Raw genomic sequence first — 72,089 nt, forward strand, 5'->3', positions numbered from 1 at the left:
ATGACATCCTCTTGAAGCTAATTCTGATTGACATGATTAAATGCAATATGAAATGTTAAATGACCTAAAAAAATTGAATGAGGAGGGCAAATCTGAGGTGCTACAACGCCCACTCAACTAAACCCTAATTACAACACAGACGCCAGAGCTCCGCTCCGGTCGTCTTCCCCGGCGAGTCCCCGGTGGCTCCCACGGCGGCGCCACCCTAAAATTTCCCAGAAATTCACCAGACCACCACCATTCCACTCATTTTTCCATGCTGATTCCAAATATCACCTTAGATTCTCCTAATTCTTCCTAGGTTTTGCAATTCGAAGAGAATAAGTTTCCAGATCCAAACTTCCAGTCAACATGAAATCCTTAATACTCACTCAATCTCAATTCTAACCATATATCCATGACCTACACATCACGATTTTCCATTCTATAACCTAAAAACAGCAAAAGGAGAGAGTGTAAATGGAGTCACCTGAAATTGGAGATCTCTGAAATCACGATCTCACAAGCTCAGCTGCTCCAGATCAACTCCTTTGAACTTCCTTTGAAGCTTTATGCAAAAAGAAACGGCTGAAACCTCTTGAATGCGCCTCAATTTCCAAATCCGATCATCATGATAATGCACTTGAACTGCTTGATTTCTTGAGGAATTGCACCAAACGATGGATGATTCTTGCTCAATGAAGTATGAGGATCAAGAATCTGTAATAATCTTTGAGAGTTGTGTGAAGAAAATGCAAATTCGAAGAGAGAGATTTTGAGAGAGTTTCTTGAATTCTAGATCTGAAAAGTTAGTTATGAAGCTTGTGATTAGGGTTTCCCTATTTATACTTCTTGCTAATAACACTGGTAATCATTTTAGCCATTTACTAATCATGATTAGTGAGTTGTTATGCGAATTGCAAAAATGCAAATGGAGTTCCTATGGCCATAATGCACGTGCTCAGCCCCATGCTAGGATCTTAATCCACTCAAGAGCAACCAAGGGTCAAGATTTGAAGGTTGTTTTGCTTGCATCTTAAGCCAAGAATGAATGGTGAAGATTTACTTCATTTTGAACATGTGTGAAGCAAGGAACATACACGCCTCTCTCATGCATGGCAAGGGCTCATTTTTACTCAAACATGGTCTATGAAGAAAGCTGAAGTGAAGCCTTGCCTTGGTTCTTTGTGAATCTTGATTTGTAGCATGATATCATCCTTAGAACAAATGTGAAATAATGTGACTTTTGACCATGATCCCTTGAGGCTTAGCTTGCACAATTGAGCCAAATGATGTCATTTTGAGATGCCTTGAACATGAGAAACACTTTGCAAAAAGAATGAACCAATTTGAATCATTGCATCAAAAGTTATGCCATTTTGAATTTCCATGCACACTTTGTGATCAAATGACCATAACTCCTCAACCATTCATGATATGGACATGAATTAGGACTTTTTGGAAAGGGGAGACAAAGATCTAGAACTTTCATGTTCACCAAAAATCCATTTGACACTCCTTTGATATTGGAAAGTCAAGTTGAAAGTGGACCAAAAACTTGTCAAATTTGGAAACTTTGAATTATAGGTCATTTTCCATTTTTAGTAACTTTTGCCATGACCTTTGAATCTTCAAGATGGATGCTTAAAATGATGAATAGACCCCATTTTAACATGATTGAGGTGTCCCAACTCATTTCCCCACCTCATAGCCCTCAGTTGACTGCACAGTTGACTTTTGGTCCTCAGATGACCTTGAAATGTCTTGACCAACTTGAGCCTCTACCACTTGGTGAAATTGCTTCAAAATGAAACCCTAGCTTATGTAAGCTCCTTATAATAATCATGTGATCCTCATCCCAAGAAAATACCTCATCTCTTTGAGAAACCCTAGTTGGAAGAACTGCATTGACTAGGGTTGACCAGAGGCCACAACCCTAATCCAGAAGAACTTGAGGATGAACTATGAAACCCTTGATGATGATAGAACCATGATTATGGGTATATACCCTTGCAGATAAGATGATTCTCAAGACCTTTGAAGAATCAAGAAACCCAAATTGGAGCCCATACCCTCAGATGGTCGATGATCAATTCATAGAGACCCTCAGGCTTGAATCACCTAACTTCCCCATCTTTTGAAAAGACTTTGGAGGATGACCTTCTCATTTTCATATGAGATGCAAAAATGCAATGCCTAATGCCCTAAAACATGAAATGCAATGTCCCAAACTAGTCCCAAGAAGAGGAGGGCAAATTTTGAGGTGTTACAGTAGGTCTCCGTCCCGGAAGTGGACTTTTCTTCTCCTTTCGTTCTCTTCCTTCTTTTTTGGTTAGATATTAATACATAGTAGTACTAAAAGACTCTTTGTCAGTACGGAAAGCTAGTATGATTCTTTTGAATAGCATTTTTTCCTATTACTTGATTTTTTTATACTCCCTTCGTGGATCTCCCCTCTTATCCAATCAACCAACTGTCCCAGGTCGGGAAATAGCATTCCCGGAATAAGCTTTCGCCGCCCCTAGCTCTTAGCTGTCTCCTTTTAGTAAGAGGTCAATAAACTTGAATTCGACATCAATGAAGAAGAAAGCAGACTTGTTCGCTCACTCTTCTTGCCAAAGTGATTGATCTGTCTTTATTTTCGAACTGGTATTCCCGCCCCGACCTTGATTAGCTCACTCTTTTTTTAGCTGTTCTGTGCTTTCCAGTAAACATTATCTTTCTAGAGAGAACATGTGTGCACCAGAGCTAGAGCAATTCATGGAAAGCATCCTTATCTGATTAAAGAACAAAGAGTATCATCTCAAGGGGCCTGACCTTGTGATGTATAATCCTTTGCTCTTTCACGCATTGATCTTGATTCGGGTTTCAATTTCTTTCTTTCTCAGCCTTGCACCCGGTAATAATGGAACTTGAAGTCTTGCTCATATCTTTCATTGACCAGGAAAGGATTTTCTGTGATAGGAGGACACTCTATCAAAGGCCTTGATCCAGCTCTCGCTTCTGTATCAACTACAGGCCTTCACTCTACTCTCTCGTTCAGATCCTCCGTTCTAGGTCTAGGCATACGCAAGGATGGGAAGGAGGCCACAACTCTAGATCGATGTCCCAGGTCAGGTTACCACCCCTCTCTCTATTTCTCTCTCCCTCGGCATACAATCAATGGGCACAATCAAATTTTTAAGTGGATTCAAAAACTAGAAAGCCTTAAGATATTCCCTCTCCTGACCACGAGGAACGAGTGAATGAAAGCATAAATACGGGCTCTCATGGATTAGTCGTCATGAGGCCCTCTTTATAATCTTTGTCTTTCGTGATCTTCCCCCACATAGGGATGCTATTCTTACAAATGCTTACTGCCCAACAACATCTTTTTGAAGCAAACGGAGCTCACCGATATCAAGTTTTACTTCCACCGAATATGAAAGGTAAAAAGCAAGTCAATCTATTAGCCATCTCCCTTCGGCTCCTCTTTAGGTCGTGGACTCGGGCTTTTTAAGGGAAGCACTTCGTTCCACTCGTTCTAGACATACTCTAAACTCCTAACAAGAGAAAGAAGGAAAATAAGGAGTAAACAAGAGCTACAACAACTAGAGTGTCAAGGCCAGGAGGAGGCAAGGGAAGTTTATTTTGGGAAGCAATCCCCTCAACTTATCCGCTTATCGGAAAGAGCAGGGACCTACTACCTTCAGGCAGAGACAGGACAACAAACTTATGGGCACCTTTTTGTAAGTCATATCTATTCTTTGCTCGTGAAGTCTGCGAAGCGAGCCTTCACTGGGGAGATAGCAACCTCTTCAACTCCACTACTACTACCTGTATTCAATCAAGTACAAGTAACTAAAAAAAACAATTAATACAAGAAGCGACCTAGTCGAGCTATTGTCGAGTTAAGCAATTCCTCTTGTCGAGCTAGACTCTACTCGCGATATAGTTGAGGAAAGCTCGCACGTTATTCGTGTTAAGTTTTTGAGTTAACTAGACTCGAGGAACTAATCCTTTAGGTTTAGGCAACTCCTCCTCTCTGAGAAGAGGACACTTACTTAGTTCATTGCAACAACAAAAGAAAGGACCCTTACCCCTCTATATCTTGGGGGGAAGATCAAACTCTTTAACTCAAAACACTACTACTGTTCTCACTCATTGACATAAGTAAAAGCTACCAGTTCCTTACTCAAAGAACTCGTACCGATACTCTTGAGTTCACAACCCTAAAAACCATAGATTGGAGTAGAAACTCGATCCTACTAATTACGTAGAACCATGAACCATCAATCAAGTGAGTTCAAGGTGGTTCATGCTTTCTATATAAGTCGTTGTACGCTAAGGCAAAGGTTGTAACCATGCGTCATGCGTGCCGTAAGCGGGCTCTGGTGGGGGAACCCGTAGGAAGGGGGGATGACCCGCCGAATTCACATCAGAAATCGCCAAAACACAAACTAAATCTTGAATTGCATATAGAAACAAAATGAACCACTTCAATTCTTGGAGCTGAGGTATATGAAGAATGGCTTTTTGGTCCCTTTCGTCCAGTGGTTAGGACATCGTCTTTTCATGTCGAAGACACGGGTTTGATTCCCGTAAGGGATGACTACTCTTTCCCGACCACTTTTAGTTAGTGTTCATTGTTGAGTGATCGCTCGCAATCTGGATGGAAAGGTGGTCCGGAAGCTTTCTCTCTCCCAGCAAGCAAGACGAGATCACCACTTCTCTCAGTAATGGACTTCCTTTCATTCTTCCTTAGCCTATGATGTCCTATCATAGATTATCGAACCTCCGACAGAATCCCCATGCATGCGTTCTTTCTCTCCTCCCCTCAGCCATACATCTCTTTTTTTAATTTTGGCCGGCATTGAACCCCACCTTAGGTGCTGAGTGGTGTCCTCCCCTCCCTTATACCTAAAAAAAAGTTCCGTCTATGGAGCCTAAAGCTTAAACCATGGCAGTAAGCAGTAAGTTGTCCTAGTCTCTTACCCAGCCTTCGCCTTCTTCAGTGGCCAAGTTGAAGCGTTCAACGGTTCTTCGGCCTACCATACCACCTTTATTTTTCAAGGTTGAGCTTTTTCAATTGAAGCAAATGCTATGCTGCCTTTCCCTTGTTCAAGAGAAGGCGAGGACTTTCTTTTAGCTACCGGCCCAAACAAAAGAGATTAGCCTCTTGATCGATCGATTTATTTTATTGCAGTACGAAGGGGTTTAAGAAGGAGGCATTTGAGAGAAGTAGGCATGGTGGCCAACCAAGGCAGTGAAATCGAGACAATCAATAAGAAGAGGGTTTAGTTAGGAGTCCAGGTTCCATCCTATAAGTTGAAGGAAGGGACCAAAGGAAGTTATCTTTTTAGTCTTGGGTTCAGTGAATAGGAAAATTTTGTTAGTCTTATTCCCTAGCTGAGTGAATAGGCCGATATTTCGTATAGTGATAAGGCTTTATCTTTCTATTAGGGGTTTATTTTCTCTAACTTGACTCAGCTTGACCTACTTGACTCAGCGGTTAGAGTATCGATTTCATATGGAGAGAGTCATTGGTTCAAATCCAATAGTAGGTAAGGCCTAAAGCCCTGCTTTTGCCAGCATGACAGCAAGCACGGACTGGCGGAGTCAACTGAATGACCAAAGCTTCGGTTGCTTTTGTGGCCTTCTTCGACCGTTAATCTCAGGGACCCCTTCTCCTCTATTCTTCTCTTAATGTATGTATGTGGGTTGCCTGCCCCGTCCCGAATAGACGAACAGGAACAAGCTGAAGAAAGGCGCGAGAGAGAGTTTATACTCAATCCACCTCCCCTCTTCCACAATTAGGTGAAGACCTGGGCGACGGAAACCCCAATGGGAAACCTTTCACCGCACCACACGATTCTTTCACGAAGCGCTCTATCAGACGCTCTCCTGCCTCCGCAAGCAAAGAGGTTTCAAAGATACCAGGCGACCAAGTTAAAGTGAACAGCCCCGAGTAAATCTTCTAGAGAGCGTACCCGTTGTAGCCAAACAAAAAAAATGAAATGAACATCCGCCTGGATAACCTTTCTCCGTTCTGTAGAAATGGATTGCGAGTTGAAACTTTGCTTGCCCACGAACAGTACTGGCTCGTCAGCAACTTAGATAGACGAATCTTCTCTTATCATGCGCCTTCCCAATAATCCATAGAAGAGTCCTGCTTGGAGTGAGAGCTGCTTGACGAGTGCACAACTTACTATTCATATTACATAGATCCTAGCCTTGAACACTGATCCCTATTGCTTGAAGTTCGGTCCCTACTGCCGAGATACGGAAACTCGTTGATGCACTTCCTGCCTATGGAACTACGGGAATTACAGATTAACTCCTCCCGCCTGGACTGTTGAACTTGATTATATTCACTACTCCGCATCAAGAAAGTCTTAAAGACTTCCGACACAACGCAGGAATAGGAATACTTCTTTCTACCTAGACCGTGTTAAACCGATTACTTTACTTGATTCCTTATTGGTAGAGGTGTTGACTCTGTGTACATAATTACATTATACCTTGGTTTCTTAGACCGTGGCTTCTCCTTGATTCGGATGGAGCCTTAAATCCCGGTGAGCAGAAGAAGGATTCCATCACCACCCTGCACCCAAAACCAGTACATCAAACTACCCACGGCTAACACTCGGGATATTAGAAGAGAAGTGTCGTGGCTCATAACCTTGACTTTGTTTGAGTAGAATTCTTCTAACCCGAATTCCCTTATAGTCTCCAGACGGGATTACTTTTGCTTTGCTTCCTTAGGATATCATTCCTTTACCCCAGACCAATGATTTGAACTCGAGTACAAAAGAAAAGCCTATTGAAATTTATCATTTCGTTCCAGAATCCGCAGCAGTTGTTGCTTGCTTCCTGAGCCTATACCTGGTGAACTCCCTGGGGCTGAGAAGAAAGCTTAGAATTCGATAAAAACATGTCCTTCGAGGGCACAAATAACTAAAGTACTGGCTCGCGAACTGCCAGAATTCGGGTTTCCCTAGTGGATTCACTAGTCTTGCGGACTCCCTTCAGCTTACTTACGATCGAAATCACTATTTTTCTTTTTGAGCTATACGAAAGAACTAGATCACGATCTCGCGGGACTAATCTCTTGAAAACTGAAAGAAAGGGAAAGCCAATCGTACGTCCTAGTTTCCGGGACTTTCTTCCCTTATTCTATAAAATTTATGGAAGAGAGGAGAAGCCCCACTCAGGGGGATGAGTCAAAGCTTTCTCTTATATACGATACCTACCAAAGAGAAGAGATCGCATTCTAACAGGGAGCACACGAAGCAAAGGAAAGTCCGGCCCGCGTAGCATTAGATATGTGAAATCAATCCTCTCTATGATGAATGTTTTTGATGAAGACAATGAAGGAGAATTGCCATCCAAGGCGCAACGGAATTTTAAATTTTTTCCATTTAGTGATCCTTACGAATGGGCATGATCAGTGATAGAATCGTTACCTCTTGTGGCGATTCAAACCTTTGGTGCAGATCTCATGTAACGATCAAAACCTTTGATACAGATCCACGGGGCGATCACGAACGTTGAACGATGACAACGTCTCTACTCAGTCCACACGAACGGATTCCTTCAATCTCAGTGCTAGCTGGTACTAATGAAGGCTTTGAGTGAGAGAGAGAGAAAAACGAAATTCCAACTCTTCACTTGAGTTGAGTCTCTGTGCAGTGACTATGCTTCTACCCAAGGGGTTCTATTTATAGAACCACTTGGGTGGGTTTCAAGCTAAAAAGCCCACTTAAGTGTATTTTGGCCCATATCTCATATAATGCCAAAATCACTTAAGTATTTGGTACCTTACCATATTTCGTCTCCCACTTAAGTGCACTGTACCTTACGGTGTTCCTTAGTTACTCTATTTCTCATCAATCCGTCCTTTGTGTGTGACCCTATAGGTTTTCGCGACATTGGCAATTATATTAAATCACGCATTTAACACAATAAACAGTGAGCGGTATCTAGCAACACATCACTGCTACCCAAGACACGAAAATGTCATGTGATCTGACAAAACCTCCTGTGATAATAATTATGTGTATAATTACCCCTTTGACCTTATGTCTATATTGAACACAAGGTATAGACCGTGTCACCCTTGTCCAGTTCAATATTGGGCCCATAGACATTTATTCTGTTACGCAGGATGGGCAAATTCCATCTAGGACACTCATGTCCCTCAGCATGCTTTGTGGAGTACCCATCAATTGTCTTTATGGTTATCCAGTTACGGACAACGTTGGATCAGCAATAAAGCACTCGACTCTACATCTAGGATCCATAGTGGTTTCAGGTCGAAGAGTGGTATACACTATTATCACCATGAGAATAACTTATGACACTTTGTATAACTTTCTATATAGTATTCTCATAGCGGGTCAATCCGGTATAAATATTACTCCTAATATTCATACTTATGTTTAAGACTTGATAACTCTTTATCCATGATCCATGAGATGTGATCATCAGTCTACAAACATAATAGTCTTAATGCTTTAATGTTATCCCACTTCACACTAAAGCTCGACTACGGATACTTTAAGAATAGTGTCCTTATGTTTAATGTGCTCTCATGATTAAGTCACACTTAATACATTAAACGGACTATCTATTCCAGGGACTTTATTAATCAACCATAATAAAGAAAATGCCTTTTATTATTAATAAATAATTCGATACAAGTACCAAAAGTATTGGCCTCTAGGGCTTACACCAACAATCTCCCACTAGCACTAGAGCCAATCAGGCATACCCCTTATGCCCATTAATCTAGTATGGCCATCATGCTTCTGCTGCGCAAGAGGCTTTGTCAGTGGGTCAGCAATATTGTCAAGTGTAGGTACTTTACATATTTTCACATCTCCTCTATCTATTATCTCTCGAATGAGATAATAACGCCTAAGTATGTGTTTGGATCGTTGGTGAGATCTAGGCTCCTTAGCTGGTGCGATAGCACCATTGTTATCACAATAGAGACCAATGGGATCCACAACGCTAGGGACTATGCCAAGTTCACTAATGAACTTCCTGATCCAAACAACTTCCTTTGTTGCACTTAAGGCAGCAATATACTCGGCCTCGGTTGTAGAATCAGCAATTGTATCTTGCTTTGAACTTTTCCAACTCACAGCGCCACCGTTCAAGCAAAACACATAACTAGATTGCGATCTAAAGTCATCCTTAGCTGTCTGGAAGCTAGCATCGGTGTAACCAATTACAGCCAATTCTTCCTGACCTCCATATATCAAGAATGAGTCCTTAGTCCTTCTCAAGTACTTAAGGATATTCTTGACAGCTACCCAATGGGCATCACCAGGATTAGATTGGTACCTACTCGTTGCACTTAAAGCATACGAGACATCTGGTCGAGTACATAACATGGCATACATGATAGATCCTATTGCAGATGCATATGGAATCTTATTCATGCGTTCCCTTTCTACCTTAGTTGAAGGGGATTGTGTTTTTGATAGACACATGCCATGTTGCATAGGTATGAATCCTTTCTTGGAATCATGCATATTAAAGCGTCTCAGCACTTTGTCTATGTATGTACTCTGACTTAGGCCAAGCAGTTTTCGTGATCTATCTCTATAGATTCTGATTCCTAATATATAGACTGCTTCACCTAGGTCCTTCATAGAAAAGCATTTCCCCAACCAAGTCTTTACTTGTTGCAGCGTAGGGACATCGTTTGTAATGAGTAATATGTCATCTACATATAATACCAGGAAAACGATCATGCTCCCACTAACCTTCTTATAGACACAAGGCTCATATTTGTTTTTGATGAATCCATATTGTTTTACTGTTTCATCAAAACGAAGATTCCAGCTTCTGGAAGCTTGCTTCAATCCATAGATTGATCTTTGTAGCTTACATATCTTTTGGGCTTCTTCTGGTATGTCAAATCCTTCAGGCTGTGTCATGTACACATCCTCAAGAAGATTTCCATTAAGGAAAGCAGTTTTGACATCCATCTGCCATATTTCATAATCATGATATGCAACGATAGCAAGTAAAATCCGAACAGATTTAAGCATTGCAACTGGTGAAAAGGTTTCATCATAGTCAACACCATGAATTTGTTTATATCCTTTTGCAACCAGTCTTGCCTTATAGGTATGTACTTTACCATCCATGTCAGTCTTCTTTTTGAAGACCCACTTGCATCCTATAGGATTAACTCCTACAGGAGGCTCTACCAAGGTCCAAACTTGGTTTGTGTACATGGAATCCATTTCAGATTTCATAGCTTCTAGCCACTTCTCAGACTCGGGACCAGTTATGGCCTCTTGGTAGGTCACAGGCTCATCTTGATCCATGAGTAATACATCACCTTGATCTGTTATGAGATATCCATATCTCTCAGGTAGGTGACGTATCCTGTTTGACCTACGATGGTCTTGTTCTACTTGAGCAGGTTGCTCTTCCACAACCACTTGTGTTTCCTGCTCTAATTCCTCCATAGGTGTATCGATGCTTTGTGATTCTTGAATTTCTTCAAGCTCTACTTTCCTCCCACTGGTTCCTTTGGAAATAAAATCCTTTTCTAGGAAAACTCCAGTTCGAGCGACAAACACTTTGCCCTCAGAAGGATTGTAGAAGTAATACCCTCTTGTTTCTTTAGGATACCCCACAAATAAGCATCTGTCAAATTTGGGCTCAAGCTTAGTTGAAATTTGTCGTTTCACATAAACTTCGCAACCCCAAATCTTCATGTAAGACATATGTGGTTTCTCACCACTCCATATCTCATATGGTGTCTTCTCAACCGTTTTGGATGGAACACGGTTAAGTGTGTAAGCTGCGGTCAACAGCGCATGTCCCCAAAAGGAGTTTAGAAGATCGGCGTGACTCGTCATGGATCGGACCATGTCTAACAGGGTGCGATTTCTTCTCTCAGATACACCATTCCATTGGGGTGTTCCAGGAGGAGTGAGTTGGGATAGGATCCCACACTCTTTCAGATGGTCATCAAACTCTAGGCTTAAATACTCACCACCTCGATCTGATCGAAGAGTTTTAATATTCTTACCTAGTTGGTTTTGTACTTCATTCTTGAATTCTTTGAACTTTTCAAAGGATTCTGATTTGTGTTTCATTAAATACACATAACCATATCTACTGAAATCATCAGTAAATGTGATGAAGTATTGAAAACCTCCTATGGCTGGTATGTTCAGTGGTCCACATACATCAGTATGTATGAGTGCCAAAAGATCATTAGCTCTTTCACCTTTTCCTGTGAATGGAGACTTTGTCATCTTTCCAATTAAACAAGATCTGCATGTCTCATATGATTCATAATCAAAAGAGTCCAACAGTCCATCTTTATGGAGTTTGGAAATGCGTTTCTCATTTATGTGGCCTAATCGACAATGCCAAAGGTAAGTTGGATTTAACTCATTAGGTTTCATCCTTTTAGTATTAATGTTATAAACTGGCATTTCAAGATCAAGGACATATAATCCATTGTTCTTTATTATGAATGAAAAACCGAACTTGTCCAAACAAGAAACGGAAATAATATTCCTGCTAATTGCTGGTACATAATAACAGTTCTCTAACTGAATTATTAAACCACTAGGTAAAGTCAATTCATAAGTTCCTACGGCTAAGGCAGCAACCTTTGCTCCATTGCCAACTCGTAGGTCGACTTTACCTTTTGCCAAATCTCTACTCCTTTTCAGTCCATGCACATTTGTACAAATGTGAGAACCGCATTCAGTATCTAATACCCATGATGCAGAAGTAGATAAATTTATTTCAATAACAAAAATACCTGAAGTTGGAGTCTCTACTCCATTCTTCCTATCTTCCAGGTACTTTGGGCAGTTCCTCTTCCAGTGTGCGGTCTTACCGCAATGGAAGCAGGTGCCTTCTTTTTCTATGCTTCCACTAGGCTTCAAAGCAGCAATAGTGGGTTTGGGTTTGGCAACTTCCTTGCCTTTCCCTTTATCATGTTTGAGGACAATCCTCATGTTTCGGTACCAATCCAGAAAATTTGTCCCAGACAATTTTTCCTTCTCAAGATTTGATCGTAATATGTTGTTAGAGGTGTTTGTTGTCATGGTTATCTACATAAGGATTAATGAAAATATAAGTATCATTGACATATTTAATTAGGCCTTTAATTAAACATGCTCCCACTATTTTATTCAAAACAAATGACCCTCATCATTTGATTCAGAAAATCCCGTTGGAAGATTTTCTAGTGGGTCGAGATCCATATCTTACTTCGTTCTAAGTCCGCGTAGGCGGATTACACAAAACTAGGTTATTAAGGTAGGAACTCCTTCCAATTGTATCTCATACAACTCTCGAAAATTTCAGTTGGGTGAATAACTCCTTATTCCAATCCATCATATGGATGATTCCCAACTCTTACTTCTAAACATATACATAATCTTATTATAATTTGTTTAGTTAAGTTTGACCCATTGTTTTAACAGTTGGATATTACAATTATCCCATCGCACCTTACTAATATAGAACATGCACCTCGCGTAGGCGAAACCTACATTATTCGATACTAGTCTTGATGAGTGTTAAAACTTGGAAAGCATAAACTTAATATTTAATTTGAGGGAATTTCAATTTTTCTGATCTCACCAGCTTGTTTATCATATAAACTGTCTCTCACATGCATCAACATACATTCACATGCATCAACATACGTACAAACATAATGAAACAGTTATGGCCCCTAGCGCAATTGTTCTCCCAAGCCAATGAGAGAACCTAAGCTAACCTAACAACGATCTAAGCTTCTCCAAGCAAGATCTTCAAGGTTGTCCTCCTTTGGCACTGACTTCTTTGCTTTCTTCATATCATTACATTATATAAAATAAACTGGTTTTACATACGAGGGAGTGAGATGAGAAAAGAAGTTACATTTGGGAGACTAAGAGAGAGGCACGACACGCAGGTCGTATTTTAAAAAACCCAAAACAGAATAAAGGAAGACTAAGGTCATAACCGATCACCACAAGACAATAATAAACACTTTATTATTATTATTATTATTATTATTATTATTATTATTATTATTATTATTATTATTATTAATTCCTTTAATTAATTAAAATCAAATTAAATCTCGACGACCGATCACCACATTTTAATGAACAATTCATTTAAAATCAATGTCGCTTTTCGCATCGACGCTTGATACTTTTAAAGCACTGAGTTAGCCGAACGGGTGAATTTTGCCTTGCGTTAACCGGTTAACCAAATGCGTTAACCGGTTAACACTGTTTGAAATCTGTTCAAAAAACTGTTTTCTGCCTTACGTTAACCGGTTAACCAAATGCGTTAACCGGTTAACACTGTTTGAAAATGTCTTGGAAAACCGTTTTCCGTCTTGCGTTAATTGGTTAACCAAAAGCGTTAACCGGTTAACACTGTTTGAAAAACTCAAAATTTTTATTTCGTATTGCGTTAACCGGTTAACCATATGCGTTAACCAGTTAACACTGTTCCAAAAAGTGTTTAGAAAGCACAACTCTTGTGCAGTCAAACCCCAATCGCATAACTCTCTGACAACACAACCCTTGTGCCGTCACTAACCCTGATGCACCAATTTCAGACCGTCAAACACATCTCGATTGTTGATTCAGTATGATTGATCAACACGTCATTGCTTCACCATACAATGGTCGGATCAAGAAGCAAATGACCATTGATCGCTCAAAGGAAAACAATCATTGAGTGTTTGAATGAACGAAAGGAGAACACTATATCATATATAATGTATTTTCCATCAGGATTACATATATCATATATATATATAACTTGATCGATCTCAATTTAATCTTTGATTCATTCTGTCTTTAATCATATTATTACCGAACAAAAACAGTTATCAGATTCATGGCCACCATGCGTCATGCGTGCCGTAAGCGGGCTCTGGTGGGGGAACCCGTAGGAAGGGGGGACGACCCGCCGATCTCACATCAGAAATCGCCAGAACACAAACTAAATCTTGAATTGCATATAGAAACAAAATGAACCACTTCAATTCTTGGAGCTGAGGTATATGAAGAATGGCTTTTTGGTCCCTTTCGTCCAGTGGTTAGGACATCGTCTTTTCATGTCGAAGACACGGGTTCGATTCCCGTAAGGGATGGCTACTCTTTCCCGGCCGCTTTCAGTTAGTGTTCATTGCTGAGTGATCGCTCGCAATCTGGATGGAAAGGTGGTCCAGAAGCTTTCTCTCTCCCAGCAAGCAAGACGAGATCACCACTTCTCTCAGTAATGGACTTCCTTTCATTCTTCCTTAGCCTATGATGTCCTATCATAGATTATCGAACCTCCGACAGAATCCCCATGCATGCGTTCTTTCTCTCCTCCCCTCAGCCATACATCTCTTTTTTTAATTTTGGCCGGTATTGAACCCCACCTTAGGTGCTGAGTGGTGTCCTCCCCTCCCTTATACCTAAAAAAAAGTTCCGTCTATGGAGCCTAAAGCTTAAACCATGGTGGCGCTCCCCGAATTTCCCGAATCCAAGTACAAATGCGAAAAGAGTGGCGAGGAAAAAAGAGTAGAGTCGTCATCTATGTGCTTTTATCCCAAGAGGAGGGAAAGGTAGTACTGCATAACCAAGAGGGAACGGATAAAACAAAGTCTCGAACCAAAGAAAACTAAGTAAGGGAGCCGGTTACATGAAGGGAAGGTTATCGCACCCCCTCACGTCTGTGGTACTCCACAGGATCCACGCTCGCTATTTATGTCTAAAGTGTGTGTATAAAAAGTCCTATATGCAATGCGAAAGAGAGAAAATCAAAGTAGGGAAAATAAAGAGTTATTGCTCGCACAGGCCCTACCCTGCTGCATACGTATCTCAAGAAGGATTGAGAATTAAAGCACCGTAGCTCGGCTAACCTATTTTTGTTTGTTTTGTGTTTTTTAGATGAACGACGTTACTACGCAATCTACCGGATGCTCGACCTTCGGAGACTTACTCGCCTGTAGTAGAAGGAGTTAACGTGTTCTTAGGAGAAGAAAAATCAATGAGTTTGTTTGTGTTTTAGGAATGCTCATGCAAAAAAGGAAGTCCTAGACGAAGGAACCGTGCTACCTTAATTGACATGCAAACGAGAGACTACACGAAGCCTAGCAATCCTATGGGGAGACGATCACCATACAAAACAAACATGCATAAAGTAAACACGGCAACAAGGGGGCTCAAACATACGTGGGTAGGGCTTTAGTCAAGAGGGGTCATATCAACCTCGACAAACAAGCCATGGAAAGGTAATCAAATGGGCTCTTAACCACTGACATTGAACGTCAGGGTGAGCAGATAAAACGGGTAATGAGGATAAGACCTCATAGCTCTTAACCCTGGACAGGGTGAGCTCATGACAAAAAGTGGGGATTCAGAAAGGTGGAACCCTCTCCACTGACTGACCGGACAAAAGATCTTGGGCTTTTGTTCTGAAGCATCGACATGTAGTGCGAGCATAAAGAACGACACACTGAATAACGGGGGATTGACTACTAATCCCTTTTATCCGTCAATTGCCTCTTCATGGAGGTCTTTAGCACTGGTGCCTCCTTTTGGAGGTCTTTGGGTACAAAAGTAAACACACAAAAACATTGCCTCCTATCGAGGTCTTCCAGCTAAGAAAGCGGTAAAATACGGGAAAATATGTAAAAGGGATCAAGAGATCTACCACACGGACAAAGGTCCGAAGTAACAGTAACTAAAGAAATAAGAAACCCAGAGATCTCTCAGGCTAGCACCATCAAAGAAAACAAGTCAGCAAAGCAATCAGAATAAATCTCCAAATGGTATCCCATAAATAAAGGGGAATACCAAGCAAGTTATCTCTTCAAGGTTCATGTGAGCCCTCACAAAAAAAAACTCGACAAACAGGTTAGAATAACAGGGTGGGGTGCAATCAAGAGTTGCACCGAATAAGAGAATCAAAATGTAACCACATGAATCATGCCATTAAAGTTCACAAAAAGCTCACAAAAAGCAACCAAGGATATGAGGCCTAAACCTCTTGTCACACAAATGCATCAAAAGGGTATCAGAACTCAAAGTCAGGGGCAAGGATCCACACATCAAGACATGACATACCTACTGATTGGAGAGATCGATTGAAATTGAATTGCACCGTTGGCTTTGTAGAACAATCTTAGGGTTTATATGAGAGGGAATTGATTCTTTGCAGATGAGTTCCCTTCAGTCTCTGGAGGTTGCTCTGAATTAGTTAGAATCTCTTTAGGGTTTTTCCACTGAATTTTTTTAGAATTTATAACCTGATTTTCGTGGCTTTATGGGCTCAAATGAGAGAGGTCCAAGTCCAAGATTTTTCTGTTATTATTAATTTTTTTTATTTATATATTTTTTTATTATATATTTTTTATTATTTTTTTTTCATTTTTCTTAATTTTTTCATTTTATATATATATATATATATATATATATATATATATATATATATATATATATATATTATATATATATATATATATATATATATATATATATATATATATATATATATATATATATATATATATATATATATATTAACGCGTGGGCTTCGCCTAGCGAGCATGACAATTCAGGAAATTCCTCTGAGCGCAGGTGATTCTGGTGGCTTTTCTTGGGACTCGCTAGGCGACCCATTCTGCTCGCCTAACGAGCATGACAGATCATGAACAAACTTTTGCTCCTTCAAGATTAACGTTTTGAATGATGAATAGACCCTATTTGAACATGTTGGAAGTAACTCAAGTCATTCCCTGGCCATTTCACCTTCAGTTGACCAACAGTTGACTTTTGGCTTCATAGTTGAATTTTGAACTGTACTGAGCCCATTAAGCTTGATCCTTCAGATAGAACCCACAAAGTGACTTGGATGATATCCTCTTGGAGCTATTTCTGATTGACATGATGAAATGCAATATGAAATGTTAAATTACCTAAAAAATGAATGCATGAATGAGGAGGCCAAATTTGAGGTGCTACACATGGCAGTAAGCAGTAAGTTGGCCTAGTCTCTTACCCAGCCTTCGCCTTCTTCAGTGGCCAAGTTGAAGCGTTCAACGGTTCTTCGGCCTACCATACCACCTTTATTTTTCAAGGTTGAGCTTGTTCAATTGAAGCTAATGCTATGCTACCTTTCCCTTGTTCAAGACAAGGCGAGGACTTTCTTTTAGCTACCGACCCAAACAAAAGAGATTAGCCTCTTGATCGATCAATTTATTTTATTGTAGTACGAAGGGGTTTAGGAAGGAGGCATTTGAGAGAAGTAGGCATGGTGGCCAACCAAGGCAGTGAAATCGAGACAATCAATCAGAGGGTTTAGTTAGGAGTCCAGGTTCCATCCTATAAGTTGAAGGAAGGGAGAAAAGGAAGTTATCTTTTTAGTCTTGGGTTCAGTGAATAGGCAAATTTTGTTAGTCTTATTCCCTAGCTGAGTGAATAGGCCGATATTTCGTATAGTGATAACGCTTTATCTTTCTTATAGGGGTTTATTTTCTCTAACTTGACTCAGCTTGACCTACTTGACTCAGCGGTTAGAGTATCGCTTTCATATGGAGAGAGTCATTGGTTCAAATCCAATAGTAGGTAAGGCCTAAAGCCCTGCTTTTGCCAACATGACGGTAAGCACGGACTGGCGGAGTCAATAGAATGACGAAAGCTTCTGTTGCTTTTGTGGCCTTCTTCGACCGTTAATCTCAGGGACCCCTTCTCCTCTATTCTTCTCTTAATGTATGTATGTGGGTTGCCTGCCCCGTCCCGAATAGACGAACAGGAACAAGCTGAAGAAAGGCACGAGAGAGAGTTTATACTCAATCCACCTCCCCTCTTCCACAATTAGGTGAAGACCTGGGGGATGGAAACCCCAACGGGAAACCTTTCACCGCACCACACGATTCTTTCGCGAAGCGCTCTCTCAGACGAACTCCTGCCTCCGCAAGCAAAGAAGTTTCAAAGATACAAGGCAACCAAGTTAAAGTGAACAGCCCCGAGAAAATCTTCTAGAGAGCATACCCGTTGTAGCCAAACAAAAAAATGAAATGAACACCCGCCTGGATAACCTTTCTCCGTTCTATAGAAATGGATTGCGAGTTGAAACTTTGTTTACCCACGAACAGTACTGGCTCGTCAGCAACTTAGATAGACGAATCTTCTCTTATCATGCGCCTTCCCACTAATCCATAGAAGAGTCCTGCTTGGAGTGAGAACTGCTTGACGGGTGCGCAACTTACTATTCATATTACATAGATCCTAGCCTTGAACACTGATCCCTATTACTTGAAGTTCGGTCCCTACTGCCGAGATACGGAAACTCGTTGATGCACTTCCTGCATATGGAACTACGGGAATTACAGATTAACTCCTCCCGCCTGGACTCCTGAACTTGATTATATTCACTACTCCGCATCAAGAAAGTCTTAAAGACTTCCGACACAACGCAGGAATAGGAATACTTCTTTCTACCTAGACCGCGTTAAACCGGTTACTTTACTTGATTCCTTATTGGTAGAGGTGTTGACTTTGTGTACATAATTACATTATACCTTGGTTTCTTAGACCGTGGCTTCTCCTTGATTCGGATGGAGCCTTAAATCCCGGTGAGCAGAAGAAGGATTCCATCACCACCCTGCACCCAAAACCAGTACATCAAACTACCCACGGCTAACAACAACCCCGTTCGAAAAGACCTTTGAACTTACAACAACTTCGATTCTTTCTTTTCTTTAGAACTTAGCTTTCTACTGAACCTGCGAGTGGTGCTGACTTGATCTGAGGTAAGCGTTAGCTTTATCTTTCGACTTGACCTTCCGTCTAACACTCGGGATATTAGAAGAGAAGTGTCGTGGCTCACAACCTTGACTTTGTTTGAGTAGTATTCTTCTAACCCGAATTCCCTTATAGTCTCCAGACGGGATTACTTTTGCTTTGCTTCCTTAGGATATCATTCCTTTACCCCAGACCAATGATTTGAACTCGAGTACAAAAGAAAAGCCTATTGAAATTTATCATTTCGTTACAGGATCCGCAGCAGTTGTTGCTTGTTTCCTGAGCCTATACCTGGTGAACTCCCTGGGGCTGAGAAGAAAGCTTAGAATTCGATAAAAACATGTCCTTCGAGGGCACAAATAACTAAAGTACTAGCTCGCGAACTGCCAGAATTCGGGTTTCCCTAGTGGATTCACTAGTCTTGCGGACTCCCTTCAGCTTACTTACGATCGAAATCACTATTTTTCTTTTTGAGTTATACGAAAGAACTAGATCACGATCTCGCGGGACTAATCTCTTGAAAACTGAAAGAAAGGGAAAGCCAATCGTACGTCCTAGTTTCCGGGACTTTCTTCCCTTATTCTATAAAATTTATGAAAGAGAGGAGAAGCCCCACTCAGGGGGATGAGTCAAAGCTTTCTCTTATATACGATACCTACCAAAGAGAAGAGATCGCATTCTAACAGGGAGCACACGAAGCAAAGGAAAGTCCGGCCCGCGTACTATTAGATATGTGAAATCAAGCCTCTCTATGATGAATGTTTTTGATGAAGACAAAACTCCAAGCAACAAGAAGGCAAAGATGTTATTCTATGATAAAGCATCTTGATTCAAGAAGTTAAGCTTTTCACTTCAAGAAGGTATAATGAGAATACTTACCTTCACTCTAGTCTTAGATGCTCAAGTATTCATATGGCTATTGCATACCTTTTCATTGTGCATGGAAAATGACTTAGAATAATTTTTTGCACTTTCAATCTGGGTAAATCGATTTACCTATAAGGGAAATCGATTTACCACTGAAGCTTACATATTTTTTAAAAGGGAAATTTAAATTTTTCACTTAGGTAAATCGATTTACCACTTAGGGAAATCGATTTACCACTGGAGCATTACTTTTCCAGAAGCGAAATTTCAAGTTTTTTAACTAGGTAAATCGATTTACCTCTTAGGGAAATCGATTTACCACTGAAAGTTTTTGAAAATTTTTAAACGTTTCAACAGGGTAATCGATTTACCCAATATGTAAATCGATTTACCACTGTGCGTTTCTGAAAAATCATTGGATGTTCATACACCTCTTCATGCACCATTTCATGGAATCTTTTCATTTCATCTTTGACAATTGTTCATGATTTTTTTCCAGAACATTACTGTAAGACCCCAATTTTGTCCTTAAGATCCCTTATAACATCATATCATACCATATCATTGCCTCAAGGATCTTTGTGCACCTTTGCTTCCCTCCTAGTGGGTGGGTTATCTTGTGAGTGTGGTTCTTGATCACCAAGCATGTATTGCATTTGTATATCATTGCTTTTCATCTGTCTATTAACCAAAAGTACAAAAATGTTGACATCTAACCATGTTACTTGCAGATGAAGCAAGCTAGGTCAAAACAGTCAAATCAGCCATTGAACAGTGGATGGTGGCCATTCTTGAAGAATTTGGGCACCATGATCATTCATCAAGAGTTCATTTGAATTGTGACATCATTTTGAACCAAGATCTCAAGTGGTAGGGGTTTGGAATTCATCAGAACATGGTTCAGTCAACCAAAACCCTAGCAAAGTCAACCGTGGTCAACTGTGCATTTAATCAGTGATTTGATGGTGGGAATTGGTTTGAGAGGTCTCATTCATGTCCATATAAGCCTCATATAACATGTCAAACATCCACAGTGAAGGATTTGAGGTCAGGCAAAAAGTTTCCAAAAATAGTAAGTTGACCTGTAATTGGAAATTGCCAAAAATGGAAAGTTCTTCTCCTCAAGTTTACTTCATCATACAAGCTTCAAATGAATTTTTGTCCAACATGAAAGTTGAAGATCTTGTTCTCCCATTTCCAAAAAGCCCAAGAACACTCATTTCTCATGTGTGGTTGGCAAGTTATGATCAAATCATTCTCAAGAATTTTTGAACTTCAAAGTGAGATAACTTCCAAACCATTTGGCCAAATTGAGTGAGGTTTTTTGCTACAAGTCACATTTGACATGCTCTATCCAAATCCTTCATCACATTTCACCAAAAATCATCCAATCAAAATGGCCTTTTTCAAGTGCATTGAATTAAAAAAGGGAGAGGTGAAAAATTGACTTTCAAATTAAGCCTTGCCTACACTTTCTACCAATTGCAAATGATCAAAAACCAAATTTGGGATGTGTTTAGGCCCATTTTCGCACTGTAGCATGCCATGCACATGCAACTTGAGTGTTTTTTACAAATTGACCAAAACACCTCCATTTGAGCTAATCTCATTTACCATCCCACTAACCAAGTTTAGGCATTGTTAATCAAGAGTATATATTGCATATTTCAGACTGAAAACCCTAGCCACAATTTACAAAACTCAGATTCAAACCTTTTCTCTCAAAAACTCTCAATTCTTCACTTGGATTTTTTCTGAAAATTGCCAAAGAACTCGTGCCTTGGTTCATTGATTCATCATCTACCAACATTTTTGAAGCTTCTGCAAGCATCATTTCGCAGCTGTTAAGCCGTTTCCAGCACTGTTCCATTGAAACTCTTCCATGGCAGTTGAGCTTTTGAGCTGAAATCAAAGCGATTGAACCTTCAACACTCTTCCATTCATCATCTGGGACACCATTGAACTTCTGTTTCTACTTGGCAAGGCTGGAAAACCACTGTTTCGAAACTGCATCTTCAAAGAGGTTGGTTTTCGATTCTCTTTATTCTTGAAATCATGTTAGGCTTTGGGTAGATCTTGCCATGCTGAGTTCACTGAATGTTATAGTTTTGATTTTCATTAAGTATTAAAAGAGAAATGTTGATTTGAAGTTTGGTTGTCAAATATTATCTTGCTCGATTCTTCCATTTTAGCATGAATTAGTGTAAATGAGTGTTGGATTGTTGATGTACACTGTGAGATGAGTTGATTGGTGTATCCATTTCCAAAATCTGGGACAAAAAGTTCATCACGATGATGAACATGATGAAGGTGGCTATAAACCCTAATTTTTCTAAACCCAGAATCGTGTTTGGTCGTTTGGAGGTTTCCTTCTGCATGTTTTTACTGTTTCATTGGCCATGCACCAATAAGCGCTTGCCACACCCTTAAGTGAAACGCGGCGTTTCACTTAAGGGACCACATAATTACAAAAATGCCACTGTCCGTGTTACATTTTATTTAAATCATTTTCATTTTCAATTTTTATTTCATTTCACATGATGATTTTAGAAAATTCATAACTCTTCCAATACTTGTCCAAATAATATGGGATTTTTTGTGAAATGCTCCTCATGATCTCTAGTTTATTATGGTGATTTTTCCAGATTTTTTGCACGTGTAGATTTTAAAAATGCCTAGGGTTTGTTCATGTGTGTCCAATTTGTGTATGCCATGCCATTTTGCTTATGAAATGATGATACTTAATCCAATGCCTCTCAAATGTTTTGTGCTCAAACTATACATGTTCATGGTCATTTTGGTGTAGAGTTTGTGATTTTATCATTGCTGGTTGATGAGATATGATTTTTTTGAATAGAGGTGTGACAATTTGTGTCACACCATTCATGTCCAACTTCATGATTTTAATTACCATGCTTAATAAACTCAAAATGGTATGGATTTTTGCATGAATATACTTATGGATGTTGAGAATACATGTGAATTTTTCTGGAATTATTGATGGCATTTCCTATTTGATTGAAATTTTCTCCCCTGTTTGGTCATTTGTTGATTTTTTGTGATACATGTTTGTATTTCGTTTGTGAAATTCTGGTTATTAATTGGATGGATGTGAAATTTGGCATGAGTAATTTAGACATCTTGAAGTTTATCATGGCTTTGGTCCCATTCATTTATCATGTTTTGTTTCTGTTTTATGATTAATTGAAGTTGGTGCATGTTTTGATGCTTTGTATGAGTTTGCTTGAACTTGCTTTGACTTTCTGATTTTCATTGACCTACTTCCCTTGATCCAAATGAACTGAAATTTGGTATGCTTATCATGTTATGGATGATGTTTGATAATGAATTATTTGAGGATTTATTGAAATGTTTGTGATTGGATTTGAGTGGAGTCTTTCTGTTGACTTCTTTGAGGTTCTATTTGACTTGCTTTGACCTAATTTGTTTGTGAAATGATAATGATGAATGATATGAATGTGAAACCACTTGGGTTTGTTTCTTAATTGTTTGAACTTGATTTTGGATATCTTTCACTTGCTGTTTTGGATTTTTTATCTCCTTTTGACCCTAGGCTTGTCCTAGTGGTCTTGTTGCTCATGTTTGAGTTTGGTTTTTCAGGTTGAGAAGCAAATGCTTTAAGGAGACTTATGCAAGTCGATTGAGTTTGGTTGATTGTTATGAACTAATTTGTTTGTTTTGTAGGATGCTTAGCTAATATGCTTTGAGCTTTGTGCTTTGCACATTTGATTGATTGTGTTGACTGTTGATCCTTATCTTATATTGGTTTTGAATTTGAGTTGCATACTGATTATGTTTGACTGGTTTCAGGTACCATTAGTTGCTAATAGTTCTTTGAGAACTTGCATTGCTTTTCTTGATAGCATTTGCATTGAGGTAGAATCTCTTGTCCTCATGTAGTCTGGAAGACCTGGCCTGTTACTTGGCCAGGCAACTGTCTGAAGTCCTCCTTAAGAGGCAATGTTTGTGATTGTTTAACTTTGTCCCCAAGCAGGTAAAGACCTCATGTGAGGCAATTGGTAGACAAAAGAGATATGTAGCCTATCTCCTACTATTTTGTGAGTCACTCACCTTGCTCACACCACGTGTGTTGATGCATAGTGAGTAAAAGCCCAAGATCAATCGAGTCAATAATCTGTGGAGAGAGTTCCTACTTTCTGAACTCCCACACCTTCTATCATTTGAAACTCTCCCTGACCAGGGATAAGAGCATGAGGCACACCCCTCATATCCTTTCATCTGCTTCACCTTGGCTCTCAATGTCAAGGTTAAGAGCACCAGTAACCTTATTCCAGTTAGCTTCAATGCCCACCCTTTGTATGAGCCTGATGCTTGGTTATAGAGTGTGCTAAATGCCTTTGGTTGATTGATTACTTAGTTCATTTGTACATGTCTGCTTGTATGCTTTGTGCATTTATCATCATTAATTGCTCATTAGTGCATGATCATTTCATTTGTCTTTGTGACATATCTTTATTGTTTGCCCATTGAGGACAATTGTAAGACCATTCATTGGCCATTGTTCCTATGATATGGAAGTGAGTATAAGACCATTTCATTGGCCACTCATCTTCTCTTTGCTTGATGCATTTGTTTGTTGTATGTGAGGGTGCAATTGTAAGTCCATGTAATTTGGCATTTGTTTTCCTATGATCATAGGTTGGAGGTTAGAGTAAGCCCAGATAAATTGGCATCTGACATCCAAGTGTTGTTATGTTGGAGATTGGTATAAGTCCAGATAGATTGGCATCCGGTATCTACTTTTTATTTCTTTGTTGAGGAGATTGGTATAAGTCCATAGAGTGGCCTCTGATATCTAGTTCTGTTTTAGGAGATTGGTATAAGTCCAGTGATTGGCATCCGGTATCCTCTTTCGTTAACTTTCTTCCTTTCCTTTGCTTGTTTGTTATTGCTCATTGCCTATTCCAAAGGACACACTTGAATCATCTTCTATATGATTTCAAGAGGTGAACCCTCTAGGAAGTTTTACACTCCATCTTCATCCATTCATCCCTCTTTGTCCTAAACCTTTTCACACATTGCTTTCAAAACTTGAGATAAATATTGTGCAAACATCTTCATGCTTTCAAATTAGAAACCTGGACCCCAAGTCCTTGACTTTTCAAACTCCATTTCATAATACTTCTTTTGAATCAATCTTAATCATACTTTGACCCTCCTTTTGTAAATACTCATAATCAATTAACTTCACCCATTCAATTGTTTTGTGGCTTTGTCCATTCTTGTTAAGTTTTCATACATTAGCCATAGGTTTGATTTATCCTAGTTGGTTGATGTTAATCTCACCTATTTGTCCTTAGTTGATTGAATTGTAAGTCTTCCTTGCTTATTATAGGGTTAATCCCTCACTAGCAAGTTGAAGCTTTTCTCACATGGTGGACTCGTTGTTTGTATAAGGTTGAGTTTTCTCCCGTGGATAACGTAAGACCTTAGGGCTTGTGTTTAAAATTGAATCCACTAACTTTTGGAAATCTTTTAGCCGAACTACGGCGTTTTGATCCTTTACCTTTTATGGAAAGGTACGTAGGCAACGGGTTCATCCGTTCGAACACAAAAACAATAAAAATTGTATATTCTTCTCCCATCATCCCAATCATGTTTGCACAATAAATATTTCAAAATAAATAACAATTTAGTACAACAAGTGTGAAAAGGGCTCCCTAGGAGTACCTAGGACGTTTTGGGTGCCTAACACCTTCCCATTGCGTAATTTACCCCTTACCCAGACTCTCTGATCTTTTCATTAGTTTTCTATGTGTAAAACTTCTTAGGCTTTTGTTCGCTTTTTAGCCAATCCTTTGGATAAATAAAAGTGCGGTGGGGACTCGATTCATTGTATGCTTTGCTTTTGATTTAATCAATAAATCATAAAGCGACGAATACACCGCTACAGAAAAGTGGCGACTCTGCTGGGGAGAAACAATCCTTGGTGGTATTGCCTACTTTTCACCCTTGTTGTGTGATATATTGTTATTTGTTATATGACATATTTTTGTACAATTTGGGATAACTGTATTGATTGTAATGTTTGAATTGCTGGATATACAATTGTTGTTTGCTTTGGTGATCTCTGTGAGATGAGTTCTATACCCGAACTCGAGTGCACTCTAGGATAGGAGAATGGCATAGTCTTGTTGACTGGAGTATTCCTTATCCAGTTGACTTGCGAGTCCATTCACTTGGTGGAGGTCATGTTGGATTAATAATGTCACACAAGTTATTTGTGGTTAGGCATTATTCTTTCAATCATGTGCCGCAGAAGCCAAGGACCGTAGTTTACCAAACCCATCTTGGCCTATTTTTTAGGACGTAGTGCGGAGGTCGTTCAGATGTAAGTTCTGATGCGATTGTTACGCGATACTACACTCATAAGAGTTTCTCTTGAGAATATTTTTGGAATACGAGTATTCGTTCCTCCGATAATATTCGAAAGATGGGACGATGATTATGGGAACCTCTGATAGAATATGTCTGGCAGGTTTAAACCCTAGTACACTCCCTTTGGGTGGTTCTTAACCGAGACTCCATGCTCGTGACTCTCAGCAAACCCGTGATTCGTGGTTGAGTCGTTCAGACAACCTTAATATCAATGGAACCTGGGTGTTGATCAGGTATAAAACCTAAATCCCCCAAAAAGGATGGTTGATATTAAGGATGTTCGAGCCGGTTCATGTACCGTTAATATCAATGGAACTTGGGTGTCGATAAGGTGAAAACCTAAATCCACCAAAATGGATGATTGATATTAGGGATACAATGAGCTTTCCCATGACCTTTGTTTGGTGTGACTTGTTTGATCCTTGAGTGTGATTGTTGCATTCATGCATTCATGCATTCATCTGCATTCATGTCATCAGAAAAAGAAAATTTTCAAGGAACTTAAAAGGGTTTATTTGCAAAATTTTCAGACATGGAAAGACCAAAAAGGCATACAAAGAAGTACAGTTTTAGACAGCCCGATGTAAAAGAGTTAAGGAATCTGACATCTTATGTATTAGATCCTTTGGGTTTCAAAGCTCGCTATGGGAAGCTTCTACCTCTGTTGACTACTCAGGTCGATGAAGGGTTGATGAGTACTCTAGCCCAGTTTTATGATCCTCTGTATCATTTCTTCTCATTTCCGGACTTCCAGCTGTTGCCAACTTTGGAGGAGTATTCTCATCTTATTGGGATCCCGATTCTGGATCAAGTGTCGTTCAGTGGCCTAGAGAGTATTCCGACTGCTCGAGAGATTGCCAATTTGTTGCACATAGATGAAGATTTGATTAGGGCTAATCTGACTACCAAAGGCGGAATTCAGGGTTTTCCTTCCAAGTTCCTCATTGCTCAAGCTACCTTTTATGGGAAGGCCATGAGTGAGGATGCCTTTGAGGCTTTGTTTGTGCTGCTCATCTATGGATTGGTGTTGTTTCCCAACTTCGACAAGTTCGTGGACATGAACGCCATTAGGATCTTCTCAGTTCTTAATCCTGTTCCGACTTTGTTGGGCGATGCCTATGTCTCTTTGCATCTGAGGAACGCAAAGGGTGGAGGAGTTATTGTCTGCTGTCTACCTTTGCTATACAAGTGGTTTATTTCGCACTTGCCGCAGACAGTTGCTTTCAAGGAGAACAAGGGATGTCTACGGTGGTCTCAGAGACTCATGTCTCTCACTAATGATGATATCTCTTGGTATGATCGCGTGTATGATACCGTTCAGATCATTGACTATTGTGGTGAATTCCCTAATGTGCCTCTTCTTGGCACATGTGGTGGGATCAGCTACAATCCCATTCTCGCACGACGTCAGCTTGGGTTCCCCCTAAAGGATAAACCTCATAACATTCTGTTAGAAGGTGTGTTCTTCCAGGAGGGTAAAGATCCCCAAGGCCTGAAGGCCAGATTTGTCCGTGCTTGGCGCAGTATTCACAAGAAGAGTAGGAACGAGTTGGGTCCAAAGAACTGCATTGCTTTGGAGCCATACACCTCTTGGGTCAGACAGAGAGTTGTCGTGTACTTGATGCCATATGATCATCCGAGACCTACACCGTTGGATGTGGCTGGGCCTTCAACCCTCCCTACCCAACGTGTAGAGGAGTTGAGAGAAGAAGACCTTTCACGTGCTTGGATCCGTGAAAGAGAAGAATTGCTTCAGCAGCTTAAGGAGAAGGACGCTATGATTGAGTTCCTCGAGCATCGAGTGATCGACGATCCGAACGACACTTGGACCTATCTGCTTCCTCAGTCTTCCAAATTCTGGAAGAGGAGGTATGATCGACTTGCAAAGGAGAAAGCAAACATGGAAGCGGCTTATGAGAGAGAGATCAAGAAGCTGTGTACTTCTCGTCTTCCAGCATCCTGAGCTTCTAGGGATCCATAGGATGTTTATTTCCCTTTTCTCTTTGTAATGATCAAAAAATGTTGTGCTTCTTTGTCTCGATATATTGAATGAAATATTTTCCATGAGAAATTAAAATGCTTTAACTATTCAAAATATTGCAAATAATACCCTAAGGGTTCCTTGAAAATAAACAAAGCATCTGCACAAGCATTTCACGCATCATTTTGCATAAGCAGGTACCCTTTGTTTCTGGTCTTCTTGTCCTAACTCTGTGTTCTTCATTTATTTTGAAGACAAGCTGACTCACCGGTATTATACTCGAGTCAATTCTGCAAGAGTCATGGAGCAGCTGGAACAAGAGAACAGAGAACTGAAAGAAGAGGTCGCCAGACTTGGCGCTTTGATGGAGCAACTCCTCACTGCTCAAAATCAACCTGCTCAACCACCTGCAACTCCTGCCCAGAGGACGGTCATCTCAGAGGTTGTCACTTCGACTGTGCCAGTCAGTGCTCATCATGTGCCCGATGCTATGCCAGCCGGGTTCCCTTGGGGAGTGCCTCCAGGTTTTATGCCTGATCGGTCTGTTCCAACTTTTGCTCATATGCCGGCATCTAGCCCGGTCCCTGTTGTCGCTCCTCCTGTCGTGCATACCATGCCAAGGGTAGACGACACCATTTATCACTCCGAGCCATCTGAGGGCTCAGACGTTCATGAAAAGATGGACGCCATGAACGACCAATTCCTTGAGCTGAGAAAGGAATTGAGGACTCTTCGAGGTAAAGATTTGTTCGGCAAGTCTGCTGCCGAGTTGTGCCTTGTTCCCGGTGTGAAGATACCGATTAAATTCAAAGTACCTGACTTTGAAAAGTATAAAGGGAACATCTGTCCACTCGCTCACCTGGTCATGTACGCCAGGAAGATGTCTACCCAAACTGATAATGATCAGCTGTTGATTCATTATTTTCAAGACAGCCTGTCCGGTGCTGCGCTCAGATGGTACATGAGCTTAGACAGTGCCAATATCAGATCCTTCAACGACCTTGGCGAAGCCTTCGTCAAGCAGTATAAGTATAACGTCGATATGGCGCCTGACCGAGATCAACTCAGGTCCATGTCATAGAAGGACAAGGAAACTTTCAAGGAAAACGCCCAGAGGTGGCGAGAGCTGGCAGCTCAGATTACTCCACCGCTAGAGGAGAAAGAAATGACCAAGATCTTTTTGAAGACTCTTGGCTCATTCTATTATGAGCGGATGGTAGCAAGCGCTCCCTCTGATTTCACCGAGATGGTGAACATGGGGATGCGTCTTGAGGAAGGTGTCCGTGAAGGACGATTGGCGAAAGATGAGAGCTCTTCTTCTAAACGATATGGGGCGTTTAAGAGGAAGGATGGGGAAGCACATGCTGTGCAATCCCATCCCAAGCACAGAAGACCCTCTGCTCAGAGGAAGCCTGCACGTCGTGCCGGTCATCAGCACCAGGTGGCTCATATAACACCTGTCTTTAAAGACAATGCTCAGCAACATCAGCAATATCAGCATCAGCAACAATATCAACAGCCTCAGTATCAGCAACAACATCGTCCACAGCAACAGGCTTACCAGCCTCGTGGAAGTACAACCAATCAAGCTAACTTGAGTTATGATAGGAAGAAGATCAACTTCGATCCAATTCCTATGACATATGCAGAGCTTTATCCTTCCTTGTTGGAAAGGAAATTGGTTTCTCCCAGGGATCCTCCTGCCATTCCTGCAAATCCACAGTGGTGGTATAAACCAGATCAACATTGTGTTTACCATTCCGGTGCTCCAGGCCATAACATCGAGAATTGCTACCCACTCAAGACTAAGGTTCAAGACCTTATGAGATGTGGAATCTTGAGCTTTGAAGATTCGGGCCCGAATGTCACCAAGAACCCATTGCCTGCGCATGGGAAATCAGTTAATATGGTTCAGGAATGCCTTGGGAAGTACAAGGTCAGATATGTAAGCCACATTAGGCAGTCGTTGGTTGAATTACATCGTTTGCTGTGTCAGTACAGCTACTTAGAGCATAACCACGACAAGTGCCGCGTCTTCTCGGTTAACCGCTTGGGTTGCAATCAGGTACGCCGAGAACTTCAAGAGTTGTTGGATGAGGGTACCATTGAGATTCTGCAGAATCGCAATATTGATGAAGACGAGCCTGAAGTGAATGTGATTTCACCAGTGTTCAAGCTGCCCGAGCCTGTTGTTATCCGCTATGATAGCAGCAAGCCGAAGGCTTCCCCTTCGTTGGTCATTAAGCCTGCAGGCCCTGTGCCTTACTCTTCCGACCGAGCTGTGCCATTCAGATATAACCCTGTTGCTGTGCAAGATGGGGTAGAAGTGCCTTTGCCTTCAACTTCCGTGACCAACGTCGCTGATGTAAGTGGGTTGACCCGAAGTGGTCGTGTGTTTTCTGCGCCTCCTAAGGCTGTTGCTTCTGATACTGTTGAGCGCCCTGTAGGGACAGCTGTGAATATTCAGAATCAGGCACGTGATGTTGCCAAACCATCCTCCTCTGTACACAAAACTCCTGTTTCTTCAGTTGACCCGAGTGGCATTGTAGATGAAGAATCTGATGAGATGCTGAGGCTCATCAGGAAGAGCGAGTACAATGTTGTAGACCAGCTTCTACAAACGCCATCCAAGATTTCCATTCTTTCTCTGCTGCTGAATTCAGAACCCCATAGGGAGGCTCTGCAGAAAGTCTTAGATCTGGCGTATGTTGATCACGACGTCACCATTGAGCAATTTGATAGTATTGTTGCAAACATTACCGCTTGCAACACTTTGAGCTTTTGTGACGCTGATCTCCCTGAGGAGGGAAGAGACCACAACATGGCTTTACATATCTCCATGAATTGCAAATCTGATGCAATGTCCAACGTACTAGTGGACACTGGATCCTCTCTAAATGTATTGCCAAAAACCACACTCTCCAGATTGTCATATCAAGGTCCTCCTATGAGGCAAAGTGGGGTTGTTGTGAAAGCATTCGATGGGTCGCGTAAGACCGTGATTGGGGAAGTTGATCTCCCAATCAAAATTGGACCAAGCGATTTCCAAGTTACCTTCCAGGTAATGGATATCCACCCATCTTATAGCTGTCTCTTAGGCAGACCATGGATTCACGAGGCTGGCGCCGTGACATCTACCCTACACCAGAAGCTGAAATTTGTGAAGAACAAAAAACTGGTGGTGGTAGGGGGAGAAAAGGCTCTCCTGGTTAGCCATCTGTCTTCTTTCTCGTACATTGACGCTGAAGATGAAGTTGGAACTTCGTTCCAAGCTTTATCTATTGATGAACCAATCGAGAAGAAGTCTCCTTCATTCACTTCCTACCGTGATGCGAAGCTGGCCATTGAGTGTGGTGCAGTTGCTGGTTTAGGGAAGGTGATTGAACTTGAAGACAATAGATCCCGGGCTGGCATTGGCTACTGTTCTGGGGCATATAATGAGCAAGGTTTGTTCAAGAGTGGAGGATTTATCCATGATGATCAACCTGAGGAGGAACCTGCTGCTATCTTGGAAGAGGATGCAGAAGACGTGAACAACTTCGTTATTCCTGGTGGTGTCTGCCACAATTGGGTCGCTGTAGATGTTCCTACGGTCATCCATAGATCAGAGTAATTGTTCACTTTGTTTGAAACCCTTCTCCCATGCCAAAAGGAGAAGTGATGACATTGTTGGCAAAGCATATATACAATGATGTTTTCATTCAATTAATGCATTGTTAAGCATTTGTTTTTCCTTTGTTTTCACTTTTTGCTTTTGCAAGAAATCAGTGATCACAAAAAACCCATAAAAAACAAGAATAAAAACAATCTTTTTCATCTGCATAATGGTTTGCTTGTTTAAATTCTAAAGTTTTTCATTAACCAAAAACATTATGCAGGTTGATCCTAAAACCCATTGAACATAATGATCCAACGCCATCTCCCAATTTTGAATTCCCTGTATTTGAGGCAGAGGAAGATGACGTTGAGGGGATTCCTGATGAGATTACCCGTCTCCTTGAGCACGAAGAGAAGATCATTCAGCCGCATCTCGAAGACTTGGAAACAGTCAACTTGGGGTCTGAGGATTGTGTTCGTCTGGTGAAGATTGGGGCACTTCTTGAAGGGTCTGTCAAGGAAGATTTGATCAGTTTGCTACGAGAATATTCAGATATCTTTGCTTGGTCCTATGAAGACATGCCGGGTTTAGATACAGATATTGTGCAACATTTCCTGCCTTTAAAGCCTGAGTGCGTGCCTGTGAAGCAGAAGCTCAGAAGAACTCATCCAGATATGGCAGTGAAGATCAAAGAGGAAGTTCAGAAGCAAATTGATGCGGGGTTTCTGGTGACTTCTACATATCCTCAATGGGTGGCCAATATTGTGCCTGTTCCTAAGAAGGACGGAAAAGTCCGTATGTGCGTTGATTATAGAGATTTGAATAAGGCTAGCCCGAAAGATGATTTTCCTCTACCACACATCGACATGTTGGTAGACAATACAGCTAAATTCAAAGTCTTTTCGTTTATGGACGGATTTTCCGGATATAATCAAATCAAGATGGCACCAGAGGATATGGAGAAGACAACATTCATCACACCTTGGGGAACATTCTGTTATCGAGTGATGCCCTTCGGTTTGAAGAACGCCGGAGCCACGTATCAACGAGCTATGACTACCTTGTTTCATGATATGATGCACAAGGAGATAGAGGTCTATGTTGATGATATGATTGCTAAGTCCCGAACGGAAGTTGAGCATATTGAGCATTTGTTGAAGCTTTTTCAGCGTTTGAGGAAGTTTAAACTTCGCCTGAATCCGAACAAGTGTACATTTGGAGTCCGTTCTGGCAAATTGTTGGGTTTTGTGGTAAGTGAAAGAGGTATTGAGGTTGATCCTGCAAAGGTCAAAGCAATACAAGAGATGCCTGCACCCAAAACTGAGAAGCAAGTCCGAGGTTTTCTTGGCCGCTTGAATTACATTTCCAGATTTATATCCCACATGACTGCCACATGTGCGCCGATATTCAAGCTCCTCCGGAAAGATCAGTCTCATGATTGGACCGAGGATTGCCAGAAAGCTTTCGACAGTATCAAAGAATATCTGTCTGAACCTCCGATCTTGTCTCCGCCTGTGGAAGGAAGACCTCTGATCATGTATTTGACAGTTCTTGAAGACTCGATGGGTTGTGTACTCGGTCAACAAGATGAATCGGGGAAGAAGGAATTTGCTATATACTACCTCAGTAAGAAGTTTACTGATTGTGAGTCTCGGTACTCTATGCTTGAGAAGACGTGTTGTGCTTTAGCTTGGGCTGCTAAGCGTTTGCGCCAGTACATGATAAATCATACAACTTGGTTGATATCCAGAATGGATCCAATTAAGTATATCTTCGAGAAGCCTGCTTTAACTGGGAGGATTGCCCGTTGGCAGATGTTGTTGTCTGAGTATGATATTGAGTATCGAGCTCAAAAAGCTATCAAAGGTAGTATCTTGGCTGACCATTTAGCGCACCAGCCGATCGAAGATCATCAGCCTGTTCAGTATGACTTCCCGGATGAGGAGATTCTGTATTTGAAGATGAAAGATTGCGATGAGCCTACACTTGATGAAGGTCCGGAACCTGGTTCCAGATGGACGATGGTGTTTGATGGCGCTGTTAATCAATATGGAAATGGAATTGGGGCAGTGATCATTACTCCTCAAGGTTCACACATTCCGTTTACAGCAAGGCTAACTTTCAAATGCACGAATAATATGGCGGAGTATGAAGCCTGTATTATGGGACTTGAAGAATGCATTGATTTGAGAATCAAGCATCTTGATGTGCATGGTGATTCGGCCCTGGTTGTTAATCAGATCAAGGGTGAATGGGAGACGAATCAACCAAGTCTCATCCCATATAGAGATTATGCAAGAAGGATTTCAACATTCTTCACAGAAGTTGAATTTTATCACATTCCTCGAGAGGATAATCGGATGGCAGATGCTCTTGCTACGCTTGCTTCCATGATTGTGGTCAGACGGTGGAATGATGTCCCCAATATTACTGTGATGCGCTTGGACAGACCAACTCACATATTTGCAATCGAAGAAGTGAAAGATGACAAGCCTTGGTATTTTGATATCAAGAATTTCCTCCAGAACCAGGTCTACCCGCCTGGGGCATCTGTGAAAGATAGGAAAACTTTGAGAAGGTTGTCAGGCAGTTTCTACCTCAGTGGTGAAGTGCTGTATAAGAGAAATTTTGATATGGTTTTGCTCAGATGCGTGGATAGACACGAAGCAAACCTGTTGATGACTGAGGTCCATGAGGGTTCATTTGGTACTCATTCCAATGGACATGCCATGGCTAAGAAGATGTTGAGAGCAGGCTACTATTGGCTGACAATGGAGTCTGACTGTTGCAAGTATGTGAAGAAATGTCACAAGTGTCAAGTTTATGCGGATAAGATTCATATTCCTCCGACACTTCTGAATGTGATTTCATCACCATGGCCTTTCTCTATGTGGGGAATCGACATGATCGGCATGATTGAGCCGAAAGCGTCCAACGGACACCGGTTTATTCTCGTAGCAATTGATTACTTCACCAAATGGGTTGAAGCCGCTTCGTACGCGAATGTAACCAGGCAGGTGGTTGTGAAGTTTATCAAAAACCAGCTGATTTTCCGTTATGGTGTGCCAGAGAGGATCATTACTGATAATGGATCTAATCTGAATAACAAGATGATGGATGAGTTGTGCGCTGAATTCAAGATTGCACACCATAATTCCTCTCCCTACAGACCTAAGATGAATGGGGCTGTTGAAGCTGCTAATAAGAATATCAAGAAGATTATCCAGAAGATGACTGTCACGTACAAAGATTGGCATGAGATGCTGCCATTTGCTTTGCATGGATATCGTACGTCTGTACGCACTTCAACAGGGGCAACCCCTTTCTCTCTTGTTTATGGCATGGAAGTTGTTCTCCCAGTAGAGGTAGAGATCCCATCAATGAGAGTCTTGATGGAAGCCAAGTTGACTGATGCTGAATGGATTCAGAGTCGTTATGACCAATTGAATTTGATTGAAGAGAAGCGGTTAACTGCCATGTGTCATGGTCAATTATATCAGCAGAGAATGAAGAAAGCATTCGATAAGAAGGTCAAGCCGCGTGTGTTCCGAGAAGGTGACCTCGTGCTCAAGAAAGTTTTGTCTTTCGCGCCCGATTCCAGGGGCAAGTGGACTCCAAACTACGAGGGTCCATATGTTGTTAAGAAAGCCTTTTCAGGCGGAGCTTTGATGCTTACAACAATGGATGGGGAGGATTTCACTCGTCCTGTGAATTCAGATGCAGTCAAGAAATACTTTGCCTAAAAAAAAAAAAAAAAAAAAAGTATATGCAAATGAAAAACAGAATAGCTCGCTAAGTTGAAAACCCGAAAGGGCAGCTTAGGCAAAAATGAGCGTCTCGGTGGAGAACCTGCAAGGGCAATCCAGGCAAAAATTAGAGACTTGAAAAAAAAAAGAATATTTGCATCCCGCTAGATTGAGTACCTCACCCTGGGGCAATCTAGGCAAAAATTAGGGATTTGGCAAGTAACTGCATCCTGACAAGACTTTCTGTTTCACCAGCTGTCTTTTCGTCAGAGGATTCTCGATTCGTCGTCAAACTGAAGCTTCGAATACATCGAGATTCAAATCGGTAGAGAAAGGATCATTATGTTCAATGTAGCCCTCTTCCAATATATATCACTGATTTCAATTTTGTACAGATCTATGGAGTCTTGCCATTTGCAGGCTACCATTCCATCAAATGAATTTGAGCTTTTATCCAATTATTTGCACTCTTATTTGTTTCAATTCAACAAATGTTTTGCATGTTTTAATTGATAAAATATCATTGTTTTTAAACAAATCAAATTTTTCAAAATTTGTTGTTTTTAAACAAAGTGAATATCCATAAGGTTGAAAGGATACTCAAGAATATCTCAGTGCTCTCCCAAGGGTGGCATGATCTCCAACAGGTCAGACATTTGGTTCATGTTCCTGGTTTGGTTGTATCTTCTTTCTCCAGATCTTGTGATGGGGTTGTTCCCCCAGCATAGTTGCAAGCAAAGTGTTGTTGAAGACTCAGTTTTCTCCAGCAACAGTTTTCCCCAGTAGAGTTGCTTATGCAGTTGGATTCTACTTGGATGATGTTATTCTCCTTCAATGGGTTGTTCCCCGGAGTTGTTTGGAGTTACAAAGCTCTTTGTTTCTCAGTTGATGCTGAGATCCCCTGCGGATCTTCGAGATTTTCTCTTGTTCCCCAACAGATTCGTCTTGGTGGCTGTTTTGCCCGTTGTGACTTTTCTGTACCCTGGTTGGGCTGTTTGCTGATCCATCACTCAGAGATTTGGTGTTTCCTGATATCTCTAAGCCTCTGCTTCCCCAGCAGTACCCGCAGATCTTTGCCTATAGCATGTAGATCTCCGCAGATTGGCCTTCCAGTTGGTTCTCCCCTGGAAGTATAGTACCGGGCGTTTGATTCCTGGACCTGTTTGTGTTAGATGTGTCTGTTTTGTCAGCATTCATCAAACATAAATCATGCATATTCATGCATATTCATAAACATTCAGATATTCATGTTGCATTTCTCGCCATATATCTTTTGTTGATTGTTCCTTGCTATGGTGGTGTAGATCCCTAATAGATCTCCCCTAGCAGATGTCGGGTGTTAAATCTCTTCATATAGAGTCAGCCCCCTAAGCAGAAAATGTTTGTTGTCTGTCCTTCTGCAGTTCCCCACTGAGATATATCCTCGTGAATGACGGTTTCTTCCGTTTCCTCCCAACATATATATTGGGATGGATTTTCCTGTTTGAGTTACATCCTCATTAGGACGTGTCTTGATTCAGTCTGTCTTCTCGGATTGATCCCGAATTGGCTATTTGTCAACTGTCTTGTGCTTCCCAGTGGGTTGTTCCCCAGCGGAGTTTTTCGGGCCTCTACCCTTATACCGATATTTGTAAGTCCTATTTTCTTTGCCCTTTCAGCGGAATTGGTGGTTATATACCTTTTATTCCTCGGCAAGTTTTTTTGGTTTTCTACCCCTTATTCGGTAGATGTAAACCCTAATTCATGGTTATCCCCACCAGAGTATGGCTATTACCTCGTATTCGGTAGTTGTAAGTCCTATCTCTTTTCCCCTAACAGAGATAACCTTTGTGGTTCGTTCTGATTGTAAGTGGATTCCTGTTGTTGTGGTTTTATCCCTAACAGAGTTGGTGCCTCCCTGTGGTGATTTCTATCCCCAGTTGAGTTTGTGGTCTTCTACCCCGTATTCGGTAGTTGTAAATCCCAAGTGGTGATGTTTCTCCCCAGCGGAGTTTGTGCCTTGTGGTACAGTTGGATAATTGCCGGATGCTTGCAATTTTAACCCCAGCGGGTCTCCTTTCATTTACCCTTGTGTTGGTAATGTTGTTGTTCCCTTTGATTGGTCATCATTATATACCTAGTTTGGTATCCCGATACCTTTCTTTTCGGTTGATTTATCCTTTATTAACCCAGTAACCGGTTGTGGATAATCTTCCATGGGAGTATGTTATTCACGGTCTGCCGGTAATGAATAATATATCTCATGCACTCTTCAGTCGAAGCCTTTTGTGTTTCCCTGGTCGAGTAAGTTTCATTATTTCCCTTTGCGGAATCGAATTTTTGTTGTGTTGGATAATTGTCGGATGCTTGTAATTTATCCCTTTGAGTTGTCTTTCGTTTACCCGGATGCTTGGTATCGATTGTCCCTCTTTTTGGTTAGTCACCTATTATATACTTCGGTATCTCTGGTGTCTTTTCCTTTCGAGTATATTATTCACGGTCTGCCGGTAATGAATAGTATATCTCAAGCGCTCTTTGGTTGGAATCCTCTGTTGATTTTCCCCAGCTGAGCAAGATTCGTATTCTTTGTAGAATCGAATATCCATACCTTAACCAGTTTGTGTTCCGGATGATGAGTGTGTTGGCATATATACCAATTCACATGTTCGGTAGATCACCTATTATATGCTTCGGTATCTCTGGTGTTTCTTACCATGCGAGTTTATTATCTACGTTCTGACGGTAATAGATAATATATCTCATGCGAGTATTCTTATCCACGGTCCGCCGGTAATGGATATTATATCTCATGCACTCTTTGGGTTTGTGTCCCCAATTTGAGTAAGGTTCGTCTTCCCGTTGTGGATTCGAATGTCCATCCTGTAAGTCGATTTGCTTCTTCAAGCCCTCCTTTTGGATGATGAGTGTTTTGGCATATATACCAATTCACGGTTTGGTCGGTCACCTATTATATACCTCGGTATCCCTGGTGTTCCTTCCTTTCTACTCCCTATTATGACCTCGGTCCCTTGTGGAGTCAGATTTTCCTGAGTTTATGTACCTTTTTCAGGTCTTTCTCAGATGTATGGTTGATTGATATCTCTCACCCTTATACCGGTCTTAGATATTCATTCTTCCTGAGTTTGTTGCCCTTACACCGGTAACACCTCATTCTTTGGTGCTTCCCCAGTGGAGTCTCCTGTTGCTTCTTCCCAGGAGTCAGCTTGTGTCTTTCCAATGGATGTTTGGGCCTTTGGAATTTTCTTTTCCCCAGTGTGAGTCCTTCACCCCCCAGTGAGGTCTCCAGTCTGATTTCTGTTATTACCCTAATCAGAGTCGTGTCTTGTTCACGCTGTGTCAGTTTTGTTTTTCCCCAACTTGAAGTCGTGTCCTGCTCACGCATTTCTTTTTCTTTTACTATTCCCAACAAGAGTCTTGTTAGAGTCTCTGTTCCTGGTGAGTGTATTACTCCGATGGATCGTCTCTTCTTCTGTGTGAACTATATCCCCACAGAGTTTGTGTCTTTTGCATGCATACATTTGCATCATGAGGTCTCTTAGGGACCAAAATTTGTCTCATTGCTGATATTTAAGCCCATTCTACCGCGTCGAGATGAAGATTTCTAAACTTCACTTCTCCGGCTAGAATGACCTTAAATAGGGGCATCTGTAAGACCCCAATTTTGTCCCTAAGATCCCTCATAGCATCATATCATACCATATCATTGCCTCAAGGATCTTTGTGCATCTTTGCTTCCCTCCTAGTGGGTGGGTTATCTTGTGAGTGTGGTTCTTGATCACCAAGCATGTATTGCATTTGTATATCATTGCTTTTCATCTGTCTATTAACCAAAAGTACAAAAATGTTGTCATCTAACCATGTTACTTGCAGATGAAGCAAGCTAGGTCAAAACAGTCAAATCAGCCATTGAACAGTGGATGGTGGCCATTCTTGAAGAATTTGGGCACCATGATCATTCATCAAGAGTTCATTTGAATTGTGACATCATTTTGAACCATGATCTCAAGTGGTAGGGGTTTGGAATTCATCAGAACATGGTTCAGTCAACCAAAACCCTAGCAAAGTCAACTGTGGTCAACTGTGCATTTAATCAGTGATTTGATGGTGGGAATTGGTTTGAGAGGTCTCATTCATGTCCATATAAGCCTCATATAACATGTCAAACATCCACAGTGAAGGATTTGAGGTCAGGCAAAAAGTTTCCAAAAATAGTAAGTTGACCTGTAATTGGAAATTGCCAAAAATGGAAAGTTCTTCTCCTCAAGTTTACTTCATCATACAAGCTTCAAATGAATTTTCGTCCAACATGAAAGTTGAAGATCTTGTTCTCCCATTTCCAAAAAGCCCAAGAACACTCATTTCTCATGTGTGGTTGGAAAGTTATGATCAAATCATTCTCAAGAATTTTTGAACTTCAAAGTGAGATAACTTCCAAACCATTTGGCCAAATTGAGTGAGGTTTTTTGCTACAAGTCACATTTGACATGCTCTATCCAAATCCTTCATCACATTTCACCAAAAATCATCCAATCAAAATGGTCTTTTTCAAGTGCATTGAATTAAAAAAGGGAGAGGTGAAAAATTGACTTTCAAATTAAGCCTTGCCTACACTTTCTACCAATTGCAAATGATCAAAAACCAAATTTGGGATGTGTTTAGGCCCATTTTCGCACTGTAGCATGCCATGCACATGCAACTTGAGTGTTTTTTACAAATTGACTAAAACACCTCCATTTGAGCTAATCTCATTTACCATTCCACTAACCAAGTTTAGGCATTGTTAATCAAGAGTGTATATTGCATATTTCAGACTGAAAACCCTAGCCACAATTTACAAAACTCAGATTCAAACCTTTTCTCTCAAAAACTCTCAATTCTTCACTTGGATTTTTTCTGAAAATTGCCAAAGAACTCGTGCCTTGGTTCATTGATTCATCATCTACCAACATTTTTGAAGCTTCTGCAAGCATCATTTCGCAGCTGTTGAGCCGTTTCCAGCACTGTTCCATTGAAACTCTTCCATGGCAGTTGAGCTTTTGAGCTGAAATCAAAGCGATTGAACCTTCAACACTCTTCCATTCATCATCTGGGACACCATTGAACTTTTGTTTCTTAATTGTTTGAACTTGATTTTGGATATCTTTCACTTGCTGTTTTGGATTTTTTATCTCCTTTTGACCCTAGGCTTGTCCTAGTGGTCTTGTTGCTCATGTTTGAGTTTGGTTTTTCAGGTTGAGAAGCAAATGCTTTAAGGAGACTTATGCAAGTTGATTGAGTTTGGTTGATTGTTATGAACTAATTTGTTTATTTTGTAGGATGCTTAGCTCATATTCTTTGAGCTTTGTGCTTTGCACATTTGATTGATTGTGTTGACTGTTGATCCTTATCTTATATTGGTTTTGAATTTGAGTTGCATACTGATTATGTTTGACTGGTTTCAGGTACCATTAGTTGCTAATAGTTCTTTGAGAACTTGCATTGCTTTTCTTGATAGCATTTGCATTGAGGTAGAATCTCTTGTCCTCATGTAGTCTGGAAGACCTGGCCTGTTACTTGGCCAGGCAACTGTCTGAAGTCCTTCTTAAGAGGCAATGTTTGTGATTGTTTAACTTTGTCCCCAAGCAGGTAAAGACCTCATGTGAGGCAATTGGTAGACAAAAGAGATATGTAGCCTATCTCCTACTATTTTGTGAGTCACTCACCTTGCTCACACCACGTGTGTTGATGCATAGTGAGTAAAAGCCCAAGATCAATCGAGTCAATAATCTGTGGAGAGAGTTCCTACTTTCTGAACTCCCACACCTTCTATCATTTGAAACTCTCCCTGACCAGGGATAAGAGCATGAGGCACACCCCTCATATCCTTTCATCTGCTTCACCTTGGCTCTCAATGTCAAGGTTAAGAGCACCAGTAACCTTATTCCAGTTAGCTTCAATGCCCACCCTTTGTATGAGCCTGATGCTTGGTTATAGAGTGTGCTAAATGCCTTTGGTTGATTGATTACTTAGTTCATTTGTACATGTCTTCTTGTATGCTTTGTGCATTTATCATCATTAATTTCTCATTAGTGCATGATCATTTCATTTGTCTTTGTGACATATCTTTGTTGTTTGCCCATTGAGGACAATTGTAAGACCATTCATTGGCCATTGTTCCTATGATATGGAAGTGAGTATAAGATCATTTCATTGGCCACTCATCTTCTCTTTGCTTGATGCATTTGTTTGTTGTATGTGAGGGTGCAATTGTAAGTCCATGTAATTTGGCATTTGTTTTCCTATGATCATAGGTTGGAGGTTAGAGTAAGCCCAGATAAATTGGCATCTGACATCCAAGTGTTGTTATGTTGGAGATTGGTATAAGTCCAGATAGATTGGCATCCGGTATCTACTTTTTATTTCTTTGTTGAGGAGATTGGTATAAGTCCATAGAGTGGCCTCTGATATCCAGTTCTGTTTTAGGAGATTGGTATAAGTCCAGTGATTGGCATCCGGTATCCGCTTTCGTTAACTTTCTTCCTTTCCTTTGCTTGTTTGTTATTGCTCATTGCCTATTCCAAAGGACACACTTGAATCATCTTCTATATGATTTCAAGAGGTGAACCCTCTAGGAAGTTTTACACTCCATCTTCATCCATTCATCCCTCTTTGTCCTAAACCTTTTCACACATTGCTTTCAAAACTTGAGATAAATATTGTGCAAACATCTTCATGCTTTCAAATTAGAAACCTGGACCCCAAGTCCTTGACTTTTCAAACTCCATTTCATAATACTTCTTTTGAATCAATCTTAATCATACTTTGACCCTCCTTTTGTAAATACTCATAATCAATTAACTTCACCCATTCAATTGTTTTGTTGCTTTGTCCATTCTTGTTAAGTTTTCATACATTAGCCATAGGTTTGATTTATCCTAGTTGGTTGATGTTAATCTCACCTATTTGTCCTTAGTTGATTGAATTGTAAGTCTTCCTTGCTTATTATAGGGTTAATCCCTCACTAGCAAGTTGAAGCTTTTCTCACATGGTGGACTCGTTGTTTGTATAAGGTTGAGTTTTCTCCCGTGGATAACGTAAGACCTTAGGGCTTGTGTTTAAAATTGAATCCACTAACTTTTGGAAATCTTTTAGCCGAACTACGGCGTTTTGATCCTTTACCTTTTATGGAAAGGTACGTAGGCAACGGGTTCATCCGTTCGAACACAAAAACAATAAAAATTGTATATTCTTCTCCCATCATCCCAATCATGTTTGCACAATAAATATTTCAAAACAAATAACAATTTAGTACAACAAGTGTGAAAAGGGCTCCCTAGGAGTACCTAGGACGTTTTGGGTGCCTAACACCTTCCCATTGCGTAATTTACCCCTTACCCAGACTCTCTGATCTTTTCATTAGTTTTCTATGTGTAAAACTTCTTAGGCTTTTGTTCGCTTTTTAGCCAATCCTTTGGATAAATAAAAGTGCGGTGGCGACTCGATTCATTGTATGCTTTGCTTTTGATTTAATCAACAAATCATAAAGCGACGAATACACCGCTACAATTACCATGTTTCATTTGAGGTGTTATGTGCATATAAATACATGATCTTTCAAATTCAAATTTCACCTCTTCCAATCAATCTCTTAGAATTTTTCAGAATTCACACTTATTGTTTTAAATCCTCATTCAAGATTTTTCTGCATATTTTCATATCATTCAAAACAGAAAACTCTTGAGCAATCTAATATTTTTGTGTGGTGAATTATTTTCATTGGAAGAGAAGATCAAGCAAATTGATGTTTCACATTGTGTGATCATTTTACTACAAACTTTACATTCAATCCATTATTGTAATCCATATCTTATTTTTAATTGTTGAAAAATAAGATTGTGTGTTTTGTAAACACCTTGTTGTCCAGGATTGTTGGAAGCAAGAGAGTTGAGTTTGAGAGGATTGTTCTCATATCAACTTGGTAAATCACTGTAAGACCCCAATTTTGTCCCTAGGATCCCTCATGGCATCATAACATTTCATTTGCATAGCCTCAAGGATCATTAGCATCTTGGCTCCCTTTCCCTTTGGGTAGGGATCTCTTGTGAGTGGTTTGAGATCACCAAGCATGCTTGAATTGTATATCATTGCTTTTCTCATTTTGTTTACTAACCAAAAGCACAAAAATATGTCACTAACATCTTTTGTTTGTAGCTTAATCAATCACCAGGTCAAGAGCTTCAAGAAGATCCTTTGTGCAGAGATGACGTATTTTCTTGGGATGAGGATCACATGATTATCATAAAGAGCTTACATGAGCTAGGGTTTCATTTTGAAGCAATTTCATCAAGTGGTAGAGGCTCAAGTTAATCAAGACATTTCAAGGTCATCTGAGGACCAAAAGTCAACTATGCAGTCAATTGAGGGCTATGAGGTGGGGAAATGAGTTGAGACACCTCAATCATGTTCAAATAGGGTCTATTCATCATTCTAAACATCCATCTTGAAGATTCAAAGGTCATGGCAAAAGTTACTAAAAATGGAAAATGACCTATAATTCAAAGTTTCCAAATTTGGCAAGTTTTGGTCCACTTTCAACTTGACTTGTCAATGTCAAATAAGCTTCAAATGAAGTTTTGGTAAACATGAAAGTTGTAGATTTTTGTCTCCCCTTTCCAAAAAGTCCTAATTCATGACCATATGATGAATGGTTGAGGAGTTATGGTCATTTGATCACAAGGTGTGCATGGAAATTCAAAATGGCATAACTTTTGATATAATGCTTCAAATTGGTTCATTCTTTTTGCAAAATGCTTCTCATGTTCAAGACATCTCAAAATGAGCTTTGCCATGCATGGGAAAAATGTGTATGCTCATTATTTCACACATGTTCAAAATAAAGTTAATCTTCACAATTCATTATTGGCTTGAGATGTAAGCAAACAAATACTCAAATCATGACCCTTGGATGTCCATAAGTGAATTGGAAGCTTAACATGGAGCTGATCACGTGTATTATGGGCACATGAGCTCATTTGCATTTTTTCAAATTGCTTCATATCTCACTAATCATGATTAGTGGATGGAAAAGATGATTAGCATTGTCATTAGCAAGGAGTATAAGTAGCAAACCCCTAATCATAACTGCGAGAACCACCAATTTCAGATCAAAATTCAAGAACTCTCTCAAAATTCTCTCTCTTAGAATTCTCATTTTCTTCACATAAACCTCAAAGATTCTTGCATATTCTTGATCCTCATGCTTCACTGATCAAGAATAATCCACTGTTTGGAGCAATTCAGCAAGAATTCGAGCAGATCAAGAGCATTTTCATGGTGAACGGATTTGGAAATTGAAGTAGATTCAAGAGGTTTCAATTGTTTCTTTTTGCATAAAGCTTCGAAGGAAGCTCAAAGAGGTTGATCTGCAGCATCTAGGCACGTGAGGACACGATTTCAGAGGACTCCATTTCCAGGTGATGCAATTTTCAATCTCTCCTTTTGCTGTTTTTTGATCATAGACTTGTAGATCTTGATGAGTAGAGCATGTACATATGATTAGAATTGAAATTGAGTGAGAATTGAGGATGTTAGGTTCACTGAAAGTTTGGATCTCAAAACTTCTTGCCTTCGATCTGCAAAACCTAGGGAGATTTAGAAGAAACCAGTAGCATATTTGGATTCAGCGTTGAAAACCGAGTGGAACGGTATAGGTTTGGTGAGATTCTGGAAATTTTTATGGAGGCGCCGCCGTAGGGCTCGCCGGAGAAGACGACCGGAGCTGAGCTCCGGCGTCTGTGTGTACTTAGGGTTTTGTGCTGACTGTGTGCCAAGTGGTGCATTGCATGGACGAGCGATTGGATGAGGATTGTTTGACCAAAGCCACGCGTGAGTTGGATGCTAATTGGGACGCTGACTCAATTAATGAAACACAACGTTTCATTGGTTCAAATGTGAACCGTTGATCTTGATCGTGCGCCATATCTGAGGGCGTGTGATTTTTCTGGATTTATTTGAATATTGCTGTTTCCCTCCATTTTCCATGTTATTTCAATTATTTTGTTCACTTTGTAAAATTCGTAAAAAATGCAAAAATGATCCAAATGAGTCCCAATTTTTTTTCATAGTTTTGTATTGATGTCTACTTTTTTATGGTATGATATTCATGAATTGTTGATATCTGGATTTTTATGTGGGAATTTTTGAATTGATGTTGTGCCAAATTGACCTAGTGCATTCCATACATTGTGAAATCCTCAATTTTGAGCCTTTTGATCCACTTTTTTGCATGCATAATATTCGTACATGACATGAATTATTGGTCACTAGTTTGGATTTTTTATCACATGCTATCATCATTTTTGACACATAGAGATAAATGTGATAATTTGTGTCACATTTTTGACATTGAATTGGTGCATTTTGTTCACATAGCATTTGCATCATTCTGGATTTGATCTTTTGCATGTTGAATGTTCATGGCATGAGGAACTTATACAAAAAATCTCAAAGTCATTGCGTGCATTTCTGATTTGGTATGAATTTTCTAAGTTGGAAGTTCATTTTGTGCATATTTTTGAGGCTTTTTGAAGCATTTGAATGATATTTGGAGTATGGTGCATCTTTGGCCATGGTGATTGGTGTTTAGGGGGTCATATGGTTCTGTTTGAGGCTTGTGGTCATTTGATTCATCTCATGCCATTGGTTGTTTATGCTTTGTTGTGTTGATTGTATGTATATAGACTAACTTTATCTATTGTTTCAGGATTGGATACTCATCATTGATGGTTGGGTTTATTATCACCTTGTGAGATGCAAATGCATTGAGTACTAACTTATTTTTGTTTTGTAGGGTTTTAATTGATGTGGTGAACTCATGAGCTCATTTGAGTGCTAGGGCACTTATGCATTGTTAGAGGGTTTCACTGTTTGTCTGCTGATTTTATGACTGAAGTACTAACTGTTTAGTCTTTGTACAGGTACCTTAGTTGCTTGCTTGCTTTAGCTCTTGCTTGAGCATTGGATTGTGGTTGACACACCACTCAGGTAGTTAGCTTCTTACTTTATGTAGTCTGAAGTCCTGTCACCTTTTTGGCAGGCATTTTGCTGGCAAGTCCTCCTTCAGAGGCTCTGTTTGTGTTTGTTTAAAATTGTGCTCAAAGACCTCCAAGAAGAGGCATGTGTTATATTTGATAAGACCTCCAAGAGAAGAGGCAATTGACGGATAAAAGGGATTAGTAGCCAGTCCCCCGTTATTCAGTGTGTCGTTCTTTATGCTCGCACTACGTGTTGATGCTTCTGAACATGTGCCCCAGATCTTTGTCTAGAGTCTGTCAAGTGGAAAAGGATCCCACTTTCTGGATCCCCACGCTTTCTTTGTCATGAGCTCACCCTGGTCAGGGTTAAGAGCATGAGGTCTCATCCTCATTACCATTTTGATCAGCTTCACCCTAACGTTCAATGTTAGTGGTTAAGAGCTACAGATTACCCCTTACAGTTTGGCTTGTTTGTCGAGGTTGACATGACCCCTCTTGACTAAAGCCCACCCATTGTTTGAGCCTCTTGTATGGATATAGTGTGTGATGTTTGTTTACTTATGAGTTAAGTTCTTGTTAGAGACCTCAACTTAGGGATGTTGATTGCATGACAACTATTAGGCTCGAGTCTTAATCTCCCTATTAGTTTGTTGTTTCCCTGGTCTCTGGTTAGGAGAGTGTTTTGCCCCATGGAACCTTTGATGTGTGTGCTCTTGTACTAGGAGTTTCCATTTGAGCTTAATTGGAGGATCATTACCATGTTCATCCTTGTGAGATACAAGATACATTGAGGATCTCTTATGAGACTTGTTTGATTGCTTATACTTTGTGCTTGCTTATTCCAAAGGATGGGAACTACTTGGATCATCAATATGATCTCAAGAGAGGAACTCCTAGTGTGGTTTCATTTCTTATCCCTCACCTTTTTGTTTTCCTTAGGACTTAGCCCTCCTTCTTCATCTCTCCACTCTAACCCAAGCCAAAACCCTTTTTGTGCAAACATTTAACTTTTGTTTTCAAACATTAGAACCCTAAGCCTTATGCTTTTAATTTTCAAACTTTCTTTTCATAACACTCATTTTTAATTGAATCTTTAAGTCAACTTTGACCACTTTTGTATATACTTCTAATTGGTAAATATAACCCATTCAAATGCCTCTTTGTGGTTCCACTTTCTTAATCAAATCTTTCATAACCTTTAGTTATTAGGTTTGAGTTATCTTTGTGGTAGATGTAATACTCACCTATATCCTTAGTGATGGACAATGAGTCTTCCATGCTTATTATATGGTTAACCCCTCACTAGCATGTTGAAGCTATCCTCACATGGTGGATTTGTGGTTTGGTTGAGTTTTCTCCCTTTGATAACAAAAGACCTTAAGGCTTTTGGACCAATCAATTCACCAACTTGTTTTGAGATTTTTACCCCGAACTACGAGGTTTTGATCCTAATCTTTTTATAAGAGGGTACGTAGGCAATGGGTTTATCCATCCAAACATAAAATGTAAATAACTTGTATATTCTCTTCTCATCTCTTCAATCATGTTTGCACAAATAAAATTTTCACAAGACAACAACCTTCACAAGTGTGAAAAGGGCTCCCTAGGAGTACCTAGGATGTTTTGGGTGCCTAACACCTTCCCATCACATAACCAACCCCCTTACCCAGATCTCTGTTTCTTTTACTAGTTTTTGTTAAAACTATTAGGTTTTTGTTCGCTTTCTAACCATTCCTTTGGATAAATAGAAGTGCGGTGGCGACTCGACTTTGTATGGTTTACCTTGGATTTAGTCAATATCTCCAATGGTAACGAATACCCCGCTACAATCACAAGAGGTTGTTCTTGGTGATTGTGTCTATTGTGTACAAGTCATAACAGATAGTAAATTCTCTTTCGTGTTGAAAGGGGAGTGGAGTACTCTCGATCTGTGAGGGAAACCACTATACATCGCTGTGTCCTTTATCTTCCTCACTTTACCACTTTTTCATCACTTAAGCATTTCAGAAAGTAAAAGTCATAAATCGTCAAAAATCCAGAAAAATACTCTAAGTGCCTCATTCACCCCACCCCCCTCTAAGGCACTCCTTAAACTTAAATTGGCATCAGAGCAGGTTATAGGTAACCTGTTCCTAAAAGATCTGCATGGTTTCCGCAAGCACGAATCCGGTTTTCAAAGACGGTGGAAGTAGTAACAAACCACCACTTTTCTCTAGAGAATATTTTTATTTTTGGAAGATCCGTATGAAGGCACATCTAGAAGCCCAAGGAGAAGGCATATGGGAAGCCGTTGAAAATGGTCCACATAATCCTACGAGTGTGATCAATGGCGTTGGTACTCCAAAGATAAAGAGTTCGTATGATGAAGATGATAAGAAAAAAATCTTAAATGAAAAGAAAGCAATAAACATTCTTCAAAGTTCTTTAAGCATGGATGAGTTCTTTCGCATATCTCAATGCAAGTCGGCGAAAGAAATATAGGACACCTTAGTGGAGACACATGAAGCCACCGCCGAAGTAAAGAGATCAAGGTTGAATACATTAAGTCAAGAATATGAGATATTTAGAATGCTACCCGGAGAATCCATCGTGGTGCTACAAAAGAGATTTGTTCACTTGATAAACCATTTGATTGCTCTCAGAAAAACATTCATAAATGACGATCTCAATCTTAAAGTACTAAGATCATTGACTCGAGAATGGCAACCGAAGATGATGGCTATCTCCGAAAAGAAAAATCTTTCAACAATGACGTCCGCATCACTCTTTGGCAAACTTCAAGAACATGAGTTAGAACTTGGTAGGCTTGAGAAACATGAATGCCAAGAAAAGAAATCTAAAGGGATTTCCTTGAAGGTAGACTCAAAAGAACATAAAGATGATGACGCATTGGAGGAAGATGAGAATTTCATGCTCCTTGTTAAAAGGCTCGGTAAGTTCTTTAACAAAAATGATAAATCCTTTAACGCTAAAAAAATAGACATTTCAGGAAAAAGGAGGCCACCACATCTACACAAGATGTAACATGCTACGAATGTGGAAAACAAGGCCACATAAAGCCGGAATGTCCTAAACTTTCAAAGAAAGGAGGATTCAATAGCAAGAAGGATTTCAAAAATAAAAAGGCTTATCTTACATGGGAGGACAATGAAATTAGTTCTTCATCCGGATCGGATAGCGAGGAATGTGCAAACTTGGCGCTAATGGCTTCACATCATTCCGATAATGAAGAAGAGGTTAGTAATAATTTTTCTATTTTTGATGATGATGCATAAGATGAAATTAATGAATTGTTAAATGAGTGCAAAATTCTTTATAAAACTATATCATCTCAAAAGAAACAAATTTCTTCCTTGGAAGAAAAGATTGGAGCTTTTGAAAATAAGAAACAAGAGATGATTAGTGAAAAGAAAAATTTTGTATGTCTAGAGTGTGAGTCTCTCTCATTCCAAATTGTCCAACTTAAAAGAGTCCTTGAAATATATGAAAAAGGACAAATTGGTTTGGAAGGGGTTCTTAGCCAACAAAGGTACTCAAATGACAAAAGTGGACTTGGTTACTCCAAATTTTCTAAACCAAGTACAAGTAAAACTATCTTTGTAAGGCCTAAGGATCAACCTCCAAAAGAAAGAGTCAACACACCAAAAGTTGTGCATCAACATCCTAAAAATAAAAAGTTTATCAAGAAAAAGCCTTTCGTTCCTAGATATAAAAGCAATTTTGAACCAACCTGTTTTTATTGTGGTATTATTGGCCATACACCTAATGCTTGCTACATTAGAAATTTTAGTGTAGCAAAAGGGCATTATGTTTGGGTTGAGAAAGGTACTAATTATAAAGGACCCAAAGCAATTTGGGTACCTAAAAAAACTTAACTTTGTTTTGTAGGTATGCTTGAAGGCCACAACAAATCTTTGGTATTTGGATAGTGGGTGCTCCAAGCATATGACCGGTGATATGCACAAATTTTCAGATCTAAAGCTTAAGGCCAAGGGTTATGTTACTTATGGAGATAACAACAAAGGAAGAATTCTTGGCATAGGCAAAGTAGGTGCACCAAATTTCATATCCATCGAAGATGTGCTTTATGTCGAAGGACTAAAGCACAATCTCTTAAGCATAAGCCAACTTTGTGACAAAGGATTCAAAATAAGGTTCACAAAAGATGAATGCTTAATTGAAGACGAAATCACACAAGAGGTAATGCTTATAGGTAAGCGAATAAATAATATTTTCATGATTTACCTTGACGATGTTTCTTTGAAGGTTAAGTGTCTTGTGGCAAATAACAACGACTCATGGTTATGGCATAAGAGATTTGCTCACATTCACATGCAGCACTCGAATAAGTTAGTAAAGCATGACCTTGTCATTGGATTGCCAAAGATAAAATTCATTAAAGATAGGATTTGCGATGCATGTCAAAAGGGGAAGCAAACCAAGTCATCTTTCACATCCAAAAATGTGGTGTCCACTTCTAGGCCACTACAACTGTTACACATGGACTTATTTGGTCCATCAAGAACAAGAAGTTTCGGAGGTAACTTATATGCTTTGGTTATTGTTGATGATTATTCTAGATACACTTGGACTTTCTTTTTAGTGCAGAAAAGTGACGCATTCAAAGCATTCAAGAAGTATGCAAAACAGATTCAAAATGAGAAATCATTAACAATTGCCTCCATAAGAAGCGATCATGGTGGAGAATTCCAGAATACCTCCTTTGAAGACTTTTGCGAAGATCAAGGAATATTTCACAACTTCTCGGCTCCAAGGACTCCACAACAAAATGGAGTAGTTGAAAGAAAGAATAGGTCATTGGTGGAACTTGCAAGAACAATGTTTAGCGACTCAATTCTTCCTAAGTATTTTTGGGCAGATGCGGTTAGCACGACATGTTTTGTAAGCAATAGAGTTAACATAAGACCTATCCTAAAGAAGAATCCATATGAACTTTTCAAAGGAAGGAAACCCAACATCTCTTTCTTTCACATCTTTGGATGCAAGTGCTTTGTCCTAAACAATGACAAAGACAACCTTGGTAAGTTCGACGAAAAATCGGATGAAGGTATTTTTCTTGGTTATTCTCTTACAAGTAAGGCATACAGAATTTATAATAAAAGAATTTTAAATATAGAAGAATCCATGCATGTTAAGTTTGACGAATCTAACCCATCGAAAGAGGAAATTATTGTTTGTGATGATGATGATTTTGTAGAAATTCCTAAAGAAGATACTTCCAACAAGGATCAAGAAGCACCGATTCAACAATAGTCAAATGAAAATGATCTACCTAAGGAATGGAGAACTCATAGAGATCATCCCATTGACAAAGTAATTGGTGACATTAGTCAAGGTGTTGCTACAAGATTGAATCTCAAGGATGCATGCTTAAACATGGCGTTCGTTTCTCAAATAGAACCTTCCAAAATTGATGAAGCTCTAGAAGATGATCAATGGATTGTTGCTATGCAAGAAGAATTAAACCAATTCGAGAGAAATCAAGTTTGGGAACTTGTTCCTAGACCAAGTGGTAAGCACATCATTGGAACAAGATGGGTGTTTAAGAACAAGCTTGATGAGAATGGAATATTTGTTCGAAACAAAGCAAGATTGGTCGCTCAAGGGTATAATCAAGAAGAAGGAATCGACTTTGAAGAAACTTTCGCTCCGGTTGCAAGGTTAGAAGCTATTCGTTTATTACTTGCTTACGCATGTTCAATGAATTTTCAGCTTTTTCAAATGGACGTCAAAAACGCCTTCTTAAACGGCTACATCAACGAAGAAGTCTATGTCAAACAACCCCCGGGCTTTGAAGACTTCAAGAATCCTTCACATGTATACAAATTGAAGAAAGCGCTCTATGGATTAAAACAAGCACCAAAGGCGTGGTATGATCGTCTAAGTAATTTTCTATGTGAAAAAGGTTTTGAAAAAGGCAAAGTAGACAAGACCTTATTTATCAAGAAGATAAAAGGGAATACCTTACTTGTTCAAGTCTACGTAGACGACATAATCTTCGGTTCATCCAACAAAGAACTATGTGAAGAATTTGTGTTGATAATGCAAGGTGAATTTGAAATGTCTATGATGGGAAAGATGAACTACTTCCTTGGATTGCAAATCAAGCAACTAAAAGACGGAATTTTTATCAACCAATCAAAGTATTACAAAGAGCTGTTAAAGAGATTTGAAATGGATAGTTGTGAAGCAATGTCAACACCAATGGGCTCTGGAACGTATGTTGATCAAGACAAATCGGGTGTGTCAATTGATATCACGAAGTATCGAGGTATGATTGGTTCCTTATTATATTTGACGGCAAGCCGTCCTGACATAACGTTTAGCGTGTGTTTATGTGCTCGCTTCCAAGCAAATCCAAAGGAGTCACATCTCATGACGGTCAAAAGAATCATGAAGTATCTCAAAGGAACAACCAACGTTGGCTTATGGTATCCTAAAGGTAGTGTTTGTAAGTTAATTGGTTATTCTGACGCGGATTATGCAGGTTGTAAAATAGATAGAAAAAGTACTAGTGGAACGTGTCACATCCTTGGTAATGCTCTAGTCTTATGGTCCTGTAAGAAACAAGTGTGTGTTGCTCTTAGTACGGCTGAAGCAGAATACATAGCAGCAGGCAGTTGTTGTGCCTAGAATCTTTGGCTAAAGCAACAATTAAGTGACTATGGAATCGATCTTGGATGCATACCACTCCGATGCGACAACACAAGTGCGATTAATATCACAAAGAATCCGGTCATGCACTCAAGGACAAAACATATAGACATTCGACACCATTTCCTTCGTGATCATGTGCTTAAAGGCGATGTCGAAGTTACCTTTGTCGATACTCATAATCAACTGGCGGATATCTTCACAAAGCCACTTGCAAAAGAACCATTCTATAAGATTCGAAGAGAACTTGGCATTCTGGATGAGTGTGACATATAATTCATCAAAGGTGCACATACGTTTCCAACTCATCTATTTACCTGTGAAAATTATTTCATGGCTCTCTACTTCTACTCCCTTCTTTTACATTATTCATTGGGTGTCTCTTGCATGAATCTTTGAGAAAAATATGTGTTTTTTTAGCTTTTTTCACTGAGTAAATCGATTTACTCATAAGTAAATCGATTTACACATAAAATAGTAGCACTGGTTTTTGTTTTTGGCACATCTGACACTGAGTAAATTGATTTACCCATGCTGTAAATCGATTCACCCATAAAACAGTAACATTGTTTTTTCGTGTTTGGCATATTTTGAACTAGGTAAATCGATTTACCCATGATGTAAATCGATTTACTCCTGAAACTTTTCTGTTTATTTGTACTATTCTTGTTATAGGTTGCTAATTGCATATGTGGTTTCATTATGTTCTTAATTATGTCTAATGTTTGAAATATTTTGGTGTAAGGTACTTGGTTTCTCAACCTTGTGTAACACCTCAAAATTTGCCCTCCTCTCTTGGGACTAAGCTTAACATATTGCATATCATTTTAGGTCATTAGGAATTGCATATTGCATATCATATGGTTACACTGTGCAAGCTATCCTCCCAAGTCTTGATCAGAAGATGAGGAAGTCAAAGTGCAAGCCTAGGGTTTATTGACTGATCATGGGCCATCTGAGGATTGGGCTGTGAATTAGGGTTTGGTGATTCTCAAAGGATATTGGTCTTCATCTTGATTGCAATGATACATCATCATCATCATGGTTGGATGTCATCAGGAGATTGAAGAAGATTCCTTGAGATTAGGGTTTTGACCACTGGTCAACCCTAATCAGTTGCATTGGGCCAGTCAGGGCATAATCAGGAGATGGGGTCTATGGTGGTTATGGGGTTCATTCTGTGATTATATTGAGCTTATTAAGGCTAGGGTTTCACCCTTGAGCCATTTCAGTTGAAGATTGGAGCTCAGATTTGATCTATGCATTGCCAATTTCATCTATCAGTTGAAAAAGTCAACTGTGGTCAACTGTACATGATCTGATGGATTTGGAGGTGGAAATGAGTTGGATACACTTCATTCATGTTGGAACAAGTGTTATTTGACATCTCAAAGCTTAAAAATGAAGGAAATCAAGTCAGGACAAAAACTGCCAAAAATAGAAAGTGACTTGTAATTGAAGTTTCCAAAAATGGAAAGTTTTTGACCTCAAGACCACGTGTCCAAGGAAGCTTCAAATGAAGATTTGTTCAACATGAAAGTTGTAGATCTTGTTCTCACCTTTCCAAAAAGTCCAAGAACTTGAAAATCCCATGTATGGTTGGAAAGTTATGGCTCAGTGAAATTCAAAAATGACCCATAATCAGGAGGCCATAACTTCCACATGGTTTGTCCAAATTGCAAGTTCTCTATATGCACAAACTCCATTTGACATGTACTTTCATGGTGCATAATTGGATTTTCCCAAAAGTGGTCAATGCAAAAAGTCAATTTTCAACTGGACAGTTAATTGGACCAAGGGCAAAATTGTCCAACTTTCAAAATAATTGGAATTTTTGAGTGGGGATTTTTGCAACACCTCATGAATGGTATTTAAAATTTGTTGGAATCATCATTTCATGGAAAAGGCTTGTAATTTGAGATTTGGCTTGAAAAATGAAATGGCAAAAATGGACAAAGTGGCATTCACATGTGATTTTGCAAATTACACAACCAATGAGAGTGAGACAAGTTTCAACAGCTCACACATGGCATTTGGAAGTTGTGTGAGCTGTCAAATAGGTGGCAATGAGCTGTCATTGGAAATTCCCATTTTGCCCTCACTTGGAAATTAGCACTTTCATTAACAATTCCAATTTGCATAATTACATGATTAAGCTTGGATTAGTGCATCATATATAATCTTAATCACATTCTAAGCATAACAGAAAATCATTTCACCAAAATCTAGATCTGAAACCTTTCCAAATTCTCTCAAACCCTCAAGAACACCAAATCTTCAAATTCATCAATCTTCACCAATTGTGGATCAATTTGCGAATTTCTTTTCGCATTCATCTTGCCTCAACCTCTACTCCATCTGTTTTTGTGTTTCATCATCAAATACACTTGGAATTGCAACTGTCATAGCAAGGTGCTCCAATGGTGAATTCGAATTTTGAGCACTAGAAGCAACATCAATTGAAGCTAACACCTCTAATCATCTTCCTTATCCCTCTACTGCAACTGTTTGAAGGAATTAAGCGCCAAGGCCACGCGAACAACACTGCCATTTCCAGGTTTGAGAAAATTCGAATCTCATGATTTGCTCCATGCTTATGTGCGTTCTATAGGTCATGTTATGTAGATTACAGTGATGTGTTTGGTTTGTGAAATAGATGACCATAGCTCACGAAATCTGGATTTGAATTTTTGTGTCCAAACCCTAGATCGATCGATTCGCATGATATAGGAATTGTTAGGTTACAATAGGTTGGTATTTGGATTGTAGAGGTGGAGACGGTTCGAACGGTTACTCATTTGCTAATTTTAGTGAAAATTTCGTGTTCTTCAAATTCTTGAAAATCTGGAAATGTTTGAGATGAAGACGAAGCCAAAACGCTGTTTGATCTTGTTTTCCGTTTGAAAATTCGAATTCTGTGTTTACCGCCCCCGCCATGCAATATTACAGAAATGCCATTGTAAATTCTATTTAATTTTAATTAATTCTTAAAAAATCATTAACACATGAAAAAATTCATAAAAAATTGTAGAAAAATCAGAAAAATATGGAAATTGTTGTGTTGACTTTGTTGTTGACTCTAGAATATTTTTGACCTATTGGTCAAAGTTGTGCATGGTAGAATTATCATTTGACCTAGGCTTCTCTCACATGTATGATATTTTGATACATTCTACCATTTTGTTCATAAAATGCACATAGTGTAAAATAAATACTTGAAAATTTTTGTGATGATTGTTGACTGGTTGATGCTTATTTACATGTAGATTTCATGAATTTTTGATGCCTGGTCATTGAGTTATGAATTTTGGAACTTAGGTGTGACAATTTGTGTCACACCTCATTATGTCAATTTGCTGGATTTTTTTGAGTGACCTATACTTGTTAGAATAATGTGAAATTTTGCATGATGGTTGATTAACATGTTAAGAGATTATGTGAATTTTTGTGGAATTTTACATTGCATTTTCAAATTGATTGCTATTTTTCATCTCTGGTGGTTGAATTTGCAAGTTCATGTGATACATGTTGGTAGATTTAATGTGAAATGCTCATATGATATTGGATAATCATGAAATTTGGCATTCTTGTAATAGACACATTGTGTGACATCCCTGTTTTGGTCTCACCCATTTCTTTACTGTTTTCATTGAGTTATGAATTTTTGAAGTGGAAGCATGTGTTGATGTTGTGATTTGGAGCATATAGTTGTGTCTGTTTTTGTTGATTTTCATTGACATAGTTACCTTTGCCCAATTAAGCTGAAATTTGGTGTGCCATACCTGGATTAGGTCCTGTTTAGGTGTAATTTATTTGAGAATTGTTGAAGTTGTTTTGATGTGGATTTGAATGCAATAGTTCTGTTTGCATGTTTGGTGCTTCATTTGAACTAATTTGCCTTGTTTTGTGCTTAAAATGAACATGATGAATGATATGGACATGAGACTAATTGTGTTGACTCTTGTTTGACTTTAATTTGAGTTTGGTTGGTGAATACCTTGCTGTTTAGGAATTTTTCTTGCCTTTGGACCCTAGGCTTGGCCTAGTGGTCTTGTTGCTAATGTTTGCTTGATTTTTCAGGATCAATAGCACAATGCTCATAAAGAATGAATCAAGTTAATTCAAATGATGTTGATTGATGTTTGTACACTAACATAACACTGTTTTGTAGGTTGTGAAGCTTGGGCTTGAGCTCATAGCTTGCCTTTGCTGTGCATTGATCTGTATAGATTAATTGATTGAACTTTTGCTGTTTATGTTTGTCTGTCTGAGTACTAACTGTGTTTGACTGTTTCCAGGTACTTTTAGTTGCTCAGTTCCTTGTGAACTTTTACTTTGCTTTGCTTAAGCAACTTGCATTGAGGTATAACTTCCTAACTTCATGTAGTCTGGAGACCCGGCTGTTACCGGGCCGGGAAAATAAATGTCTGAAGTCCTCCTTAAGAGGCGATGATTGTGATTGTTTAATTTTGTGCCTAAGCAGGTGAAAGTCCTCTAAAGAGGCAATTGGTGGAAGTTAGGGATAAGCAATCTATCCCCCACTATTCAGTTGAGTCTTCTCCTTGCTCCCATTACATGGTTGTAGCATTGAGATCCAAGCCCAAGATCCTGTGCAGTGCACATTGTGTCAGAGTCTCTGAGTATAGAAGGGTTCCCCCATTCTGGACCCATGCTCATTTGTCAGAAGCTCTCCCTGGTTAGGGATAAGAGCTGTGAGGTCTGATCCTCACTTCACCTCTCATCTGCTTCACCTTAGCCTCGTAATGGCAAGGTTAAGAGCAAACCCAGCCCGTACAGACGACTTGCTGAGGCAGTCAAACCTATTGTGTGAGCCACTTGTTTGGTTATAGCGCGTGCTATGTGGATATCTGTTTGAGATGCTTGTTCTCATTTGATGTATGCTTGAATTATGCTGTATGCTTGTGTGCTGGCTTCTTTCCTGGATAGGAATAGTTTGCTTATGCAAGTAGGATAGAAAACCGAACTTAGGGTAAACGATGCATGACAACACTAGGCTCGAGTCCAGCTCCCTAGTAGTGTGTCTTCCCCTGGTTTCTGGTTAGGAATCTTTTTTCCCTTTCAGGGGAACTACATCGCCCTGATCCTCGTTCCAGACGAGGTATGTAGGCAGGTGGTCGTGCGAGACCACTCCGGGCAACCTTTTTCTTTTTTGTGTGTGTTTACTTGTTATCTGATTGTGTGTTTTGGTTCGGATGCCGACGTAAGCCCAGTGATTGGCAGTCGGGCTCCACGTTTGCCGTTTTGTACATGTTTTGGTTCGGATGCTGACGTAATTCCATCCAGTGGTTGTCGGGCTCCATGTTTGCCACCCTTGTGTGTTTGTATGTTTTGTGTTGTTTGGCGTGCGTAAGCCGAACTACAGTGGCTCTGATTCTTGTTCCAGACAAGATATATAGGCATACGGTGCGATACCTTATCGAGCTCGTTCCTCCTAACCCCACCTGCGTTCCCCGTGTGTGTGTGTGATGTTTAGCAACCTTTTCTTTTCTTAGAACGTGGATCCCGTCGAGTACGACGGACGTGAGGGGTGCTAATACCTTCCCCTTGCGTAACCGACTCCCTTACCCTTTCTCTTTGGTCGCAAGACCATGTTCTTTCCAGGTTTCTCTGAGCGTTTCCTTTCCCTATCTTGGGATAAATAACGCACAGTGGCGGCTCTGTGTTGTATTTTTATTTTGAGCTTCGCCGGTTGATTTTTCGCAGGATGCGACAGCTGGCGACTCCACTGGGGAAACGAGATGTAGACCTATGCTGGTCCATCGTCCCTAAGCGAGTCTCTCCTGGCGTTTTAGGATTGGTTTGGGTTGCTTATTGTGTTCTATTTATTGCATTTATTATTCTAACCTGTGTATATATTTGCATTAATGTCTGCATGCATCATACTATCATATTGTTGCCGTCCTCTGTGCAGGTGGTTCCTCTGTTTGGGGTGGGTGTTCTGAGTGGGGCTAAAACCCAGGCCCGAGTATACACCTAGGATTAGTGTGGTCTCATGTCGCCTCTTTCATGTTAAGTCAACATGTGCCTGGCGGCGTGATGTACCACAAGCCGGACGAGGCTCATTTGATAGTGCTCTTCTCTGTGGATATTCCGCTTTGTTAGAGTCACTTCATTTGAGTTGTTGACTCTGGTGACCGATCATTCCCGGATCTTTGGTTTAGACGATCTTAAGGGAGCTACAATGGCACACCCGAAAGGGCAAACCCATTGAGTATCTCCGCCCGATTGTCGAGACTATTATCCGCCTTAGGATGACCTGTTTAGAATTTACCTGTGAGGGGAGGGTGATTCTTTCAGATGCATGTTCAGATGGTGACTCAGATGGTGACTAATTGTTCCGTGGATCAGAGTCTTACTTATAAGTCGGATTTATGGCCGTTTATTTCTGAGACGCCGGAGTGCTGTCCGAGTTATTTATCAGTGGGGATCCGTTTATTTCAGGATTCCCCGGGCCGAGTTATTTATCAGTGGGGATCCGTTTATTTCAGGATTCCTCGGGCCGATTCAGATGGTTATGGGTATCTGCTCAGAGATTGTCTGATGATGATGATGATGATGTATCTGTCTTCCGTTTATTTCGGAACCCTTAAGTTGGATTTACGGTTACATGTTCCCTCAGATGGTTATGATCAGTTCAGAGACCAGACTTCAGTACAGTTGTTCAGAGGACTTGGAGGATGGCACAGTGTATTGCATACATCTGCATCATTCTCATTTTGCATTCATCTGCACCCAAACTACGTCTAGCCATATGGGGAGTATTATTGATTGAGAATCTGGTTGAGAGACATCTTGAATTTCAGAATACGGATGTCAAAATGTTATCTGTCTCGATGAAACCAGGATCAAAAGACAGAAGCTTCCTCATATGGATAGACGTTGCATTCATGCATATTAACCTGTCTGCTGTTTTGCAGGAATCATTGCTCGTGCTCGCAGAGCTGTACCTTTGCACTCAACACGCCCTCACAGATATTACACCAGGCGCAATACTCCCAGACTGATGGATCTCCCAAGTACTGATCTCCTCGAGCTGAAAGACAAAATGACTGAGCTGATCAACATCATGCAGGGTTTTGCAGTTGGTCAGAAGGCTCTGGCTGATAAGGTTGAGAAGCTCAAGCGGGCTTCAGCAGCGAACAGTGGGGTTAATCTGGATGGTGTCTCCAACCAGGGGCTGGGCGGATCCAGAGACGACGGAAAGAGGACAACCATTGGTGTGGTGAATAATGCTGGCGCTGCTGGTCAACCTGGGCCTAGTCAAAATATGAAGGACAATTTTGTGCCTCCGTTCTATGGTTTTGACGAAGATCAGGAGGAAGACAGGGAGGCTGACCAATTTTCTATGCAGAACGAGCCTTTTGTTCCTTACAACATTCCTCCTCAGAATAAAGAAATTCAGCTGCTGGCTGAGAAAATAAAGGTCTTGGAGAGTTATGCCACACCGGGGGTGGTGAATATGTCCAACATGGGGCTGGTGGAGGGGATTGTGATCCCTCAGAAGTTTAAAGCGCCGGCGTTTGACAAGTACAACGGTAGTTCCTACCCGGAAACTCACCTTCAAGCATTCGTCCGCAAGATCTCTGCATACACGGCAGATCAGAAGTTGTGGATGTACTTTTTCCAGGACAGCCTGTCCGGAGGATCCTTGGAATGGTACACCAAGCTGAAATCTTCTGACATCAAGAGCTGGCAGGATTTGGGAGATGCCTTCTTTAAGCAGTACCAGTTTAACGCAGATATGGCTCCGAGTCGTACCCAGCTGCAGGGTATGTCTCAAAAGCACAATGAAGGATTCAAGGAGTATGCCCAGCGGTGGAGAGAACTGGCTGCGAGGGTTCAGCCTCCGCTCGTTGATCGTGAGATGTCGGACTTGTTTATGGGGACCCTGTAGGGGCCGTTTGCAGAAAGGATGGTGGGCTGTCCTGTCACCAATTTCTCTGATATTGTGGTGGCAGGAGAAAGAATTGAAAGTTGGTTAAAGCTGGGTAAGATCCAGGGTACCGCTTCTGCGTCTTCTTCCGGTTCAAAGAAGCCATTCGGTAATGGTGGGCAGAGGAAAAAGGAAGGAGACACCAGCGTTGTTTATACTCAACGTGGACCCAGTAGGGACCGTTACTTCCAGCACACTGCTGCGGTAACTATCCCTGCTGAGCCTCAATCTGCACCGCAACAACAGCAGCAACAACAACAACAACCCTTTCAGCAGAGGCAGCAAAGGGCTGGTTATCAGGTCAGGGGCAGAGCACAGGATCGACAATTTGACAGGCCTCCGGTGACCTATGCTTTCTTGTTTAAGAAGCTGCAGGATTTGGGCCTAGTGCAAACCAGAACTCTGGCACCTTTGAGACCTGATCAAAGGCCAGCCAGTTATGACGAGAATGCCAAATGTGAGTTCCACTCAGGTGCGCCAGGGCATAATATTGAGAACTGTAAAGCTTTTAAGCACACAGTTCAGGATTTAGTGGATTCCAAGGCAATTAATTTTGCTCCATCTCCCAATGTCAATGCAAATCCCATGCCAGCGCACGGTCAGAGGGGGGTGAATGCAATTTCTGCGGAAAGTCGAGTTGGGCTGTCTGATGTTGATCAGTTGAAGACACCTTTGGCTGAGTTGAAAAGTCAATTGTTGATGAATGGGGTCTATCCGGGCTGTGGCCGCGAGTGTGCTGAGTGCACTATTTCTGCGAACGGTTGTGAGATTCTGCGGAAGTGTGTCCAGGGTCTGATGGACAATGGTGATATCTTGATTGAAAGGGCTGGTGAGGAGAAGGAGGAGGTCTCCACCATAACTATCTACTATGATCCGGTTGATTTGTCAAACCTTACTGAAGAGGCTCCAGTTACCATCACGGTACCTGAGCCGATTCCTTATGACAAAGATGATGCCGTGCCTTGGCATTATGGTGGGGAGGTGTACTGTAATGGTGAGAGGTTGGAGGAGCCATCTGCAAGTGAAACCACCGTGCTAAAGGTGGATAATGCCGGTCCCAGCGGTTTCACTCGCAGCGGTAGGCTGTTTGCTCCCGATGCATTAAGAAGAGGTGAAGAAGAAAAAGATAAAAAAGAAAAGGCCGAGGCTTTAGCCAGGGAAAAGGGAAAAGCTGTGGTGGATAATGGTAGTACTCCTGTGGTGACACCGGCGCCTGCGGGGTCGGAAAACAAATTTGATGACGAGGCTGAAGAATTCCTCAGAATAATCAAGAAGTCGGAGTATAAATTGGTGGATCACTTGCAGCAGACTCCTTCTAAGATCTCGATTCTTTCACTGCTGTTGAGCTCAGAGGGGCATAGGGAAGCTTTGTTGAAGATTCTGAAGAAGGCCTATGTGCCTCAGGAGATCACGATCAACCAGCTGGAGACGGTCGTATCCAACGTGCATGCTAGCCATGGGTTGGGCTTTACTGATATGGATTTGACCGTAGATGGAAGGAACCATAACCGGGCTTTACACATTGCAATGGAGTGCAAAGGAGCCGTGCTTTCGCATGTGCTGGTTGATACCGGCTCCTCATTAAATGTGTTGCCCAAGAAAGCCTTGGCGAAGCTTAACTGTGATGGGCTGATTTTGACCCCGACTGATCTGATTGTGCGGGCATTTGATGGGTCAAAGCGGGCTGTATTTGGGGAGGTAGAATTACCGGTGAAGATTGGACCAGAGGTGTTCAAGTCGACCTTCTACGTCATGGACATTCAGCCGGCATACAGTTGCCTGTTGGGTCGCCCGTGGATTCATGCTGCGGGAGCAGTTACTTCGACTTTGCACCAGAAGCTGAAGTATGTCTGGGGAGGTCAGGTTGTCACCGTCTGCGGAGAGGAGGATATTTTCGTCAGCCATCTGTCTTCGTTCAAATATGTGGAGATGGATGGTGAAATATGGGAGACGCCTAGCCAGGCTTTCGAAACCGTTAAGGTGGAGGATGCTCTGTTTGCGAAGCAGGAGGAAGAGAAACCATCCATCGCTTCCTATAAACAAGCTGCTGAGGTGGTTAAGAATGGAGAAGCTCCTGGTTGGGGCAAAATGATGCAGGTCCCTGAGAAGAAGGACAGATTTGGGGTTGGATATCAGCCGGGCCGAGGCTTGGGACGAGGAAGAGGACGTCGTACGTCAGTTACTTTCACAAGTGCCGGAATGCTGGATCCGGACCATATCTGTATGCTGGGTGAAGACTCTGACAGCGACTGCGACATTGACCGGTGGATAAAGCCGTGCGCACCAGGGATGGAAATCCAGAACTGGAAGGCCGAAGAAATCATCCGGGTCACTCTCCTTGAAGAGTAATATTTTTCTTGTTTTCATTCTTATTTGCATGAAAGCCATGCGTGTTGCCCGACACGTAATGGTCCATTGTAAGGGCCACCTCATGTTTAAATTTGCAAATTCGCATCATGAATAAAAGGATGTTTTTCAGTTAAAAGCGGTATTCTCTGTTTTTCATTTATTTTTGCAGTTTAAAACAAAAACAAATAAAAATGGCAATGTTTTCATTTTTCTTTCAATTTTTCACACCGGTTCTAAAGCAATGCATGAATCAACATTCATGCAGATGCGATTCCTCTCCGGATCTCATTGATAACAATCCTGTTACACCCTTGTATGACTTCGACAATCCGATCTATCTTGCTGAAGAAGAAGACGAAGAAGATTGTGAACTGCCAGGGGAATTAGCCAGGTTGTTAAAACAAGAGGAGAAGGTCATTCAGCCGCACGAGGAACAGATTGAGGTCGTGAATCTGGGTACCGAGGAGGTTAAGAAAGAAGTGAAAATCGGGGTTGCTTTGGAGGAAAGTGTCAAGAGCAGAATGGTGGCATTGTTGAAAGAATACGTCGACATCTTTGCCTGGTCTTATCAGGATATGCCAGGGTTGGATACCGATATCGTTGTGCACAAGCTACCGTTGAGAACAAATTGTCCTCCAGTGAAGCAGAAGTTGCGCAGAACTCGACCTGACATGGCAATGAAGATTAAAGAGGAAGTACAGAAGCAGTGGGATACTGGCTTCCTTGCTGTCACTAATTATCCGCCATGGGTTGCGAACGTCGTGCCAGTCCCGAAAAAAGATGGGAAAGTAAGAATGTGTGTGGACTACCGAGATCTGAATAGAGCTAGTCCGAAAGATGATTTTCCACTGCCTCACATTGATGTGTTGGTAGATAATACAGCTCAATTCTCGGTGTTTTCCTTCATGGATGGCTTTTCTGGCTATAATCAAATTAAGATGTCGCCAGATGATATGGAGAAAACAACGTTCATCACACCGTGGGGTACCTTTTGTTACAAGGTGATGCCATTCGGTCTCAAGAATGCCGGTGCTACTTATCAGAGAGCCATGGTGACTTTGTTTCATGATATGATTCATCATGAAATTGAATGCTATGTTGATGACATGATAGCAAAGTCCCAGACAGAAGAGGGGCATTTGGTAGATTTGGCTAAGTTGTTTGACCGGTTGAGACAATTCAGACTGAGGTTGAATCTGAACAAGTGCACGTTCGGAGTGCGGTCCGGTAAATTGCTGGGGTTCATTGTAAGCGAGAAAGGAATTGAGGTTGATCCTGCAAAGGTAAAAGCAATAAAAGAAATGCCTGAACCGAGAACAGAGAAAGAGGTTCGTGGTTTCTTAGGTAGATTGAACTACATTTCACGGTTCATATCTCATCTAACAGCCACGTGTGAACCGATATTCAAGTTGTTAAGAAAAGATCAAACGGTCAGGTGGAATGACGATTGCCAAGCGGCATTTGAAAAAATAAAAGAGTATTTGCAGGAGCCTCCGATTCTGATGCCTCCTGTGGAGGGAAGACCATTAATTCTGTACCTGACAGTCCTCGAGGGGTCTATGGGGTGTGTATTGGGGCAGCATGACGAGTCTGGTCGAAAAGAGCATGCCATATACTACCTTAGCAAAAAGTTTACCGACTGTGAAACAAGATATTCACTGCTCGAGAAAACTTGCTGTGCTTTGGTCTGGGTTGCTCGCCGACTAAGGCAGTACATGTTGGTTCATACCACTTTATTGATTTCCAAGATGGATCCAATCAAGTACATTTTTGAGAAGCCAGCATTGACCGGACGGGTTGCGAGGTGGCAAATGATTTTGACTGAATATGATATACAGTATACCTCTCAGAAAGCGATCAAGGGGAGTGTATTGTCTGATTACCTCGCCCAGCAACCCATTGATGATTATCAACCGATGAAGTTTGAATTCCCTGATGAGGACATCATGTTTCTCAAATCGAAAGATTGCGAGGAACCAATCCCGGAGGAGGGGCCTGACCCCGAATCCGAATGGATTCTGATGTTTGATGGGGCCGTTAACGTGAATGGAAGCGGTGTTGGTGCTGTTTTGGTTACGCCGAAAGGATCCCACATTCCTTTTGCTGCCCGGCTAACATTTGAGTGCACCAACAACGTAGCTGAATATGAAGCTTGCATATTAGGGATTGAGGAGGCGATTGATTTGAGAATCAAGAACCTTGTCATATATGGAGATTCAGCTCTGGTGATAAATCAGGTTAACGGGAAATGGTATACGCATCAATCTCATTTGGTTCCGTATCGAGATTATACGAGGAGATTGTTGACGTTTTTCACCAAGTGAAGATGCATCATGTGCCCAGAGAGGAGAATCCTTTGGCAGATGCTTTGGCTACTCTGGCTGCCTTGATTAAGGTGCAGAGGTGGAATCAGTTCCCCAGTGTGGAAGTTGGACGTCTGGATAGGCCGGCTTATGTGTTTGCTGTTGATACAGCGCCTGATGATGAGAAGCCGTGGTATTATGATATCAAGCGCTATCTTGAGACTCAAGAGTATCCTGAGGGAGCATCGAAGAAAGATAGAAAGACTCTGCGGAGGTTAGCCATGGTATTCTATCTGAATAAGGATGGGGTTTTGTATAAGAGGAATTTTGATTGGGTCTTGCTCAGATGTGTGGATGATGCAGAGGCAAGCCGGTTAATGAAAGAGGTTCATGAGGGGTCGTTCGGTACCCATGCCAGTGGGAATGCAATGGTGAAGAAGCTGCTGAGAGCAGGCTATTATTGGATGACAATGGAGGCCCAATGTTTCAATTATGTGCGGAAGTGTCATAAATGCCAGATTTATGCTGATAAGGTGCACGTGCCTCCAAATCCATTAAGCTTAATGTCGTCTCCGTGGCCGTTTGCTATGTGGGGCATTGATATGATCGGAAAGATTGAGCCTACAGCTTCGAATGGGCACAGATTCATATTAGTGGCTATTGATTACTTCGCCAAGTGGGTAGAAGCAGCCTCTTATACGAATGTGACGAAGCAGGTTGTCGCCAGATTTCTCAAGAAAGACATCATTTGCAGATATGGGGTTCCCGAGAGAATCATTACTGATAATGGTTCTAATTTGAATAATAAGATGATGGCAGAGCTGTGCCGGGAATTCAAAATCGAGCATCATAATTCTTCTCCCTATCGTCCGAAGATGAATGGGGCAGTTGAGGCAGCCAACAAGAATATAAAGAAGATTGTGCAGAAAATGGTGGTAACCTACAAGGATTGGCATGAGATGTTGCCGTTTGCATTGCATGGGTATCGAACGTCGGTGCGCACATCTACTGGGGCAACTCCTTTCTCATTGGTATATGGGATGGAGGCTGTATTACCTGTTGAGGTTCAGATTCCCTCTTTGAGAGTCCTGATGGACGTGAAGTTGCAAGAGGCTGAATGGGTAAGAACCTGGTATGAAGAGTTGAGCCTAATTGAGGAAAAGAGGCTAGCAGCCATCTGTCATGGGCAGTTATATCAGCAGAGGATGAAGCGTGCTTTTGACAAAAAGGTGCGACCTCGGGTGTATCACGTAGGTGATATGGTGCTGAAAAGGATCCTTCCTCCTCAAAACGATCGAAGGGGCAAATGGACACCGAATTATGAAGGTCCATTCGTGGTCAAGAAGGTTTTCTCTGGCGGAGCCTTGTTGTTAACGACCATGGATGGCGAGGATTTTCCATCCCCTGTGAATGCGGACGCAGTTAAAAAATACTTCGTGTAATTGACCCGCTGGACGAAAAGAACAAAATAGTCCAGGCAAAAATGGGCATCCCGGCGAACCAAAAACAGAAAGGAAGGTTCGGGCAAAAGTTAGGGATAAAAAGAAAAATGTACACCCGGCAAGTCGAAAACCTGAAAGGGCGACTTGGGCAAAAAAGGGTATCCCGGTGGACTGAAAACCCGAAAGGGCGGTCCAGGCAAAAGAGGGATTGAAACGAACAACTGCGTCCAGCATGATCGTTTGCGCTTTGGTTAAAAGCATCATGGATAATACCCGGTGGGGATCAGTCGGAATCGTCTTGTTCAGAAGGCGGAAAACACGGAGAGTCTGAGGACATATGGGGTGTAACCGAGTTGGAACTCGATGAGATTACGGGTTTCACATTGCCATTAGGATAGATTTTTCCTTTTGTGCAGTTACCTCTTTTCAGGAATTGCTTCCTTTGTATTGCTCATTTGAGCCACACCTTTTCCAATCAATAAAATGCATATTCAGTCAAATAATTTTGTTTTTGTTTTTCATTACCGCTTTGATTGCAAAAATATCCGATTATTTTGATAAAGAATCTTGCATTTTTAAAACATACAGGTTTCCTTCCAATGCATGTTTATAAGATTGAAAGCTTGAAATCTTATTTGGAAGGTTGAGTGACCCAAGTGTTGAAATCTTGACACGCCTGGGGCACGGTTTTATCTAATGATCTGTTTTGCAGGAACTGTTGGATATTCTTCATTCACTTGCAGGTTGTGATGTGGAAGCTTTGTAACAGATCCCCAGAGAGTTCGCTCAGGAACGAATGAATGAAAGGATGACGAAGACGTTGAGACGTACGACGATCCTTGATGATAATCAAGAAGACTCTTCAAAATAGGAAGATTGGAAGGTATGTAATTCCCCGCAGAGTTCGATCAGGGACGAGTGCACGAAGAAGGGTGACGAAGAGACGACGAGAGGCGTTCGACGACCCTTGAAATTAATCAAGAAGACTCTTCAAAGTCGAAAGATTGAAATTTCTGTATAACTCCCAGGAGTACATCTCTCGTCGAGCGCGGAGCGACTTGGAATATAAGATGATGGAGCAGAAAAGGTCCAGACGAGTCTGGGAATTCTCGAAAGTGGAAAGCTGATACGAGATTGGGAGGTAGATACCGTGGTTCGATGAGTCGATGGGTGTTCTGTACTTACTTTTCTCATGTCCCAGCTAAGTCCCCAAGCAGAGTCATAGGACTAGCTCCCCAGCAGATACAAGGTCTGTGGACTTCTCCAGCCGAGTCAGGATGGTTATCCCGGACAGGTTAAGACGGTGTTTCCTCAGCAGCCAGGCCAGAAGGTTGTTATTCCCCGAGTGGAGCGGGTTTCAATGAAATATATCTCCAGCAGTGTTCATCCTACCAGTGGATTGAACAAAGTCCCGTAGCGGACGGATTTTTGCATCACCAGCTGAGTTGATTCTACCTATGGGTTGCGCGGGTTGTCCCCAGCGGAGTAGTATTCGTTTCCCTAGCAGGGTCAGGATGGTTGCCCCGCAGGTGATAGAGTGATGCATCCCCAGATGAGTCTGGAGATTGCTATTTCCCCAGCGGAGTATCTGTGAGCATTTCCCCAGTGAAGTCAGCAGGTATCTGTGAGGGTTTTCCCGAAGCGGAGTCAGGATTGATATCCCTAGCAAGTCAAGATTGTTGTATCCCCACAGAGTGTTGGTGGTGCTTATCCCCAGCGGCTTCTCGAGTGGATTGGGTGCAAAGAAGGTTCTTCCCCAGCAAGGGTTGCCTTTTCCCAGCAGCAGTGATTCCCCAGCAGGGTGGAGTTGGAGTAATGGCGAGTTCCTCAGCAGAGTGTCTCGTATTCCCCAAAGGAGTCCCTTGAGGGGGATATTTCTTTTTTATGCATTCATCATGAAAAAATAGCATGGCATATTGCATAGAAAAATAAATAATCGCGTAGCATTTCCATAAGTATGGAGCATTACGCAGAAAAAATCGATCATTCATCATTGCAAGCATAAGCTAGTCTCAAACCGTGGTTACTGTTCGAGAAGTGGTTTTGCCCAAAGGTGAAGAGGTGTTACTCCGAGGAGTTCAGCATCGTGATTGAATCGAAGATATTCCCCAGTAGTGCGATACTGGAAGAGTAATTGTTTTCCGTCAAGCCGAGATGGGAAATGTTTGGCGTTCAGCGCAATTCAAGCCGTGGTTACCGCTTGAAGCTTTGGTGCACCAAGTGGTGAGGATGTTACTCTGAGGAGTCTAGCATCATGACGTCAGATCAGCAGTGTTCCCCAGTAGTGCGATATTGGAGGAAATGTTTCCGTCGGACGGAGATGGAAATAAAACCAGAGGACGTTACGCGATCAGCGCGATTCCGGGGTTCAAATGGAGAAAAGGAGATGTTGCGACATTTTCTGGAGATCGGGGTTCAATCAGAGAAGAGTATATGCTGAGGCATTTTCTGGGGTTCAAATGGAGATAGAGTTGAAGATTATATCCAGGATGAGGTCCTTGGGATTATCTTCTGTTCATGTGTCACCTTAGACTCAGGCTGAGGCCAATGGAGGTCGTTATAGGTGTCTTCTGAGGAAGAGATACACATGTTACCTTCCTTTTGTGAAGGTATACCCTCTGACATGTCGCCCTCAGAGTGGTTTGGTGTTATTTCCGACGTTGCCAGCGGAATTATCACGGAGAAAAGGAAATACTGAGGTATTTTCTGGGGTTCAAATGGAGAAAAGGAGATGTTGCGGCATTTTTTGGAGAACGGGGTTCATATTGGCGATCGCGAGTCATCGTCAGGCGACTGGGGTTCAAACTGGAGAATGGGGTTCATTATTTGGCAAACAGGAGAATGGGGTTCAAATGCAGAGATCCGAGGATCATTCGCGCAAGAGAAAATTTCGGGGTTCAAGAAAATGAAAAAGAAAGAAAGAATTTTGGGGTTCAAGAAAAGGAAAAAAGAAGAAAGAATAATAATCCCGAGTGGATGTGGTTTTTAAACCATGGTTATCCTTGAGTTACCATTTATTTTGGTACCCAGGTCGACGTTTTGAGTTTGTTTCTTCGCCGATGATGACAGGCGCTGTTAATTATTATCCCGTCAGAGTGCAAATTGTTCGTCTGTTTCTTGGTATTCAATCACTCTTCATCCTGATCATCCGAAAGCCGAGGCTATTCGTATCGACAGGTTCACAGTGGATTGAATAGGGGCAGCTGTAACACCTCAAAATTTGCCCTCCTCTCTTGGGACTAAGCTTAACATATTGCATATCATTTTAGGTCATTAGGAATTGCATATTGCATATCATATGGTTACACTGTGCAAGCTATCCTCCCAAGTCTTGATCAGAAGATGAGGAAGTCAAAGTGCAAGCCTAGGGTTTATTGACTGATCATGGGCCATCTGAGGATTGGGCTGTGAATTAGGGTTTGGTGATTCTCAAAGGATATTGGTCTTCATCTTGATTGCAATGATACATCATCATCATCATGGTTGGATGTCATCAGGAGATTGAAGAAGATTCCTTGAGATTAGGGTTTTGACCACTGGTCAACCCTAATCAGTTGCATTGGGCCAGTCAGGGCATAATCAGGAGATGGGGTCTATGGTGGTTATGGGGTTCATTCTGTGATTATATTGAGCTTATTAAGGCTAGGGTTTCACCCTTGAGCCATTTCAGTTGAAGATTGGAGCTCAGATTTGATCTATGCATTGCCAATTTCATCTATCAGTTGAAAAAGTCAACTGTGGTCAACTGTACATGATCTGATGGATTTGGAGGTGGAAATGAGTTGGATACACTTCATTCATGTTGGAACAAGTTTTATTTGACATCTCAAAGCTTAAAAATGAAGGAAATCAAGTCAGGACAAAAACTGCCAAAAATAGAAAGTGACTTGTAATTGAAGTTTCCAAAAATGGAAAGTTTTTGACCTCAAGACCACGTGTCCAAGGAAGCTTCAAATGAAGATTTGTTCAACATGAAAGTTGTAGATCTTGTTCTCACCTTTCCAAAAAGTCCAAGAACTTGAAAATCCCATGTATGGTTGGAAAGTTATGGCTCAGTGAAATTCAAAAATGACCCATAATCAGGAGGCCATAACTTCCACATGGTTTGTCCAAATTGCAAGTTCTCTATATGCACAAACTCCATTTGACATGTACTTTCATGGTGCATAATTGGATTTTCCCAAAAGTGGTCAATGCAAAAAGTCAATTTTCAACTGGACAGTTAATTGGACCAAGGGCAAAATTGTCCAACTTTCAAAATAATTGGAATTTTTGAGTGGGGATTTTTGCAACACCTCATGAATGGTATTTAAAATTTGTTGGAATCATCATTTCATGGAAAAGGCTTGTAATTTGAGATTTGGCTTGAAAAATGAAATGGCAAAAATGGACAAAGTGGCATTCACATGTGATTTTGCAAATTACACAACCAATGAGAGTGAGACAAGTTTCAACAGCTCACACATGGCATTTGGAAGTTGTGTGAGCTGTCAAATAGGTGGCAATGAGCTGTCATTGGAAATTCCCATTTTGCCCTCACTTGGAAATTAGCACTTTCATTAACAATTCCAATTTGCATAATTACATGATTAAGCTTGGATTAGTGCATCATATATAATCTTAATCACATTCTAAGCATAACAGAAAATCATTTCACCAAAATCTAGATCTGAAACCTTTCCAAATTCTCTCAAACCCTCAAGAACACCAAATCTTCAAATTCATCAATCTTCACCAATTGTGGATCAATTTGCGAATTTCTTTTCGCATTCATCTTGCCTCAACCTCTACTCCATCTGTTTTTGTGTTTCATCATCAAATACACTTGGAATTGCAACTGTCATAGCAAGGTGCTCCAATGGTGAATTCGAATTTTGAGCACTAGAAGCAACATCAATTGAAGCTAACACCTCTAATCATCTTCCTTATCCCTCTACTGCAACTGTTTGAAGGAATTAAGCGCCAAGGCCACGCGAACAACACTGCCATT

At 40.9% G+C, this 72,089-nt stretch overlaps 1 non-coding gene across 1 annotated transcript; it reads left to right on the plus strand.

Moving 5' to 3' along the window:
* Positions 1-14,038: 14,038 nt before the first annotated feature.
* On the plus strand, positions 14,039-14,110 carry TRNAE-UUC (transfer RNA glutamic acid (anticodon UUC)). The gene has a single exon. It is a non-coding gene; the product is annotated as a tRNA-Glu (tRNA).
* Positions 14,111-72,089: the final 57,979 nt, after the last annotated feature.

The sequence above is a fragment of the Lathyrus oleraceus genome, chromosome 1, assembly GCF_024323335.1.
Source record: "Lathyrus oleraceus cultivar Zhongwan6 chromosome 1, CAAS_Psat_ZW6_1.0, whole genome shotgun sequence".
Classification (NCBI taxonomy): domain Eukaryota; kingdom Viridiplantae; phylum Streptophyta; class Magnoliopsida; order Fabales; family Fabaceae; genus Lathyrus; species Lathyrus oleraceus.